At 46.0% G+C, this 60,948-nt stretch overlaps 2 protein-coding genes and 1 pseudogene across 6 annotated transcripts; 2 read left to right on the top strand and 1 right to left on the bottom strand.

The window, feature by feature from the left end:
* Positions 1–7,342: 7,342 nt before the first annotated feature.
* Positions 7,343–24,741, bottom strand: Snrpd3 (small nuclear ribonucleoprotein D3). Its single transcript, NM_026095.4, has 4 exons — positions 24,658–24,741; positions 23,323–23,469; positions 10,414–10,606; positions 7,343–7,522 (listed from the first exon to the last, which is right to left on the bottom strand). The coding sequence occupies exons 2-4, from the start codon at positions 23,446–23,448 to the stop codon at positions 7,461–7,463; spliced, it is 381 nt and encodes a 126-aa protein (NP_080371.1). The 5' UTR covers positions 23,449–23,469; positions 24,658–24,741; the 3' UTR covers positions 7,343–7,460.
* On the top strand, positions 15,377–16,911 carry Gm35061 (annotated as a pseudogene).
* A 69-nt stretch (positions 24,742–24,810) lies between the features above and the next one.
* Gucd1 (guanylyl cyclase domain containing 1) lies at positions 24,811–35,969 on the top strand. Of its 5 annotated transcripts, none has more exons than NM_001347201.1 (6): positions 24,811–24,923; positions 30,627–30,711; positions 31,497–31,662; positions 32,660–32,751; positions 32,950–33,191; positions 33,814–35,969. In NM_001347201.1, the coding sequence occupies exons 2-6, from the start codon at positions 30,701–30,703 to the stop codon at positions 33,903–33,905; spliced, it is 603 nt and encodes a 200-aa protein (NP_001334130.1). In that variant the 5' UTR covers positions 24,811–24,923; positions 30,627–30,700; the 3' UTR covers positions 33,906–35,969. The 5 variants fall into 5 exon arrangements, with proteins under 5 accessions (NP_001334130.1, XP_006514097.2, XP_030101109.1 ...); XM_006514034.4 differs by having other exon boundaries at positions 24,902–25,042; XM_030245249.1 differs by lacking the exon at positions 24,811–24,923 and adding an exon at positions 24,954–25,042 and having other exon boundaries at positions 30,627–30,862; positions 33,814–35,961.
* Positions 35,970–60,948: the final 24,979 nt, after the last annotated feature.

The raw sequence follows: 60,948 nt of genomic DNA, 5'->3' as shown, positions 1-60,948 counted from the left end.
ATGCACAGCATAGGTGTCCAGGGTTCAACAGGTTTCAGGTTTGCATGGCATGGCAAACACTTTTGCCCACCTTTCTTGAGACAGAATGTTCTTGCTTAGTCCAGATTGGGTCTAGAATTCCAGCTGCAATCTTCCAGCGTCAGCCTTCCTAGTGAATGCACGTATCACAGTAGGTAGGTGGAGAGCATAGGACATCATTGTAGTGTCGATTCTTTCCTTCCACCAGGTGGGTTCCTGGGGATTGAACTTGGTCTTCAGGCTTGGCAGAAACCATCTTTACCCCCTGAGCCCTCTTGCTGGCCCAGCAATGTTTTTCCTTCAGTTATTGAGAATACCCCATGATCTTCTTTCCTGTATTATGGCAAGAAAAAATGTAAATGGCAAAGCTGCCATCCTTATCTTGGTCCTTGGATCTTATCTTTTATTTGCAGGATGCTTTTAAAGATTTTTCTTTTCACCACTTGTTGTGAGTCATAATATGCTTTCTGCTTGTGTCTCATTGGAGTTCATTTAATTTGTTAGATCTATGGGTTTAGTTTTCATCAAGTTTGCAAAAATTCTGGCCTTATTTTTTCAAGTAATTTCTTTGGTCTTCCTTTGGGTACCACAGTTATTCCTTTGGTACCCCAGTTATTCCTTTGTTACCTTAGTTACTTCTTTGGTATCTCAGTTATCCCTTTGGTACCCCAATTACTTCTTTGGGTACCCTAGTTACTCTTTGGTACCCCAGTTACTCCTTTGGCGTTCTAATTACTCCTTTGAGTCACTTGAACTTACCCCACATTTCACTCTTTTTTCAACTTTTTTTCTCTTTAGTGTCTTTTAGTTATGCCTTTTCTTGGTTATTTTGATATTGCTGTAATTAAATACCATGTCCAAGACAATATATAAAAGAGAGCACTTAAGTTGGCTGACAGTTTCAGAGGGTTAGAGTTCATGATCTAGAGCAAAGGAAATACTGGGAGCTCACATCTTGATCCACAACCACAAAGCAGGGAGAGAACATTGGGAATAGAACTCGTCTTTTGAAACCTCAAAGCCTGTCTGTCCCCAGTGATACACCCCCAACAACACTGTAGTCACTGTACCTCCTAAACCAGCCGGGACAAGTTCCACCAGCTGGGGACCAAGTGTAGAAATACGTGAGCCTAAGGTGGCCATTCTCATTCAAACTACCACATGCCTCAAATTCATAGTCTTTCTTTACCTGTGCTGGAGAATCAATCTAGGGCTCCAAGCATGCTAAGCAAACCTCTACCATTGACCTATATCCCCAGACCTTTGTTTCTACCCATTTTTAAGGTGTGTGTGTGTATATGGGGTCTTATGTAGCCTATGTTGGTCTTGAACTCACTGTATATTGGAGGTTGATCTAAAGCTACTGCTCCTTTTGCTTCTATCGCCCAAATTCTGGGATTACAGGTATGAACCACTGCAACAATCTCAGAGCTTCTGATCTTCGTGCTTCTGCCTCCTGAGTAGTTGGAATTACAGGCCTGAGCTAGCAGGTCCAGTTTTCACGAAACTTTTCTTGTGAAATGAGTAGTCTGCTGTTAATCCCACCCAGAGATTCTCTCTGGATTTTTCCTCCCCCTCCTCCTCCTCCCCCTCCCTCCTCCTCTTCCTCCTCACTCCAATTATCTTCTATTCAAAAGTTTCTATTTAATATTTATATACATTTACTTTATGTGTATGAATGTTGTGTTCCGTGTACATAGTGTCCCAGTGTCCCTGGAGACCAGAAGAAGGTGTTGGATCCCCAGAACAGGAGTTACAAATGATTATAAGCCTCCATGAGATGGAAACTGAACCTGGGTCCTCTGGGAGAGCAATAAACACTGCTGAGCAATCATCTCTCCAACTCCACTATTTAACCATTTGAAGATACAGGATGCAGTTGTAATAATTATATTAACGTCATTCTCTGCTAATGCAACATTTGTATCAGCTTTGGGTTTCTCTTTACTCTGATTAGTGACTGTGTTTTCCTGTCTTTGGCATGCTACCCATTTTTGAGTGGATGCCAGACATTATTTATTTCACCTGGATGCTAAATATTTTTACATGCTTATGACATCTTTTTGAGTCTTATTCTGCTATTAAACGCTTTAAAATTTGTTTGGTTTTGAGGCGGAGTCTCATCTGCTCTAGCCCAAGAAGGTCTGGCAATTATTCTACATCCCAGTCTGGTCTAGAACTCATCTTGATGCTGTAGGCATGAATCACCACACCCAGCTCATTCTGGGATATGAACTTAATTGGCCTAGAAAAGCAATTTGATTTTTTTTCAAGTCTTGTTTTTATGACTTGTTAGGCAGGTCCACAGCAGTGCTTGTGTAGGCTAATTGTTCCTCATTTATGAGACCAGGCCTTCCTGAGTACTGGTAATTAGTCTGTTTGCTGTTTGTTGTTGTTGTTGTTTTTTCATATGTAACACCCTCTTTATTTTTCAGTTATTGAAGTCAAATATTAAATAATTTAAATTTTAAAGTGTAATTTAATTTTAAAGTGTTATTTATACACACACACACACCACATAGTGTAACCTGTTACTTGAAAAATAAAAGGTGACATGTTATATTCACTTCCTTACAGATTGTCCATAACACCAGTAGGCTTTGTGTGTGTATGTGTGTGGTAACGTGCATGTGTGTAGGTGTGCTCTGATTATGGCTCTTGGCCTCATTTCCTTGAGGCAAGGTCTCTCACTGAACTGGGTGCTAGGCTGGCAGTCAGCAAACCCGTCTGCTCCTTCCAATGTGGTGTTGAGAGACTTGTGTGGCCATGCCGAGCTTTTTACATAGATGCTGGGGATTTGAAGTCAGGTCTCCATTCGTGTGAAGTAGGTGTGTTTTTACTTCACAGCTATCCTCCCAACTCTGACAAGCTCTCTAAATACTCTGTTGTTGTTTTATGAAAGTATGTTTGGAAAGACAATAGCAGTGCCACTTAAAAGTCACATCATGTCACCAGACATTATTGTCCTTATGATCCAACTCAAACTGAAGTCTCAACTTTATCCTAAAGTATAAGGCATTAGGACCCCAAATTTTGGGCTGGAGTAATGGCTCAACAGTTATTAGCGTTGTTGCTCTTGCAGGGGGCCCAGAGAACCAACCCCTGAAAGCTGTTCTCAGCTACCTCCTAATGATTGCAAACAACAGGCCTGACAGTGTTTTTTTTTCATATGCAAACCAATCAATCCTACATCCATCCCCTTTCTTTATCTAAACTGTACTCAAAGCCAGGGCCAAAGTTGAAGCCCACTCCTGTTACCCAGAGCCCATTGAGAAAACTTGTCCCACACAGAAAACCACTGTCAGGGCCTCAAGCCAGTCTCCCCTGGGCCCAGTAGTTTCCTGACTCAACCTTGGTGCTTCTCCAGGTGAACTGCGCTTTCCAGAAAAATCCCGCACCATACTTGTGTTAAAGATTCAACTGATTAACTATGGAGATTTGGAATTTGTCAGACCCAGAGTCAAATCATCTCCATATAGCTTTGGTCTGCTTAATAGCCACCTATCACCCACCTCCATGTCTAGCCTAATAACCCTGAGATTATCAGGTAAAACTTCCCAGAATGTATTGCTAGACCACAAGCCTTCAACAACTCCACAGCTAAGACAGCATGCAAAATTTATATATAGCAGATTTCCCTGCCTGGCCTGCTTTCTCTCTTTTAAAAAAAGATTTATTTATTATTATAAATAAGTACACTGCTGCTGACTTCAGACACACCAGAAGAGGGTGTCAGACCTCATTTCGGATGGTTGTGAGCCACTGTGTGGTTGCTGGGATTTGAACTCAGGGCCTTCCGAAGAGCAAGCGGTGCTCTTACTGGCTGAGCCATCTCGCCAGCCCTGTAGCCTGCTTTCTCAATCATGTGTGGATCCATATTCTGCTCAGTACTCAAGACCACCCTTCAGAGAGCCTGGCTTCTTCAGGCTTTTATTTCTTAGCTTTGATTCTTCATAACAGGAGGTTCCAGGGAGGCTCAGTCCTTGCTTTATGGTGCAAAGGGTGGAATCTCTTTGTAAAACGTAAGCTGGACAGTGGGTAACTCCCCTATTTATTAGGAATTAATTTCCTTCAGTATCAGAGGCCTGAAATTTTGAAAACTAATTTCATGTATTGTCTGCTTTCTTTTCAGGGACATTTGTAAATCTAATTACGTTCTTTTGCTTTGGCCACTAGCAGAAAACAAAATCCTATGCTTAATTTAAATATGGAATATTCAGCAAAAAACTGTTCATGCTGGGATAGTTGGTACCACAGGTGGAGTCTAAACTTTGCTGTATATAAGAAAACAGTAGTTGAGATCAGAACCAATGTTACATGTTGTCTTTGGGGTGGGGGGGACGGACTAGTTACTGGTGCTATGGTGTCAGCTTTCATTCTTTAAAAAAAAAAAAAAAAAAAAAAACGTATTTTTAGCCAGGCAGTGATGGTGCACACTTCTAATCCCAGAACTTAGGCAGCAGAGGCAGGTAGATCTCTGTGAGTTCGAGGCCAGCCTGATCTACTACAGAGTGAATTCTAGGACAGGCAGGATTACACAGAGAAACCGTCTTTTTTTTTTTTTTTTTTTTTTTTCTTTTTCGAGGCAGGGTTTCTCTGTATAGCCCTGGATGTTCTGGAACTCACTCTGTAGACCAGGCTGGCCTCGAACTCAGAAAACCCACCTGCCTCTGCCTCCCGAGTGCTGAGATTAAAGGCTTGTGCCACCACTGCCCGGCAAAACCCTGTCTTGAAAAATCAAAACCAAACCAAACAAACCAATAACCAAAAACTTATATAAAAAAATCAGTTACCTCAAGCTCACAGAGAGATCTGCCTGCCTCTGGCTTGCAAGTGCAATTAAAGGTATGGACCATCATATCTAGCCTTGTCATGCCCTTAGGTTCGGGAATGGAACAACTCAAAAGGCTTAGAAGAAAGTCCTGAAACTGATCAGACTCAACATGCTTCTTACCCCCCCCCCCCCCCCCGAAACACACTACACGTAGGCAAGCTGAGTTGCCTGGAAGAGGCTCAGACCAGTCCATGCGAGCTGTCTAGAAAGGACAGTCTCCCATCTGTTGTGCTCTCTGCAGGTCATGCTGTGCACTCCAGGTTTTCAGGTCTATGTCAGAACCCATGCTGGGTTAAGTTTTGGTGATACACTTGTCATTTTCTGCTCCTGTAGGTAACCCTCCACCCATATTCTTATAAATACTCCTAATTCAATTTATTGGTTCACCAAGTTGGATTCTGGTAATATCTGTACTTGGACCTGTCTTTGTTTTGCTACCTGGGACAAGTAGTTGTTTGGTCCTGTCTCCCTACTGAACACATCATTCAATTGGATGGAGTGCAGGTTCTAACTTAAAATTCAGATAGGCAGTCTTGGAATAATCAAACAAACTTTTCATGCACCATTTATTAATACAATAAAATAAACCAAACAGAAAGAACCTACACTGAAAACAGGAGTTGAGCTGAGGAAGGGGATGGCAAGAACTTGGGGTGACAACAGCAGGGTAAACCAGTTCAGACTACAGATAAAGAACAGATAAATAGCAACAGGCTCCAAGTCTTTGATCCAGGGATATACAGGGACTAAAGCCAAGATAAAAGTCAAGATACCAGCAGGTGGCCGCACACGGGACTTACTCCCAGGGAACAGTCTTCAGCACTACTCCGTGGCTTACTAGTCATAATTTAACCAGTCATGATATAACAAGTATGGATGGCAGTGGCAGAATTACAATCAGGAAGACAGGTGCTGGGGAACACAAATGATAGTGCACAAAACTGGGACAGCAAAGGCTAAGCAGACACATTTGAAAGAAGTGATGAGCTAAAAGCTGGAGGGGGCGGGCAGAATTACTGTAAACCCTGACAACCTAAGTTTGATTCCAAAGAAGATGGGAGAGCAACTCCCAAAAGTTGTCTTCTGACTTTCACATGTGTGCTGGCAGGCATCCTCAAAAAGTGAATTAAAAAAAAAATCTAAGCATGTGTAAATATGTAAGGTGTATGTATGTATTCTGGGAGGGGAGGGGAGGAAAAGTGTCTAACCCAGGCTGGCCTGAACTCATTAAGTAGCAAGCCCTGAGCTTGGAAATCCACTTGCCTGAGTGCTGGGATTATGGTCTATACCACCATGCCCAGCCTGAAAGAAATGGTTTCCAACACATACTAGCAATCCTGTTAGAAATGAAGGCACACTCCGTCTCTTCTGCATGACATTCGACAGAGGCAGAGATGAACTCAAGCTTTGTTTTTTGGCTGGGTATAGTGGCCCACGCCCTTAACCATGGCACTCAGGAAGTCCATGCATGTGCACCCGAGTCTGAGCTACTTAGTTTACAGAGCAAGTAGGTCTATGTAAAGAGAATCTGTGTCAACCACCCCACCCCTGGCAACCCACAGCCATGGTGGAGGGTAAATGCTGGAGGGTAAGGATGTTAACATTTCACCACATAAACAGCTGGTGATGAAGCGCACATGGCCTACTGGGTGGGGCTTGACGGGTCATGCTGCAGGCTTATGCTTGCACCCAACCCTGAGACGACACATGTCAACTTGAATCAGCCCACTAAAGTTGGCATCACACTGAATGAGAAAGAAAGCTGCAGGAAAGGAGCACACCAAACTATAACCACCACCAAAGACTCCATTAGGCCAAGGCAACCACCAGAGTACTCCAAGTGCAAGAAAAAACAAAGAGGACTGAAGAGATGGCTCGGAGGTTCAGAGTACTGTTTGCTCTTCCGTCTTGAGTTCAATTCTCAGCAACCACATGGTGGCTCACAACCATCTATGATGGTGTTCTCTTTTGGTGTGCAGGCATATATGCAAGCAGAACGCTGCATACATAATAAAATAAACCTTTAAAAAATTAGTGTGCTTATCAATGCTGAGATGCTCCTAACACTGTGTGGAGCGAGTTGAATATGAGTAGCTACAGACAGGGTTCCCTCTGGAGCTGTCGAATGCTGAGACACTATGATTACTGTATTACTGATCAGAGCATGAGTCATCTTCACAGGTCAGGTTGCCTGTGTCAGGTTAGCTGGGAAAGTGCCACACTGAGTGTTCATGTAACACAGGGTTCCTCTCTTAGTTAGGCTTTTCTCCCTTCAACTAGAAAGAGGCCTGAAAAGTGCTTGCACTCTTTATCACACACTGCTGCTTGAAGAGTGCTGGCATCTCCCCAGTACATGTCCAAAGGTGTCAGATTCTAACCTGCTGCCAAAGCAAACTACAAACACGAACACACAGTTCTTATTTCCTCAAAAACAAAACAAAACAAAACAAAAAAGCCTCACACAAACCACAAAACAACCAAATTTTATTTAGCTTAACAGTTTATCAAAAGAAAATCTAAGACATATGCACATGTAATACCCCCTCCCCCCAAAACCCCTGCAATAATCAAAGAGAAGAAAGGACAACGTTCTCTTCAATGGAGAATATTATCTTCGCTTCTGGAAGATGTTCCCACGTCCCATCCCACGTCCTCTCCCTCGTGCGGCCACTGAAACAAAGAAGAAGAAGAGAGGTCAGGGGGGCTGGGATGCTCACAACAGCACCAGCTGAAGCCTGGGCATCAGTCTGGAAGAGGCCTGGAAGGCTGCCTGGACCAAATCATGCGGTGAGAAGGAAGAGGAGTGGAAGTTGGTGCTGATAACTGGTGTCATGGTGGGAGGTAGTGCCGACAGCACAGCAGTGTGAATAATAGCACAGGAATGACAAATTCTCAGAGCTATTACGGATGTATTCAATTCTGTTTGTGTGGATAAGAGGAAGGGCCATGGCATGTGACTATATACAGGACATAAGATAACCTCAAATGTTGTTCCTCACGTACCATCACTACTTTGTTTCTTTAGACAAGGTCTGTCACTGGACTGGACTTTGCCAAGTAGAATAGACTGGCTGGCTAGGAAGCCCAGGATTCTATCTTGGTCCTGTCAGTACTAGAATTACAAGCAGGTTCTACCACACATAGACTGAGCTCAGGTACACACACTGTGTGATAAGCTTGTTACCCACTGAGCTATACCAACCTGGTTCTCAATTCAGACACCTAAGTGCTAGCGTAGCATCTGTTAATTCTGGGTACTATTCTGGGTATTAGTCTTTTGAGTTTTTCTGCATGAAAAAAATGCTTAATAACAAAAACAAAATAACACTACCCATAAAGATGCACAAGACTTCCACTCTATGACCCAATGTACCTAGGAGGCTAGAAGCTCTATAGTCACTCGGGAAGTTCTGTGGACTGACAAAACGCATCTCATTCTTGTCTGTTCTTTCAGAGACTGATGGGAACTACACAACGCTCGCTGATGAGAGACGGGAGCAAGGCGCTGGGAAAGGCACAGGTGGCTCAGGGCTGTGTGCAGTCAGTGGGCCTGGGCCAACTCACTGCCCGAAGTGCACAGTAATGTGACTGGTTAAGATGGACAGTTAGCCTAACCATGACAGCAAGAGCAGCCCTCTCCGAGGCAAAGGTAACATTTTCTCTTTTTTAGCATTTTATTTGTTTGTGGTGTGTGTGTGTGTGTGTGTGTGTGTGTGTGTGTAGTGTATACGTAGAGGTCAGACAACTTCTGTTAGGCTTGTGTGACAACCGCCTTTAACACCAAGCCAACACTGGTCAAAGATTTTATTTTATTTTTATTTTTTTAGAAGTCTTAAGACAAAAGAAACCAACCAACCCCACCCCCCTCCAACCCCTAAACTATTTTGTCTTTAAGCACAGAACCTACCTCCCATATAAAACATTAACATATGCTGCTGTGGAGGACCTGGGCCTTTCACACCCTAAGATCTTTTTTCCAACACCAATGCAGTTGCTTAGGACCATGCTTTTGTGCCTAACAATGTGGCAGAATTTTTCAGAGACTCAAATGCAAGCCATAATCAGGCTAGCCTCCAAGAGCAGCTAATAAGTATCTGGGGGACAGTGTGGTCATAACTGCTGGCATGTGTCAAAGGAGGGATTTACTGTCAAGTTTAAGAAAATGTGAGGGGCTGGAGAGATGGCTCAGTGGTTAAGACCACTGTTCTTCCAGAGGTCCTGAGTTCAAGTCTCAGCAACCACATGGTGGCTCACGACCATCTGTAATTGGATCTGATGCCCTCCTCTGGTGTGTCTGAAGACAGCGACAGTGTACTCATATACATAAAGTAAATAAAATCTTAAAAAATATATATGTAAAATACAAAAGAAAGTGAGAAACAAGGGGTGGTAAGACAGTTCAGCAAGTAAAGGCGCGTGTTGCCAATCCTGCCAGCCTATGCTCAACCCCTGCAAGTTGTCCTCATCTCCACATCTGCCCCCACCCCAAATTAGCTAATTCACAATTTTAGAGAATAAACAAAAATTAACAAGATGGTGCTAATCAGAGGGCTGGGGTGCAGCTCAGCTCATAAAATGCCTGCCTGTTGAGACCCCATGTTCATCCATAAACCAGGTGGGTCTGCACAAGCTCTTGGGAGGTAGAGACAAGAGCGCTAGAAGGTCAAGGTTGTTCCAGCCTGGGTACCCGAAGCTCATATCTGTCTGGAACATGTGCAGGCATTAGAAGACAGCATGTGGTCTCTGTGCTGCTGCTGCACAACATTACTTCCCAGACACGACACGGCTGTCTACACCATGAGATCACAGCAGCTGTGGGAAGGCACAGCAGACCCTCGCCTCCCTGATACACTCTCCTACCCTCACGGCTGCTGCCTTGGGAGGTGGTAAGTACAGAGAAAGTGAATGGCTAACTGACGGGCTCCAGTGAAGCCACAAAATCCACCATGCTCCTGAGCAACCCTAATAGCTCACTGGTTTATCAAGACAGACCTGAGTGCAGTTTGTCTTCACTTGTTACCCTTTCTGTCTTGGGTGAGTAGGAAAAAAGTGTGTGTGTATGTGCACGTGCATGTCTTTTGTGTGTGTCACACATAGTTCTGGGAATGCTACCGAACATTTTCAGGCATTATCCATATCCTCACTAGACCAGAGCAAGTTGCCCAGTCTTCTTGGATAGAATTTCTGAAAAGGAGGGACCTTCACTATAGATTGTATGAGTTAGACAGTGTTCTCTCTGGTTGTCCCTCCAAAGTCTTGCTATATATACGTAGCTCAGGCTGGCCTCCAATTCACTGTATTCTTTCTGTCTCAGCCTCTTAAGTGCTGGAATTATAGGTGTGAGCCATCATACCTTGCTTGAGATTTTGGATTTTACACTAAACTCTGTGATAGGATCAAGTAAGACAAGAAAGGTAACAGGGAAAGGCCCCATTATCAATGATTTCTCAATCCTGGGGACAGATCAGGACAGGGTACAGCAGCAAGTCAGATTCACTTGTCCCCATGCAACAAAAGAAACAAGGTTAGTAGTAATTCTAAAGCCAGCCAAGGGTACCTACCTTGGGCCTTCAGGATAGCAGCTTTTCCTCTGCCGGCCCCTGAGCCTTGGTTTTTATTTTTCATGCTCTTTAACATGGGTGCATTTTTCAGCATGTCAGGCAAAATCAGAAATCGGATCTTGCTGCCACGTATATATACCTGTTCCAGCTGTGCCACTCGACCATCTCTGTATGTGACTGTGATGTTGGACATCTGGAAGGGAATCACCAGTTTATTTGTAAGATCAAAGCATTGGAGCACACAAAGCCAGAGAGCCTTAACTGGATTAAGTTTAGAATTACAGAGGCCTGACACCAGCATCAAGAAAAGAAGCAGACAATGCGGGTGAACTACCCTAGCAATGGCTGGAGCTTTCTGTACGCATCAGGGACTGTACACCTCACAGAAACGGCAGGCGGAAGTATGAGTTCTCCCATTTTTACAGATTACGATCAAACACAACCCACATCAGATCACTGACATGCTGCAACTCCAAGTTCAGATGCAGAGCCCCAGCTTACATCCTCCTGGGCCAGGCTGTGAGTGGCAGGTGATAAAGCCTTTCTTAGTTCATGTCTAAAGTGCAGCCTCATGGACCCGCTGGCACTCCAGCTGGAAAGGCATCTTCAGGGTCATACATATGCAGCAGGCATAGTTCTGACTCAGCATACATTGGGAAGGCGGGTGACTAGACTAGGACCGAGAAGTAACATGGTAGAGCCTGCTCCCAGCCTGCACAAGGAGAGGAAAACCCAAGCAGGAGCTTTCAGCATGCTTGGACTGAAGCAGCACATCTGGACAGTACTGAGGACACTTCAGAGAGCAGGCAGACCACTCAAGGGTGTGGGCGGAGAAATGCCTAACAGGGCTAAGGTAGTATTTTGGGAAGACAAATGTGCCAACATGAGTAAGCGTAGAATGAAGGGAAGGAGGAATTTGAGCCCAGTCAGGAGATCTACAGTGAACAGGAAAGTGACATAAACTTGCCAGCACCAAATCCACTACATGCCACTTTTACCACAACTGCTTAATTGCCTTCCTGTGGGCACAAAGGACTAGGCTTTATCTAGAGTGGGTAAACCATGCTGCAAAGATGTGCAGCTCCTAGATTTCTTTCTTATAAAATTTAAATCATGTATACTGTTACTGTACATTTGATATATTTCCCTACCCACTTCCCCTCCCCTTTTTTATTGCCTCTTCTCCCCACTGTTAGCCCCTTACCGCCAACAAAAACTCAACTTCTACTTTCATTTTCTACATACATACATCATTTGATGTGAGTATAAAATCTAGGAATTACAAATGAGAGAAAACAGCTATCTTTCTAAGACTGGATTAATCTGCTCACAGAGCATCTTCAGGAGCACTGTCTCCCAGGACCGGCTTCTATGCTGCCGGCCGCCTTACCCTTTGCTCCTTCTGAAGGGCCAGGTGGTTTCTGGTTGAACACCAATGTGAAAACCAAAACCAAAATCCATCAAAGCTCTGAGGCTGCCCCACTGTATCTGAGCATCAGGAATCATTTCTAGGATTGCAAACCACTGTTCCTGTTCTATATTCAAGGGCAAGAGGGCCCCGGTTTCCCACCAGCCAACTGCAGGCTTCCTATTGTCAGTTCCTTAAAATCTCAGTTTCTAAGTCCTTGCCACAGTCCCCTAGACAAGTATCAGAACCTCTGCTAGCACAAATAAGTAGTTATGGGTTAGCTTACCCAGCTGAAAAACCCAGATTCCACTCAACCCCCTCAATTCCAGGCGAATTTGTGACTCCACAGAAGCCACTGAAGTGGCTGAGGACCTTCAGTGAGAGCTGGGTCTGCCACCCTCCTCCAGGTTTAACCCTGAACACATCTTCAGAATTTTCTCAGTCTCAGTTCCCCTACTAGAGAAAACACAATATAACAACCACCAGTGTTTCCTGAGCAGGAATACAGACAGCAGGTACTGCCCCAAATGGCTGATTTTAGACCATGAAACCCTACAGGAGACACAACCTGTGAGACGCAGATCTGTTCTTGAAGGTCCATGCCTTTACTCACCCCATCCTCCTGCACAAAGTCACACTGCCTTCATGTGTTTTGTGAGTTCAAACCCAGGTCTCTCTGACTGTCTGACTCTGTACTACTCCCTACCTTGAAGTGGCACAGACTACTTTCCTGGAGCTGTTAAAAACCACAATTAAACACGGCAAAGCATGTCTAAATGGTGTCTCAACTACCTAAGATATAACAAACCCAGTAATGTCTATTTTTGAGATGTATAATCATTACGCCTCATCTTCCTCCCCACTCAGCTCTCTCCACTGTGCCTCGAAGTCTCCACAAGGCTGTCATACAGACCCAACAAGGCTTAAACTAGGTGCTTCTGCCAATGTGCCATGATGGGTTCTCAATGAATCTGACAAATACCCCAGCACCAGACTGCTATGTTCTAATGCACCCCTGTCCTGCTCCTGGACAAATGGTGACACAGTCCCAGGGAAGGCCCGCTGCAGTATGTTTATCTTAATTACATTTAAAATACTTAAAATGGGGCTGGTGAGATGGCTCAGCGGTTAAGAGCGCCGACTGCTCTTCCAAAGGTCCTGAGTTCAAATCCCAGCAACCACATGGAGGCTCACAACCATCCACAACGAAATCTGATGCCCTGTTCTGGAGTGTCTGAAGACAGCTACAGTGTACTTACATATAATAAATAAATAAATAAATAAATAAATATTTAAAAAAAAATAAATACTTAAAATGTATTTAAGTGTAGTGTGTATGTGACAGCAGAAGCTGAAGCAGTGGGGTTAAGATTCCCTGAGTGCTAGGAACCTGATATTTGTCCTCTGGAAAAGCAGCAAGTGCTCTTAACTGCTGAGCCATCTCTCCAGCTTCGAGCACTTAGGTTTTACTGAAAGTCAAGCAGGAACAGTTTATGGTTTCCTAATAGCCAGCCACAATAAGCAACACAGACTAGATATTCAACTAAAATGACATCTGTGGGCCAAGACGGAGAAGAGCACAATGTAGGATTGTGAAGTAATGCTGGAGTGTAGAATATAGTGTTTTGTCCTCAATTCTGACCTCATAATTCTTTTTGGTTTTGTTTTGAGGCAAGTTTCTCTGTGTAGACCTGACTGTCCTGGAATTCAGAGATCTGACTGCCTCCCTCTTCTGAGTGCCGGGACTTTTTAAGATAGTGCACAAAAGCTAGAATTAAGAGAAACGAATTCTGATCTGCCTTTCTGTTTTGTTCTGTTCTGTTCTGTTCTGTTCTGTTCTGGAGTTGTCTGTAAGTAAATCCCCATGACCTTCATTTCAGACAGAGTAATGCCTGGGCTGGGATATAGTCAGTGGCAGATACTTATCTACCATGTGCAAGGCCCTGGATTTTTCCATTCCTAGTATGAGATCTACAGTTGTTTTCTTTTCAAATTACTTTTTTTTCACATGATTATATTTCAGTCCCATCTATTCAATTATGTTTCCATAAAACATACTTTAGAGAAGTTTCAGATAGCTGAACACATGGAAGTTCCTGGAGGGTGGTGTATCATGAGGAGGCATGGAAACTGAGTGTCCAGGCCTTGTTTGACACATCTATATCCTTAGTCCTAGTCTACACATACCTGTAAATGTACTTCCCCGAATGCTGTGAGCTGGTTAAACAAAGGTTGATCAAAACTAAGGAAGGGCTGGGTGTGGTGGCGCACGCCTTTAATCCCAGCACCTGGGAGGCAGAGGCAGGCGGATTTCTGAGTTGGAGGCCATCCTGGTCTACAGAGTGAGTTCCAGGACAGCCAGGGCTATACAGAGAAACCCTATCCTGAAAAACCAAAAATAAATAGATAAATAAATAGATAAATAAATAAATAAGGAAGGGACTGTAGGGACACAGACTTTTGCCTGCTCAGACAGAGCCCAGGCTAAAATAAACTGGGACTGTCATTGGTATCTAAAGAGGGGACAGTCTTAAGGGTTGAGCCTTTAACCAGATACCTGACCCTTTCTCTCTCAAGCACCAGAGCTAAGCCACACGAGGGCACACTCAACTGGACAGCACTGCACAACTGACTTCTTTCTTGGCATGTGGGCAAACTCTCATATCCAGTGTCAGAAGAGATTCCTGTTGTGAGGGGCAGCAGAAGTGATTTTTCCTTCTGTATGGCCAAGATTGTCAACATGCTAAAACTGTACACACAGTTGAGGATAATTTTACACACACACGCACACACACAACTGTACACACAGTTGAGGATAATTTTACACATACACACACACACACACACACACACACACACACACACACACTCACACACACTGGATATACGTTAGTTGCCAATTATGTTACATCACTATCAAATGATTTGACCTATCTTAGTTCTTAGGAAACACATAAAAATGTTAATAGTACAAAGCAGTGCAAAGAACATAACTCATTTGAAAGCAATTCATATAGCCTGAACACCAGTGTCCGTCCCCCCCCCCCCCCCCCCCAGCTAAAGAGCTTAGGTTATCTACAGAAATTTAATCACATAGCCAAGCAAGGGCGCCCTTTGTTTACAGTCCCAGTGACTGGGGAGCTGAGGCACAAAGACCCTGAGTTTCAGGCTGGACAGGGCTGCACAGTGAAACTCTTGTCTTAAAAAAACATTGCATTGAGAAATCTCAAACTTTGCTGGTGTTAGTTACCACAGTGTTTTGCTTTTTCTAAGCAACCTAATCCTAGATAAGTTTCTTATAGGCTATATTTTTTGTAAGGTAACACTCAAATTCATGCAGATCATTTATGTACAGAGGGGTTAGTAACAACCAAGCAGATAGATCAAACAGCGCCATCGTGGTTTCAAAAGTGTCATTTTAGTTTCTATAGAACCACTGATCCTGCTACTCTCTCCCACACAAATCATTGAGAACTTTCTTGATGTATGGTGAAATACACTTGTCTGTTACTCTCCTTAAATTATATTTACTGGCACACATGCTTATCATTTTCTTTTTAAAGTTATTGCTTTTAAAACTAGAAAGGGTCTCTTTATGATGCCTAGAGTGGCCTCAGCCTCCCGAGCTACACAGGCTGGTGGAGAGCTTGCCAAGCATGAGAGAAGCCCTAGGTTTGATCCCTTAGACCACATAAAACCAGCCACGATACAGATAACTGCAGGTCCTGGAAAAGCTGGTGCTGTAGAACATGCTTATATTTGTTTTTAAATAAACAGAAGTAAACTTTGAGTTTTAGAACCTTAGTTGCTCTGTCAACTTTGGAAACCTATCTACTTTAATGTGTTGAGTTGGCACTGGATAGAAATTAACAGCCATGGGGCTGGAGAGATGGCTCAGCAGCTAAGAGCACTGATTGCTCTTCCAGAGGTCCTGAGTTCAATTCTCAGCAACCACATTGTGGTTCACAACCATCCGTAATGGGAATCCAATGCCCTCTTCTGGTGCATCTGAAGATAGCTACAGTGTACTCATATACATAAAATAAATAAATAAATTTTAAAAAGACTATTAGGAGAAATTAACAGCCACATGGGTCTAGAAATGTTAAATATAATTTTTCTCCATTTGTACAAGGTCAACACACTGTGTTAACTATATAACATTTTATCTATGTATATTTGATTATAGAAACCAATAAAATACTCTATAAACAATGAAAAGCCAAACAAAACAGGCATGTTTAGCACATGCCTACAATCCTGTATTTAGGATGTGGAGACACTATGTCAGAAATTCAAAGTCTGCTACATTGTGAATTTAATTACATAACTTATTTTAGCTCTACTAACAGAGATACTGGACCTCAGAGTTTTCCTTATTCCGTATGAAAAACAACACTGCCCCACTGACATCATGCTCCAGTTCCTGCTTGGATTCACTTTACTTTGGGCAACATGGTTGGAATATATCTGGCTCAGAACTATGACATGCCAAACCTGGCTAAAAAGGAGATTAAAAAGGACCTAGAAGCCAAGAAGAAGGCCCCTAGTTCCTGATGCCGGTCTGGTACTGCATTCTGGACCCACCAGTTCCATCCTGGGGGCCTGCCTCTCTCACAACCACATCCAAAGCTGAGTTCCTCGTTGGTCTCAGACCCTGTGCGTTGCCTCAGCTCCAGCACAGGCCAGAAGTTGTGTTAGGCTTAGGTTTCCAGCATCTCCCCATCTCCCGTATCGTCTGTCCAGCTGCATCTGAGTCCTAAGCTTGGAACCATGGTGCTAGGTTAGCAACTACAACCGTAACAAGACTCACTCGCCTGTGCTCTGGGAGTCCTACCGTCTGCTGTCAAGAAATGAATGGATGTGGGTAGCTGCTGGGGATTTACTGTCTAGCAGTGATAACAGGAGCTTGCTAAACAAACTAAATTTTGTTAAAGTAATTCAAATCAGTATCTTCCAGCCAGTTTCTGGTGAACTAATCCATTTCTTATATATTGTTATCAAGGAGCTCCATGATTGATAATCTAACCAATAAGTCATTTGCTGGTCTGTGGGAAGCCACATGTGCCGTTGCAGAGTGGCGCTGACTACTGCTGGCCACCACGCATAAGTTTGGACAAACAACCAATGTGTACATATGCAGTAAAGTTTTTTGCAAAGACACTGCCTGGCCCGGGCATGATAATGAGGCTTAGAGAGTATAACCAATCAGTTGTGAGACATGCAAATGAGGTATGATAATGAGGTTCTGTGAGGTACTGAGAGAGAGTAACCAATCAGATGAGGAGAACATGCAAATGAGGTATAGTGCATAACCAATCCGGGTGTGAGACACGTCTCTCCTAGGCCTATATAAGCAGCACCAGTTCTGGGCATGGGGGTCTCTTCGCCTCTGCAATCAAGCTCTCCCAATAAATGTGTGCAGAAGGATCCTGTTGCAGCGTCGTTACTGCTGACCAGTCCGGTGCGCGCAAGACTGGTCATTAAAAAAGGAAAAAAAAAAACAAAAAAAACCCATAACACTGAAAGGGTCACACAACAACATAACTTTGTCTATCATTATGAACTGGAGGCACCACAAAGACTAAGTATTTTCCAGGAAAAACACACTTTGCAGCCCAGCTAAGACCTCTTCAACAGCACTATCAACTGTTTTCAAAGTTGGATTATTAGTGTGATCTGTAAGTAATAATTTACACATAATTACCAATAAGGGCATACTGACATATAAAAAACTTATAGATAATATAGTAACCTCCCACCATAAAGGGTTATACAATAGCCTTGGTATTAGCATCTTGGAATATGGTCTAGAGTGAATCACACAGTAAAAATTAAGAAGCTGGTCATGATGGCACACACATGTGATCACAACACCCCTGTGAGGTGAGATAGGAGTCAATGCATTTAAGAACAGTCTTGGGTTTGAGAGATGAATAAAACAAAACTGCCCCCTACCTAGGAAACTACCAAAAGCCAGCCTGCAGAGATGGCTCAGCAGTTCTTCAGGTTTTCAGTGGGCCAGACTTCAAGAGGCTCAAAATGTCCTCTTAAAGCTTTTAAGAATTTTTATTTTTCTCTTTTTAAAAATTATTTATATGTTTATGTGGGGGCATATGCACACATGCCATAGGTTAAGTATGTGGTGGTCAGAATCAGTTTTCTCCCTTTGCAGGGTCAGCTCAGGGGATTGTATTTCAGGCTTGTTGGCAAGTGCCTTTACCCACTGAGCCACCTCACCAACCTAGCTTTAAGACATCTTTAAAAACTATGTGTGTGAGGTATTATGAACAGACTCCAGGGTCTTAGGTATGCTAAGCAAGCAGTATCACTAAGCTATACTCCCAACTCGTTCTGGCTTTTAATATTTATTAAATACCTGACTTAAGATTTCCTAAGAAATCTTTTGTAGAATTCTCATGTGTACTGCATGAAAACACCACCTATCAATAAAAAGCTGATTGGCCAATGAGCTGATGCAGGAAATAGGAGGTGAGAATTGAGGAGGGAGAGAAGGGATTCTGGGATAGTCAATGTGAGGTCAGGTGCAGAAGAGATTCGCCCCAAATGCTGATGTTGATGGAGAAGGTCGCATGAACTTGAGGAGAGATAACTACCCATGAGGCTGGACTTAGAATAGAATAATTTAGATAACTGAGTTACAAGCCAGCATTTGGCTTAGGCAATTACTCACAAATAATTCAGTCTCAGAGTTGTTATTTCAGGAACATGGGCAAGAGTGGAAAAGCCTGTGGTTATATCTTTTCTTCTGATTTTGAAGAAAACCTTAGTTTTTTTTCCTCTGATAACTACTAAGACAAATGCTTCAGGCTATGGTTACTAGACAGAGCTAAAAACAAAGACTGCTCCATTTGAGGAGCCTCTAAGTCATCCATTCTGAAGATGGGAAAGAGACTGGGGGGTCCTCTACATCTGCTACAAAAATTAGCTAACATGTGGAAAACCACAAGGACTTCTGATCACTTCCATCTACCTGGAATATGGCACCATTACCCAGCTAATGCAACACGTTCACCTTAAGTGGTGGGAGTATATGCAGTAGGAGATCAAAGATCTCAATCTGCCTGTCCAAACCTAGATGCCCAAATGTGCCTGATCCACTAAGTTCCAGTTCTGGGAACTCATCACAGATTTCATGCATATCCATGCTATACTTTCAAATGACACAAATATGCTATGACAAAGCTATGCTCAAACAACGAAGTTCTAGGTGTGTGGCTCAATGGCACAATGCTTCCTTACCAAGTGCCAAGGCTCTTGGGACCCTAAAAGAAAGCAGATTTTACACTGTCATGTTGGTGAGATCATTACAACAATAAAACCATATGTATGCATGTCTATCACAAGTGTGCAGGTGCCCTCAGAGGTCAGAAGAGGACATCGGATTCCCTGGAACAGGTAGTTATGAGCTGTCTGCTATGTGGGTGCTGACAATTGAACCTAGGCCTTCTTAAAGAGAAGCCAGTGCTCCCAACCTCTGGACCATCTCTCTAGCATTTAAGATCATCACTTAATAGGATCTCCTATATCTGAATGCCAGAGAAATCCGTATCACATGTATCTCAAAATGATTTCCCTCTGCCTGGTTTCACACCTGAATGTACCTTTATTAGATACACAGGAATTCAGGTTTTCAGTCAAGTACTAGCTGCCTGGCTTTTTAACTTTCTAATCAAGCTTAGTGGCACATGGCCCATTTCCTACTAAAGCTACCACATAAAGGGATAGAGGCATAGCTAAGTAGAGAGAGTACTTACTGGATTCTACTCCTAGCACTGCAAAAACATCCCGCTACATAATTTTTCTAATTAAAATACGTACAAGGCGACACAGGTAAAGAAGTCTATCTGTGTCAATATTCATGGGAAAGAAGTGGTTATAATGGAATCCTCTCATGTTCCCAAATCTTTGTGATATGCTAATATTCTGTTTCTCAGTCTTTTTTTTTTTTTTTTTTTTTTTGAGACAGGGTGGCACAAAGTCCAGGCTTGCCTTAAATTTGTGGTGATATTCTTCTGCCTCAGTTTTCTCAAGTGCTGGGACTGTGTGTATTACCATGCATGGCACTGCCCCAAGTTTATAAGAAAATGTTATGCAGGGAAGGTATTTGGAAGATGTCCTCACTTCTAAAGAACTGGGGGCAAGAAAGGAGACATCAGGGGAACATGTAGGAGCTATCTGTCCCAGAGATACAAATGTTCAGACTCTATAAGTAAATCAAAATGAGCATTCACCCATTAGTTTATCACTGATTTTGAAGGGAGCAGAGTTAAGGGAGACACAAAACACACACAAGACATACTACTTTCCAACTTGCAACCTGGCAATACCAAGATCATGTGGGCTGCACTTCTGAGAAGACCATAACCATCTAGTCAGACAAATTCAGTTTAGGATGTGTATGTCAAATAAACTCTTACACATTATATTTGGACTGTCTGAGATCTTTAAAATCAGCAATATATATGTACATATATATATATATATATATCAGCATAATAAACAAATTAAGTCATTGTCTGAAATCTTTCATTCTACTAAAAACCTAAACAACCTAAAATAGACAAAAGACATTCTAAGTGAGTGGCTGGACCCATGAAAGTGGCTCTTTACAAGGCAGACCACTGCAGGTCAGGACCTTGACAGCACTAAATCACTCACACCTCTTAGGACCTTCCTTTGGAAGGAAACCAATTAGCACAGGACTTCAGAAAGCCTCACAGCTGGGTGGGATAGCCCCTACCTAAAATTACAGAATTGACTCTGAGGCAGGAGGATTGAGCATTAAAGACCAGCTTGGGATCTATAGAAAGAACTCCTCTCAAAAGCAACCCCAAATTGGCAAATGGTGTAACTCAGTGGGAGAGTGCTTAACCTATCTTGCCTGAGGCGCTGGTTCCATTCCCAGCAGAGGGGAAGGAAGGCATAAATGCACACACCATCCAACTCTTGTTTTAGTTTGTTTTCCATTGCTCTAATAAACATCCCAGCCAAAAGTAACGTGGGGGAAAAAGGGAAAGAGTTTATTTGGCATACACATTGGGATCACAGTCCATCATTAAGGGAAGCCAAAGCAGGATTCAAGCTGGCAAGAACTGCAGCAGAGACTCCAGAGGAATGCTGCTTACTAACTTGCCCTCCAGGCTCATGTTCCACATGCGCGCGCACACACACACACACACACACACACACACACACACACACTTTTTTGTTTTTTTTTTTTGTTTTTCTGTGTAGTAGCCCTGGCTATTCTGGAATTAGCTTTGTAGGGCAGGCTGACCTTGAACTCACAGAGATCTGTGTTCACCACCATTCCCTGTTTTGTTTTGAGACATCTCTCTCTATGTAGTCCTGGTTGTCCTGCCTCTGCTTCCTAAGTGCCAGATTAAAGGCGTTGTACCACCATGCCTGGCCTTCACCTACCTTTCTTATGCCCCCAGAAAAAACCTGTCTAGCCTGTAATGGGCTAGGCCCTCCCACATCAACCACTAATCAAAAATATGTTCTTGCCTAGAGGATAATCTGATGCAGGTATTTTCACAATTGAGGTTCCCTTTTCTAAGCTTGTGTCAAACTGACAAAAACCTAACCAGCATAAGCGTGTAGTTTAAATGAAGTGTCCTCCATAGTTGCAGGCATCTGAACACTTGGCCCCCAGTTGGTGATGCTTTTTTGGGGAAAGGGGCAGCGGCTAGGGGATGCAGCCTTGCTGAAGGACATCATGGGGGGAAAGGGGGCAGACTTAGAGCACTCTCTGACACTTCCTGTTTGCTCTCTATGCTTCCTGCTTTCTATTGAAAATGTAAGCTCTAAGCTTCCTGCTGCTGTTATCATGCCTCCTTGCCAAGACAGACCCATCCTTCTGGAACTATACTAATGGTACAGTATCGCAGCCACAGGAAAATAGCACAAATCCTAAAAAGCAACAGTCAGGCCACCTTACCCATAGGCATGACCCTAAACAAGGCACTGCACCTCTCTAGACATTATATATTTATCCCAACAGCAAAGCACTGAGCTGGCTGCCGCCAACACAAACTTCATCTCATCTCTAACACCTCTAGACATGCAGCAGTCTTGGGGTACTATGTTCACCCTTTCAGGAGACAACAGGTTGGCACCCTCCAGCTGCCACTCTGGGGGACCTGCCAGGGCATTCACGCTGCGACAGCCCTTCCAGCAGGCTGCCAGGGACTGACCACAGCAGAAACATCAGAGCCAGTCCATTACTGGCTCCAGTTACTCCTCTTACTTGGGTGAAACTTCCTCAGCACCATGTTGTAGCCTGAGGCTCCTTTTGCTCACTCTGCCTTCCTTTCCTGGACTGAAGACCCTCCTGCTACGATGATTAATATTACCGACTTGATGGATTTAGAATTACTGAAGGGACAGGCGTGTCTGCGAGGGATTGTCTAGGTTAGGTGGAGGTGAAAAGTAGAAACTGGGCTAAGTCCTGGCACTCATCTCTGCTTCCTGACTGCAGATTCAATGTGACTAGTTAGTACCCTCCTCAAGTTCTTGCCACCATGACTTCTTCTGCATCAGACTGTCTCATCACACTGTGAGTCGAAATAAACTCCCCCTTCCTTAAGTTGCTTTGGTCAGGAATTTGATCACAGCAACAAGCAAAGTAACCAATCACTTCCGCAATCCTGCTCGGTCACTGGCGTCCTTCACGCCACCTCCCCAAAGTCTCTGGTGTATCTAATTCTGGGTTGGCATTTACAGCACAGAGGATCCAAAACAACTCCATCCTCATTTTATTCAGGGGAGAACAAGTGACCAGGATACCCAAGGTCCTATCATTATGGCCCAACTCAATTTGGAATCAGGGAATTCTCTGATTCCAAAGCTCAAGTTCTTAATTAATGGGGAAAACCCCCAAACCATATGCCAAAACTTTGGCAGTTTTATCAGATGAAACTTTCTCCAAGACAAAAGTAAGCACACACAATACGTGAGTAGAAGATCCTGCAAATTATACACTGTGCTGGGAAGCAGACACTGGCTCTGAACCTGACCGACTCTGAGACAGAAAAGTGAAACTTAACTGGTTGTTTTATAGACAAGTACTTAGCAACTGTATTTGGCTAAAGGCTACCTGACAGTAAATATAGACCTAACCCCAGAGAAATCTAGGAAAAGAGATTGTGCTTTCAATTCAGCATTCTGACTCCCTACCAAAAGCAGTGTGGTCTTGCTATAAAGCCCAGACTGGCCTTGAACTCGAGAATCTACCTCAGCCTCTCAAGTGCTCGGATACACACGTACAACCACAGGCTGTCAAATGACTTTTCTGCCTCAAGGCTAAGTCTATACTGACATAAAATCTTAGAGCCTGTAAGAGTGCTTGACAGGTAATAAGTACTTAGTTAATAACTGTTTGATGAGAATAACTTCATTAAGACCTCCAAGTACACCGCTCTACCCACAGGATAGAAGCCACAGCCCTTTCCCAGCCCTGGTGCCAAGCAGGATACCTGACAGTTCATGTTGTCCTCTGCTTCAATGAGCTTCCCTCGGTATACTTCCCCGGTGTTGGTCTCACACGTCACTATGTGGCCTTCAGCCTCGTGCAAGACTTTAATCGGCACACCAATAGACATCTTGGCAGGACTCTTCCCGGGCTACAGGGAAAGAGAGACGATGGTCATCTTTCAGAGCTTAAGGACTGGCACGCCATGGGCTTTGTAAATGATGTCAAGAGCTGCGTTTCCTGTGGAAGGAGTGTGGCTCTTGGCCTCAAGGAACCACCACAGCAAATTAGCGCAACACGTAGGGTAGGGAAGGATGGTAAGCTGGACAATGAAAAGTAATGGGAACAAAGAGTACTACCCCCATTCTCATCCCAGCCATATGACCCTTTATAGTCACTAAAAGGGCTATGATATAGACCCGGAGTGTAAACAAATCACTGTTTACATGGAGTTAAATAAAATGCAAATAAAAGCAAACTCAGTCTTTCAGTCACACCAGAAATATCCCAAGTAGTCAGCCACCACATTTGGATAAAGGCTACAGAACCTAATAGTACATATAGACCTGAGCCCCAAGGAAGCTAGGAAAAAGAGCTTGCGCTTTTCAATCCAGCGTTTTGAATCCCCACCAAAAAGCAGACCAAAACTGTCAAGGCTACGGTGCTATAAATAGGAAATGTTCATCAAGCAGAGAAATAGGGTAAACGCTCGACTTTAAGTCTCACTACAAGACAAAGACTATGCACAGGGCTTTTAAAATGCTGAGATTGGAAACGACTCAAAACCGGAGCACACCATTTATTTGCATGAGAAGACTGTAAGGATGCTAAACACAGTCTCTCTCTCTCGGTGAGGAACCACGGCTTTCAACTTTAGGAGTGTGGGTTTCCATGCTGAAAATGGTAGGGAAACACTGCAGGATGATAGCCAAAGGTTCAAAAAAAAAAGAGTAGCATCTACAAAGTGGATCGAACATATAGCACGGCAACTTGATTAAACTTCTGCAGCAGCGTGGAAAAGAGGGCCACTGCAGGAATGGGAGTGGAGGCAGGGATGAAAGGGACGTTGTAAATGATGATCCAAAAGGAAAGGAGGTAATTAGCAAGAAATGACTGCCCGTAAGCTTCGGAAATCGGTGACCTGAGAAGGCACCGAACGTGCAGACTAGGCGTAAATTAATAACTGTTCAAGGGTTCGGGAGATGAGCTTTGGATAGGCCCTGGCTTCCCGCCCTCCGCTAAGCAAGCCCCGCTGAGCTCCTCCGCAGCGGCCCTTCCAGCTCCTAAACCCCCTGGGGAAGCCCTGGCCTCCTCTCTCCCGTTAGCCGCCTCTCCTCACCAATTAACTGCAGGCTTTATTTTTTTTCCGGTTCTGGCACAAACGTTAGAAGGCGAAGGCGAGAGAACGACCGGCCCGACTCTCACGAATACCACGCGCTCCCAGAATGCCTTGCGCAGGCCCCTCCCTTTCCTTTAAGCCTACTTGCCCTTCACTCTCACTTAGCCGGCTGGGGAAACCAGGGCTCTAGCACAATAGTTCCGGCACCGGAGAGGGCCCGGGGGACCGCCGGAAACACCAATCCTGGAGCCCAACAAGGGAACATGGTAACCCTGAGTACTGTAGTGGCGGATTGGGCGGGATCTGGGCTTGAGCCCAGTGCTCTGGGGAGACAGGAAGTGAGGCTTGGACTAGAGATTTAAGCTTTGGATCCGGCCACCGGCAGGTAAGGGACGCACTGAGCCCTGGGAACTCTCATTATTCCTTGTCTGGGTAAGAAGACCTAAAAGGAGTCGGGAAAGTGTTCCCTGGAGTCTCGATAAGGCACTGCGGAGAACCAGAGCTTCCATCTGAGGCTGCAGAAGAACAGACCTAGCGGAGGGAGAGCGTGGGGAGCCCACGTCGCTAGGGGAAGGGCTTTGGGGGCGGGGCTCGGGGAGGGGCGGGGCTCGGGGAGGGGGAGGGGCCCCCGGAGCGTTTCAGGGAAGGACCTACGGGTAGCGGGTTCTGGAAGGAGAAGTGGGGGTGGAAGGGAAGAGGCGTGGCTTATGGAAGGGGCGGGTTTCCAGCGCCCAGACCTGGAAGGGATTAGGCGTGGCTTGAGGCGGCCTAGCCACCGCCTACCCGGCTCTGAACCGCGGTGGCGGCGGCGGCGGCGGAGGCGGAGGAGGAGGAACTCTGCGCTCACTGGCCGCGCTCGCTGCCCAGCAGAAGTCGCCGCTGCAATCAGCTCCAGGCCGGGGCCATGGGCGCCCTGCGCCATCCGGGTCATGAGGACGGAGGCAGAGGCAGCGGGGCAGCCGCTCGAGCCCGGTCAGTGCCTCTCTTCAGGGCCTTGCCTTCAACCGGGGGAACGGAGGGGGACTCCGCCCTAGAGCCGGGCAGGGTCTGGCCGCGCGCGACCTTGGGTCGTCTGCGGCCTCAGCCCAGCCTGGAGCTTCTAGTGGGTCCTAGCTAGGTGGATATTCCTTCTCATCTCCTGTCCTCCACTTAGGGTCGTTCCTGAGTCTCCTGGGGCTTGAAGCCCAGGGAGTGCTGAGAGCCGTCAAGTGGAAAAGTCCAAGGGGCAAAAAGGCACAACCTTGTCCAGAATCGAATAGCCCTGCTTGAAGCACGTTGGGTGATCCTATTCCCCGGGGAACTGTGGAAAGCCTGAGGCCGAGAAAGAGGGGGAAAGAATGGCTTGAGAGCTCTCAGCAAAGGGGCGGGAAAGAGGGGGAAAAGAATGGCCTGGGAGCACCCAGCAAAGGGAACATCTTTTTCTCAGCGCTTTTTGTCTTGGTACTGTTTTGGTTACTCGCTTACTGGTTCCCTCTGCCCTGAGGAAACCCGAGCCCCTTTGCTTACTCACGAAGTGGGGACAGCGGGAAGTTATGGTGGAGCTTAACACACAAGAGTTGATATTAATAAACTGTAAACAGTTGAGGTGCCATCTCAGGGGAGGGGTCAAAGGTTATGGGACCCAAACCCTTTAGTGTCAGTTGGCATCACGTTCAGGGAGTGGTTCCTTCTGGTTGTAACCTGGAGGAGCTGAGCTTGGACCTGTACTGGGATTACATATTTACTTCTCCAGTTAGCCACCGCTGTGAACTTTGACTAGATCATTGCCCCTATCTTAGCCTCAGCAGATAATGGCTCACTTGTGTAGGGTGACTAAGAGGTAGATGCAGTGTTAAGGTGTTTATAGATAGCATAGAATTAATCTTCATAAATCCCAGTGAAGTAGGTGACCGCTGCTTTCAGTACCTTTTGAGGTGAGCAGACAGGCTGAGAGGGTTAAAGAACCAGGAAGAGCTGTCTGTCTGCTTTCTCTTGTGGCAACCAGACAGCTGAAGCTAGGTCAGGGCTTTCTCCAAAGCAGACCCTAGGTTTCAGGTAGAGGACTGTCTTGGCTTAAGGCATCAATATCCAAAGCAGTTTTGGGCTCTGAATGCCAAAGCTGTTATCAGGACAAACACCAAGGCTGCTTCTACCCTTATCACCTCGCCCCAGAAAGCATCTTCCCTGTGCTAAGCAAGATCAGGATAGTTAAGCAGGGATGTTTGCCTTGTGAGGCCTCAGGATGTAGGGCTTCTAAGGTTCAGTGAAAGAGGAGAGACACCGGAGTCTCTTAGGACCCTGAGGAGCAACTGTCCTATACCACAGTTTAGAGGGCATAGTTCAACTAATTAGAAGCAGAGCTCAGGCCACAGAGTAAGGAGGCAGCCTCCAACAGAGGGTTGTGATCTGGAGGCCTAGAACTGATGGGCACTTGTAGTGACAAGCAGATATTTCAAAGGGTAGACAGAGCTTTCAAAAACCAAAATCAACCCAAAACCTTTTCAGCAGTGTAAGTGGGGAGGCTAAGGAAGCCCTGGCCCTACATGCCCATGGCAGAAACACGAGTGAACACAGAGGATTTGGATATTAGAGATGAGAAAGCAACATTCCAGACCAAAGGTTAGATAAAAACAAAACCTGGCTAGCAATCAGCCTGAGTAGATCAGAGCCATTTACAGCCTCAGTAAGGGTTCTGAAAAGGGAAGACACCCATCTTGATAGAGCCACACCCTGCAGAGAGTTTTCCTCTGGCGTATTTTGAGAGAACTGTTTTAGCATATAAGTCCCTGGAGACCAAGGTTTATGTCACCTCAATAAGTGTGATTTTTTTTTCCATTCCTTTCTTTTTTTTTTTTTTTAATTTGTAGCACTAGGGATTGAACCTAGGTCTTAGACAGTGCTAGACAAGGGCTACACCCCAGCCTCAGGTGTAACAGTGAGTACTAAGCATCAGACACTAGGCCAGGAAACAGCTAACAAGACGAGCCAGTCCCCCGCTGTCTTCATCCATTCGTACAGCTGAGAAACTTATAAGCACTAGGAATTTATTTTCTCACAGTTCTGGGGGCTGAGAATTCTAAGACCAAGATGCTTGCAAGTTAAGTACAAGATCTATCCATTCCTTATAGATTCTCTCTAGATATGTCCACATGGCGGGGAGAGAGGAGAGGGGCAAATGATGAGTTCTCTAACAGCAGAGCACGAGAAAGATAAAGGAAAAAAAAGAGGCCCTATGGTTGTTAGCTTCCTAAGATTTACATTATCAAATTGTTTGTGTCTTGAGTGTTTTGTCTGCATGCAGGTGCTGAAAGAGAATGTCAGGATCCCCTGAAGTGGAGTGAACAGACAGCTAGCTCTAAGACGGGGTGGGTGCTTGGACCTGAACTATGCCTGGGTCCTTTGCAAAAGCTGAGCAAGCAGCAGCTATTAACTTTTAATTGTCAGCCTGATAGAATCTATGATCGTGTGGGAAAGCAGTCTCAGTCTCAGTAAGGGGCTGTTTAGCGCTGCCCATGAGGGATTTTCTTAATGGGTTAATTGAGCTGGGAAGACTCACCCCAATGTGGGTTGGGCCCCAGGCTGACTGATAAGGGGGAAGGACAGACGCGTGCATACTCTTTGCTGTCTATTCCTGATTTTGGAGATGATATGACTGGCTGTCTCCAACCAATGTGACATCTCAGAAATGACCCGTGTAAACCGGAATTGTGAGCTAAAATAAGCCCCTTCCCCCTAAGTTTGTCAGGAGCGGTCATCACTCCAGCTAGAAAGGAAGCTAAGGCAAAGCCTAGGTTAGTGTTTCCTGACCTTTTATAAGACCCAGACTCAGACAACTCACAACTGAGCAATTACTTCCTTCCCAGTTTCTTTCTTTTATCTATTTAGAGGTTTCTATCTTGTGTGCATGAGGGTTGTTTTGTTTTGTTTTGTTTTGTTTGCTTGTTGGTCTGACTGTATACCAATGTGTGCTCTCTGCTGTCAGAAGGCAAAAGAGGACATTGGAGATAGGGTTTGTGGTTGAGGTTGGGTTTGGAGTTTGTTGGGATAGTGGTAGGGGTGGGTAGTGGATTGGTGCTAATGTAAGGGTAAGGTTAAGTGTAGGGTGGGGGTAGTGTGCGTGTGTATGCATGTATGTGGAAGCCCAAGGCTGACTTCAGGTGTCTTCCTATATGTTGAGGCAGAGTCTCTTACTCAACCTTGAGTTTGCTGTTTCTCTTAGTCTACTTAGCCAGCTCGCTCTAGAGACTTCCTGCCTCCATCCGCTTGCTGGGATTACAGGGCGGTGCGTGCGGGTTCTGGGTGTCTGAACTTGGGTTATCCTGCTTGAGCTCTTTATCCACTGAGCCATCTGCCCATCCCAAGGACTCTAAGGACTAGAAACTAGAGACGAAATTCCTCTCCCTGCTGTGTGAAGTATCTGGATTTGGGAAGGGGACAGGCAAGATCAAATCTACAAGATGTTAAAAGGCCAAGGGCCTTGGAAAGACTTGGGCTTAGAGGTTCCTGGAGTAAAGACTAGATAAAAATCTACATTCTGTAACCTTAAGTGTGAACTCGGGTTTGAAAGATTACACAAGAGGGATGGGGAATGACCAGCCTAGGGTTAGGGAAAGCCCTAGAAACAGTGGCCTTTCAGCCAGTCCCTGAGGATATAGGAGAGCAGAAGGTTAAGACTCAAGACATCAGGCCTCTGGCTAGTGAATGGCCCTCTCCTGTGACACACACAGAGGGAGTGGTAGGAAAGGGACTGGCCTGGTAGGCTTTGTACAGAGCTGGTTACCTGGCCCAGGGGAAAACCTAGAAATCCACAAAGGGGAATTCTAGCTGACTGGATAGTCATGTGTCAATAAGTAACGTGGTGACCAGTATAAAGAAGTCCCTCCTGGTTTTTTAAACTCTGGATTTCCCTCTCCCTCCTGTGTGTGTGTGTGTGTGTGTGTGTGTGTGTGTGTGTGTGTGTGTGTGTGTGTGAGAGAGAGAGAGAGAGAGAGAGAGAGACCTTCTTCTCTAGCCAGACTAGCCTTATGCTCCTCCTGTCTCAGTCTCTCAAGCCTTGTGATTATAAATTTGTGCCACCATGCCCCAATAGACTGAACTTTGAGCATATTCATTCACGGGCTAAGCTCCCGCAGGCCACGTGTCAGCTTGTTCTACCTTCAGAGCCTCAGGAAATGCAATTTGCCTTTGCCCTCCATGTTATTTTCTCTGAGGCACACCCCATCGCTTTCCTAACCTAAGCTCTTGCTATGCCCTGCCATGTTACTGATCACTGCTGCAGCACGTGTGCCAGGCTCTTGGAAAAAACTGAAACTGGGAATAGCGAAACTCGACCCAGTGAGAGGAGAATAGTTGCTTAGCCCCTCCTGTAATCCATTGGTACCAGAATGCCTAGGTGTGGTCCTTTCTGCTCCGTTTCACAGCTCAGAATGGACAGGCTGAGAGGGTTGCCTAGGGACAGTGCTAGCTGGAGTTTGGAGGAACAGTCTACTTCCCTAGCCTGTGTGACACTTCCCTTCTCTCAGTCATGGGCTGCCCATTTGCTCACCCTGGGAACTTGAGCCAGGCAGACCTCCGGGGACACAGCTGAGAGGGGCAGCACGTTAGAAGAGTAAGGTCCCAGGGTGGGCATTAGCTTCTAGGGAGCCAAAAGCATGTGTGCAGAGACCTCCCCCCCACCCCAAGTGTGAGTGGTCACGGCAGTGGCTGATGCCGCCCAGAGTGGGCACTGGTGACCCGAAGGAAACTGGACATGCCGGGGCAGCAGCTAACACTACTTTGTTGTAAAGTGGGGACCAACGCCCAGGAAGATCCTGGGTAGGGCTTGCTGGCTGGTATGTAGGAGAACATGCTGGTGGTGTAAGAAGAGTGAGCTGTGAGAAGGCCCCTGAGATCCTAGAGAGTTTCCGTGCAGGCTATCGTGGTGCTTCTGTGGGGAGTGGCATTGGTGGGCACTGTGCAGAGTCTGCGAACTCATTCTCCTTTCTTGGCAGGGGACTTTGTGCAGCTGCCTGTGCCTATCATCCAGCAGCTATATCACTGGGACTGTGGCCTGGCCTGCTCCAGGATGGTGCTTCGGTGAGCGTCCACACCTGCTGTGCGTGGCTCAGGGATGAAACAGGAAGTAACCAGGATGGGAGCCAGCATCTATATGGATTGGCTTTGTTTGAACCCTTGAAGAGGCCCAGCTTCCATTCAGGCCCTGTCATATTTGAAATACGAACAAAGGGTGGGTCAGGCTGCCCAAGTGAGTTCACTCAGGTGATGCCTGGGAGCTTGGGGTGGACAAAGAAGTCCCAGGTGTTCAAGTTGAGTAGCTGGTGCATCTTCCACTCCTCGGATATCAGCCCACTGGGATACTGCATAAATATAAGGACCTTGATAGTTTGAGCCAGAAAGGACTGGTACCCTGTTACCTTCGGCAAGAGTTTTTAACTGGTTGTCTGGAGGCCCAGATCAGTTTTCCTTTGTGTATCATACATACTAGGGTTCTGGGAAAGCTAGATCTTAACAGAGTGTCTCGTGCCTGCAGTTTTGAAAACCACTCCATGATCCAAAGTGCTTCATCTCCGATATGCAGTCAGTGGGGCCAGAGAGAGCAGCAACTTCCCCAGGTTCACATAGTCCATAAGAGATGTAAAAACCAAGATCCAGGCCCTTCGCTCTGGGGGCCAGACAGCATTCCAGGCTGCCTGAGCCCTGAAAGCCTCAGGTTGTACTCCACTCCATGGGTCACTCCATGGGGGTTCATGATAAAGGATTAGAAGTGCAAGCAGTGACTGTGGCACTCATATGGGAGGAGGGAGTGGCTTGGTCTAGCTTTGCTTCGAGAACAAGCTAATCCCTTTGCCCCTTGCCCTCAGGTACCTGGGCCAGCTCGACGACGGGGAGTTTGAAAACGCCCTGCAGGAGCTGCAGCTGACCAGGAGCATCTGGACCATCGACCTGGCCTACCTGATGCGCCACTTTGGTGTGAGACACCGCTTCTGTACCCAGACTCTGGGTGTTGACAAGGGTTACAAAAACCAGGTGAGCAGCTGGCCACTGGGTGGGCGGTGGCAGACAGACAACAGACAGGTGGCCTTGAGGTCTGGCCTGTGTGGGGCATATACACGCTGAGTCCTGACTTCTGTCTGCCTTTCTGCATCTTTCTGCACTGTAGGGCAGGGCAGGTCGAAGGCAGCAGAGGACGCTGATCACGTGACTACTGTTGCCTTGTTTTCTTCCTTCTCATCAGGGTAATTGGCATTCTGGGAGAAGAACACGTTATTAGCTGTCTGTCTGCTTTTCTGCCTTCCTCTGTTTTCCTCTCTAGAAAACTAAAGCCATCGCAGTGGTGGTGCCAACACACCACTTTGTTCCGATCTCTCTCGTAAAGCCAGATCCAGGCTTACCTGCCCTTGAGGCGATCTTGGCCCCAGCGCCAAGGCTTGGCAGAGTAGTCTCTTCTGGCCTTGTTGGCAGAGCTGCTATCACATGGTGGCCAGTGGCAGTCAGCCTAATTCTTGTTTGAACCTTCCATGCCAGGTAAAGAAGGCTACTAAATCTTAAGACAGAAAAGGGGACCTGGGAACAGAATGTCTTTGGCCTGCCTCCTGGGTCTCTCTCTGGTCACACGAGGCCCCAGCACCAAGCAGAGTGTGTTCTGTGAATCACACTTGGCTACACTGGGCTGTGGCTGAGCCTTCCTGGCGGGGGTTAGGAGGACAGCCTTGCCCACCTTGCTCCTTTGCTTTAGGCTCCTGCTCCTCTCTACCAGAAAATGACCTGGTCAGTCCTTCTCTGGGAGCTACTCCAAATCTAACACTTCCTCATCTCTTGAGCATCTTCTTCATGCCCCTGTGTGGTCCTGTCCACTCCCCAGCCAGGGACAGACCTGGCTTTCTTTCTGGACATGCTGGGTAAAGCTGCCCGCCCATCGGTAGGGCTCCTGTATGTTCTTACTCCTATAAGACGGTATTTGTTTCATTTAAATGAAGTGTGCGCATCCAGGGTGGGTGACTGCAGGCTGTCCTTCTCTCTTCAGTCCTTCTACAGGAAGCACTTTGACACAGAGGAGACCCGAGTGAACCAGCTGTTTGCACAGGCCAAGGCCTGCAAGGTGCAAGTGGAGAAATGGTGAGCCTTCCCACCCCACTCTCCTGGTCATAGTGACAAGGCAGGACACGGCCACTTGCAGGGAGCTCAGGGCCGAAGGCAGACAAGCCAAGTCCTTACGTCTTGTCGCACTGGGGAGTGGGTGCAAACTGGGGACATTGGTCTGGGAGATGGGAACAAGGCCACACTGGCACCCCCTGACCTCCCTCCTGCCCACAGCACAGTGAGTGTGCAGGACATCCAAGTACACCTGGCGCAGGGCCATGTGGCCATTGTGTTGGTGAATTCCGGGGTGCTACACTGCGACCTGTGCTCCAGCCCTGTCAAGTACTGCTGCTTTACTCCCAGTGGCCACCGCTGCTTCTGCCGCACCCCCGACTACCAAGGCCACTTCATCGTCCTGCGTGGCTATAACAGGGCTACCGGCTGCATCTTCTATAACAACCCAGCCTATGCTGACCGTGAGTGCCAGGGGCAGGTGGGCCAGGGTGGCCGGTGTTCACTGTCCTCTATGCCCAGACCTTACAACTGTCCCCTAGGCCCAGATCTCATGGCTTTCTCCCTTTCAAGCTGGTATGGCCGATGTCTGTCTCCAAAGCCACTGCTCCTCCTGGGGTCATCAGGGCTTGCCCCTCAGGCCATGCAGACAAACCAGCTGCTGTCCTGGCCGCCAGCTACCTCTCCTCCCACACTACCACATTCTGTCTACTGCTCAGCTCCCCACCTTGATAACTTACGTTCCACGGGCCCATCTCCTGCAGAGCCTGGCTAGAAGTGTTTTAGACTGTCCACCGTCCTCACTGACTACCCTGGTCTGGAGGAGGACTTCTCTGAGCAGACCAGGACACATGTCCTGGAACACACTCTTTTCTTCCCTTCGGGCCTTGCTTTCTCTATCTGCTAACCTGGGAAGGAGTCAAAAGAAAGATTTACCTCGAGAAGGCCAGAATGGCCTAGCTCTCCCTAGGGGAGCTGAGAGGTGACAAGGCAGGTAGAACCCTGACCCCATCCATTCCCCCCGAGTACCAGCAGTGGGTATTTACCCCACCCACTGATCCGTCTCTGTTCTTCCCGCCCGGGCAGGGATGTGCAGCACCAGCATCAGTAACTTTGAGGAGGCCAGAACTAGCTACGGCACAGATGAGGACATCCTCTTTGTCTACCTGGACAGCTGACAGCAGGAGCCTGGCATGCCAGGTCCTCAGACCCTATGTTCTATCTCAGCCAGGCCCACTCAGGATGCCCATGCCCAGGGCAGCAGGCTTCTGGGGTTCAGAATTGTAGCCTCAGCCTGTTTGACAAAGGTCTTGGGAACTCTGTGACTGCTTTGCCCACCAGTGTCATCATGTCATTTGCCCTAAACACCTTGTAGTTGCTGAAGACAACTCAAGAGCATCTAAGGGGAGTATCTCTCACGACCCTAAATTCTGCCTCCAGCTGTGCCCAGTGAAAGACCTCAAGTCTGCCTCCAGCCATGCCCAAGGCAGGAACCCTGGAAGAGAAGCGCACATTTGGGAAGAGCACATGCAGATCCAGGCCTGTGGCTCGGCCCCGCTCAGCCCCATAGTGGGTGGCAGCAGTGCTCTCTCCTGCCTCCTGCGGACTCAGGTCTCTGGGGCTGCTCACTAGGCCTTGTAATCACACAGCACAAGCATACCTCACAGCCACCCTGAGGCTCTCTGACCCTGGGATGCTGAGGCCTTCTTAGCCTCTAGGTACAGTCTGTAGGATGGAAAGCTTTTAGGAGTGGGCAGGGCCGAATGGATGGGAGCGGAAGAGAATGTCTTAGGAACAAGGAGTTGACAAGAGACTCCCCAGAGAGTCCTTGCGTCCACAAGGCCTCCTGATACCAGCTTGGCTTCCCACAGCAAGCTCTAACTCTGAGAGCCTTTTGAGGATGGGTGCTAGAGGGCCCGTGCCCCTAAAACAGCAGGCAGCTTCCCCCCCACCCTGGTGTGCACACCAGGAGTGTTTGCACAGAATACTGGGTGTCTTCTGTCTTGAAGAAAGGCAGTGTCCCCGAGTCACACAGCACAGCAGGTAGCATCAACTAGAGCTAGTTAATGTGTGTTGTTTTGCTCTTGGGATCGAGACTTCAGTTTCCAATGTGTGGGGAGTCAGACCAGAATAGATACAGGTACTTTGAAACCACTAACCCTTCTTTACACGGGGCACATAGGCCAGTCCGAGTTCTTTCTTAACAAGATGGCTGTTCTGGCCTGGCCAGCAGTCTGCATGCTGAAGCTGCACCAAAGACAAGCGAATGGGTCATTTCTAAAGAGACCAGGGAGCCCACTCCTCATGGGCTCTCCGTGGTGAAGAACAAAGGGTACCCCAATGGCCTCTCACCATCACTGTCCTCCAGGGGCCTCGGACTTTTAGTACTCAAGGCATGATGTGGCAGTAGCTGCTTCCCCTACCACTAGCTGCCCCCTCATGGTCGTCTGGGGGACAGAGGTGGTCTGTGTTTACAAGGGCAGTCAAGTCCAGTCACCCATATTACTCATCAATGTTAGACGAAGCCTTGAGCTGAAGGAGGTGCTGTCGGCTAGGCCTCTACTCTGGGTTTCAGAGAGTAGTATTGGTTTCAGTCTGGTCTCATTTCCATTGCCTTAACGCTGGGTGGTCAGGGCCCCAAGGAACTCTGGATCTAAGCTCAGGAGTACACATAGCAGCTATGGGTATGGGTGTCCTCCTCTGGTGTAACTGTGAGACTAAGTGATAGGAAGAAGTAAAGCCTTCATAGCGAGTGGATGGGATGAGGTGTGGCACACATCCCCGGGAGTGCTCGTGGGAAGTGGCCTCCACAGAAGGTAGTCATCTTCATCCTCTAGGACATTTAAAACATGCTCAGTCCCTGGACCCAGATGATGGCTTCTCAGGGCAAGTCATAAGTTATCAGGTCCACTTGTCTGGAAGAATAACAAGAAAGCTGCTGCTTTCGAGATCACCCGCCAGAGGCGGGGCACGAGGCACACTGTGTTATACTGCATGAGCCATGAATTGGGCTAGAGGAAGCCTTGTCATCAGATACTGACCATAGCATGTGACACTCAGACTTCTCAGCTCCTGTGCATCCCAGTGTAGGCTCTGAGGCCACATGGAAACTCTAGATGGTTCTGATCACTCTAGCCACCGGAGGATGAAAGGGATCTTTTGCATAGCAGAGGATTTTATACACAAATATATTTTGTTTGTAATGAGCCATTCTCAATAAATATTCTCACCGTACAGTGGTAGCACCCTTTGTCTTGTCGTCATGAAAGCCCTATTAGCCTGCAGAGTTCCTGTCTCCCCAAATTGTTGGCTTGACTGCTTGGACCCAGGTCCTTGGAATGCTGTATCTAGTTTTAGCTGGGACTGGAATTTCATTTTCTGCCTTTGAGGCCTCAACCAGGCCTTGATGCTGGACAAGGCTAGGATAGACAGCACCTACACATTTCAGAACTCAGACCGGCTCTTGAAGAAGATGGGACACTTGGCTGAGTTGAGGGAGATAGTGTGTCTATAAGAAAAAAGCCAGGGGGTACAGTGGGGGACATGAACCTTTCTGTTTTCCTTTGCCCCAGCCTGCAGCCAGATAACAGGTCTCCTGGGCTTTTGACATAACACTCTGACACCTTCAGAGGAGGTGACTGATAGATACCCTCAGACAAAATTCAGTTTTTCCAGGCTGAGTGAGAGATTCATCAATCCATTTCCTTACAGAAGTTATAGGCAAGCTATCCATCCACCTACCCACCCCACCCCAGCCATTCTACCCCATCAGCAAAAGAAAAAAAAAAAAAAGAGAGACCTGGAACCTTCTTAGACTACCACACCTCATTGTCCTGTTGGATCCTTTATACAGCCTTCTTTATAGTTAGCACCTTTTGAGCAATGTTCAGACAACATTGTCCTGTACTGAAAGTGTCTAGCAAACTGCGAGTCACTCTCCCTGAGGGTCTGGCAATCCCAACACTTTTTTTTTTTTTTTTTTTTTTTTTTTTTTTTTTTTTTTGGTTTTTTTGAGACAGGGTTTCTCTGTATAGCCCTGGCTTTCCTGGAACTCACTTTGTAGACCAGGCTGGCCTCGAACTCAGAAATCTGCCTGCCTCTGCCTCCCTAGTGCTGGGATTAAAGGCGTGTACCACCACGCCCGGCTTCCAACACTTGTTAAAAAAGCTGTTAAGGCTCTGTAGTTGCTAATTTTGCTGATTGGGACATCGGACAGAGGGAAGCTAGAGGTGCCTCAGAACATGTGGGACTCACTGTGTCTGTGACACAGTGACCAGCTAGTCATCTGTCAAAGCTGGCTGTATACCTCTTAAAAAGATTTTTATTTTATGTATAGGATTCTGCTGGCACGTATGTCTACATCGGATTCGTGCCATACTCAAAAAGAGGCAGAAGAGGGCATCACACTTTGTTTTTTCTTCTTCTTCTTCTTTTTTTTTTTTCCTTCTTTCTTTAAGACAGGGTTTCTCTGTGTAGCCCTGGCTGTCCTGGAACTCACTCTGTAGACCAGGCTGGCCTCGAACTCAGAGATCTGCCTGCCTCTGCCTCCCGAGTGCTGGGATTAAAGGTGTGCGCCACCCTTGCCTGGCTCCTCAGACTTTCTAGAACAGGAGTTCCAGATGGTTGTGAGCCACCATAAGGGTTCTGGGAGCTGGCCTTGAATCCTCTGGAAGAGCAACTTATGCCCTTAACTCCTGAGCCAACTCTCCAGCCCTGGTTAATAATTAAAATGAAGTCCATAGCTGGTTATGGTGGCACATGCTGGTAGTCTCAGTACTGAGGCTGAGGCAAGAGGGTTGTGAGTTCAAAGGCCAGCCTTAAAAAGGATTCTTGAAAGCCTCGGTAGTAAAATGGAAGTGGGCCATTCACACATAGCTATTTGGGGCCGGGTGGTATCTAAGCTTTACATGGAAAAAAAAAAAAAGGGCAGCTAGCCTTTTTGGGGAGAACACAGCCATACTTAAAGGCATAGGCTCCAAGGAGGCCTTAACATAGTTTCTGCTGCTTTACAGATAGCTTGACTAAGCTGAAACTGTGCTGGTGTCCACCAGCTGTGGTTGTTTACTTAGAGGCTGCCACACCAAACAGAAAGTGGGTGAGTCACTGCCCTCTGGCAGAATCTGCCGATAATCTGGACATAGTATTCGACCTCATTGACTTCCTCTTCCCCTGAGTCTCAGGCTGTTGCCAGTGGCCCAGTTAGGTCTGCCACTTAGAAAAAACCTCAACTGGTATTTAAATTTATTTTTATTTTATCTTTAAAATTTTTAAAAAGTTTTTTTTATATGTATGGGTGTTTTGTCTACCGTGTATGTCTGTGCCCCATTTGTGTGCTTGCTGACTGGTGAATAGAAATGTCATGTTTCCTGAAACTGGAGTTAGAGATGGTTGTGAACAGCCATGTGGTTGCAGGGAATCGAACTCTGGTCCTCTGGAAGTGCAGCCAGTGTTCTTAACCACAGAGCCGTCTCTCCAGCACTCCCAACTGGCATTTACAGACACTTCTGTTTGGGTCTGTGAATTGGGCAATCTGTGGCTGTGATGGATAAATACAGAATGCCCATTCTAAGAACCCATTTTCCTTTGAACCAATTGGAATGAGGCTGTTGACCCAGTCAGCATGACCCAGATCCTATTTATCACTGTGTTGAACATGGCAATACATCCGTTTTGTGAGCTGAACGTACCAGGGATGACAGCCGCCAATCAGAGATGGCCACAGTAGGCCAGGCTTGTGATTAGCCAGTTCTCAAACAAGCAGAGAGTTCACCTTGTACAAAGCACAGCCCAAAACTTCTCCAATGTAGTCAGTTACTCTTGGCTCCCACTCAAAGGGTTCTGTTTTGTGGGATAGAGGATATAAAAGCACCAAGTAGAATGTCCACCTGAGATATATGATCCTTCCCATATGCAGAATCCATGGGAGGACTGGCCCTCTTCTTTTGGTGATGATGGAGATTACAAAGCAAAGAGGGTGTAGTCACGGTCTCTGACCACTATTGACACTTTTCCATATTATTGGATTCCAATTTGATCAGCCAGCTCTGGTGGAGCCACAAGGGCTACTGAACAGATTCGCCATCTAACTTTGGCTTTCTGAGCCATTTGTAGTCTGCCAGCAGTGACCTCTGTTGTCACAGAAGTCACCCAACAGTGGCTAACAACCACGGTACCCACACTTCCTACCACCTGTAAGCATCTGGCACTGTTGAATACTAGAGTGGCTTCCTCAAAAAATCAACCGAAAAATGTGTTTGACTTTCTCAACGTAGAACGGTTTACTGGAAATCCCGGGATCCTGTGATGTTGGCAGTCTAGATTGGGAGAGAGATATCAGACCTGGTCTTCTATCCATGCTTGGGGATCCTGGTTTCACAGGCATGTATTTAGCCATTCACACAGAATCTAACAACCTCGGTTCTTTAAAAGATTATCTTGCAAATAAGTCCCATAAACCTAGCTCTTCAGGGTGCCGGAATGTTCATGCTTTTTAATAGAGTGGATTTCCTTTCCTGAAATCTAGCCTGAAGATAGTCTCTGAAGGAAAGAACAGAAACACGGCAGGTTTAGCCTTTAAAATGTATGCACTTGCATTTTTGGTTACAATACTACAAAAGTGTGAATAGTGAGTACTTTTGAAATAGGAGAATGATCCAATAAGGGACTACACTAGCCACCTGTGAGATGCACAAGTTGTAGAAATAGCTTTGCAACCAACTTTTTATGATAAAGGGAAATGCTCATTATATCATGAAACAGTGGATGACAGCATTTTAGGCATGTGGATCAAATTCCATTAAAGTAGGCATCAAAGGTATAAAGGGCGGGAGAGACGGCTCAGTGGTTAAGAGCACCGACTGCTCTTCCAGAGGTCCTGAGTTCAATTCCCAGCAACCACATGGTGGCTCACAACCACATGTAATGGGATCAGATGCCCTCTTCTGGTATGTCTGAAGAGAGCTACAGTGTACTCACATAAAATAAATAAATGAATCTTTTCTTAAAATATATTTTTTAAAAGTTTGAACAGATTTATGTCAAAACATTAGTTGTGGGTTATTCCTATAACTATAACCCATAACTTCTGTCTGCATCTTCTATGAAATGCTGATTTCAGAAAGGATTTGCTGATTTCTCTTTGGTTGCCACAGTCCCCAGCTGCAACTTCACATACGCACTACCTGTTCCCTCGGGCTGTGCACCAAGCACTGAAAGAGTCAGAGCAGAGGCCCTGCTCTCAGCTCACAGACACTGTACCACAAGACCCTTGGCTCGTCCTGGACCAGTGGGTGACCAGGAAGGCTTTCCCCAGGAGGCAGCTATCCAAGTGGGCAGGTGCTAGCCCTTGGTCCTGGACCATGGATGCTCTGTGGCGTGAGCATATGGATGAAGGAAGGATGGCAAGCCTGGACCAGCTTCCCTCCACCTTGGAGACAGGACTACAGCTCTGGCTCCAGTTTTTGGAGGGAAGAAGATAAGACAAACCATGTGTTTCCCTGTGTCTCCCTCAAAAACCTGTCTCCTATGACTTAAAGTGATTTCAGGACTGGGGTGCCCTCTCCAATGATAAAAGAACTGTAAAGTGGCTTTGCTTGACAACTCCCTCCTCAAAAGAATTGTGCTAAGCTGGGTATGGTGGCCTTTGATCACACCTGTTGGGAGGCAGCGTCAGATGAATCTCTAAGTTTGAGGCTAGCCTGGTCTACATAACAAATTCCTGGCCTGCCAGGGTTACACACTAAGACTCTGTTTTCAAATTTAAAAAAAAAAAAAAAAAGGGGGGGGGGGTTGGCTGGAGAGATGGCTCAGCGGTTAAGAGCATCAACTGCTCTTCTGGAGGTCATGAGTTCAAATCCCAGCAACCATATGGTGACTCACAGCCATCTGTAATGAGAAACAAATAATAAAGAACCTATGGGCTGAGCAAACAGGGCCAGAGCAAGTGGGGCTGGGGCAAGAGGAAGAATGGGAAGGGGGATAATAAAATTTAAAAAAAATTAAAAATTAAAAATAAGCTGTGGTAAAAAATATTGTCAACCTGAGCTAAGTTTGGTCTAACTATCTACAAAATTGATTTGTTTGGCCCAAAGCAGGCTCCAGAACTAACTGTACTCTAGCTTGACATGTAAACAAACTTAACCTGAACAAACTTAAGTAAATACCCTGGTAAACAGGCAGCCAGCCAAGGATCTGCCAATTGCTGTGGTCAAGCGCCAACCAATCATGAGTTGCCAACTAATTAGATCATGCTCAGAAGAAGCAAATGGCTAATCACACCATGACCATAGATGGCAAAAGCTGGCTGCAGCCAGTTAGGTTACCTTTTAGGAAAGGGTCTTTGCCCCACTCCCCAACACACACACACACACACACACACATACACACACACACACACACACCATGTGTATATATAATATGATTATGATAATAGGGGTTTCAGAACCAGCTGACACTTCCCATGTATCCAGGCTGGCCTCGAACTTATAGCACTGCCTGCTTCAGCCTCCTGAGTGCTGAAATTAAAGGTGGGAGCCACCATTCCTGGCCTTTTTTTTTTTTTTTTAAGATTTTATGTGTATGAGTGTCTTGCCTCATGTATGTCTACAGACCACATGCAAGCAGGGCCTGTAAAAGTCAAAGAAGGAATTGGATCCCCTGGAACTGGAGTTACATGGTTGTTATCCACTATGCGGGTGCTGGCAACCCAACACTGGTCCTCTTCAAGAGTAGCCAGTGCTCTCAACTGCCGCTCCATCTCTCCAGTTCATACCCATCTTACTAAGTTTTTTAAAGGCATGCATCACCACTTCCCGGTTGTTTTTTTTTTTTTTTTTTTTAGATTTATTTATTTACTTATTTATTTATAAGTACACTGTAGCTGTCTTCAGACACACCAGAAGACAGTGTCAGATCTCATTACAGATGGTTGTGAGCCACCATGTTGCTGTTAATTGGACTCAGGACCTCCGGAAGAGCAGTCAGTGCTCTTAACTGCTGAGTGGTCTCTCCAGCCCCCCCCCCCCCATCTTAATTTTTCGAGAACATCTCTTGCTGTACTTCGAGTCTATCAGTCAGCTAGATGGTCTGGCCAGTGAGCTCCAGGAGACCTCCTGTCTGCTTCCCCAGCATGGACACTTCAGGTGTGTCACACCGGTGCTGGAGGGTCTCACTGGAGTCCTCGTGTCCGCATAGTAAGCTTTGCTAATGACCGGCTTTGTTGATCTTTTTGAAGAACGAATACTGGTGTCATTGATCTCCTCTTCTGAGGGTGTATGTGCACGTGGAGGCCAGAGGCCAGCCGTCATCTCACAGGGCACCTTCCACCCTTGTTTTTGAGACAAATTCTTTTCCTGGCGTGGGAATCACTGAGTAGGTTAGGCTAGGCTGGCTGACCAGAAAGACCCAGGGACCTTACTATCTCGCCATAGACGGAAATGGGTCTAGCAGACACTCAAGTTCCAGAGCCACTGTTTCTAAAGCACAGAAGGATTAAGGATAGACAGTGTAAACATGATGAGGCAGATCCACTGGACTTTGTCAGCCAAGGTGCTATCTAGCGACACCTATCACTGACATGGGTTGTTTATGTAATCTCATTGCTGGGCAACGAGGCTGTCTTCTCTGATAGGAACGGGAAGGGTGGAACTATGAAGTACTATAATAGTATAAAATTTAGTAAATCCTGAGGCGGCACATTCCTGCCCCAAAGTTCTGGATTCCTGAATTACACACACACACACACACACACACAGCCTTTATATATTTTGATATGCCTAGAATAATTCACTGGCTGGGCCACTTCCTAACCTCGACGTGACTAATCCACCTCCCTCTGATCATTCTGAGTTCTCACTCTTCCGCAGCTCTGCCTCTCTGCCCTGCACCTGCTCAGGTGTGGAGACTCTCTCCTCCTCCGTCTCCAGGCAGGTCCTTTCTTCCCTTTTCTCCCTCTCTGTCCCTAGCCCAGGAAGCTGAAAACTCCCTCTCTGTCTGCCCTGCCCAGCCATTGGCTGTTGGCATATTTATTTACAAATCGAAACCAAATGGGGGCAGGGTCCCTGAGTGTCTTTCCTTCAAACACAGCAGTTTGGGGGACCCAAGTTAACATAAGAATACAAGCCTCAGCCTTTAATCCCAGCACTTGGGAGATTTCTGAGTTCAAGGCCAGTCTGGTCTACAGAGTGAGTTCCAGGACAGCCAAGGCTACACAGAGAAACCCTGTCTCGGAAAAAAACAAAAGGAAAAATAAAATAAAATAAAAAAGAAAACTAGCCACTACAAAGTACCACCTCCTATTCCTGATACTCAGGTCAACTATAGTTTGAGGCTCTGTACTCTACCCCAGAGCTACCCCTCTGTCTATGTGTTTGGTTTGAAAGGACACAGCCTCATAGGCACTGCACTGCCCACTGCCATGGGGCTTTAAGGGACCTCTTGTCTCTCTTGCCACCATCCTGAAACCTAAAGCGGATGGTCTTGTGGCTCCATTGTACAAATCTGGCAGAGACCAGATTGTCCTTATGTGTAAGTCAGGAATCAATCACCAATGTGGGAACCATGAGAAAACAGAAGTGAGAGACACCAAGAGATTTAGTACAAAGAACTTCCTGATGGGACGATAGGAAGCCTGATTACACAAGCCTGAGACCCACAGGGAAGGCCACCAGGAAGGGCAGGCAGGCTGGTGCACTTGGGCCCTGGCTGCGATCGGCCCCACACGTAGATGTTAAAGGTGGCACCCATCGTGCCACGAGCAACCACTTCTGTGTTTACCACAGGAAACAGAGTCATTGGTGTCTTTAAACCAAATCAAATGGAAAACATTCCAGAAACCCAGACCCAGAGAGGAAACTCATCCCCTAAGCTCCTGTTCCTTTGGGATCACTTTTGGCAACAAAGCCTGTATCAATTAGGCCTCCTCACCAGTGGCAGGACTCACAGGCGACATGTTAGGAGATGTTATGAGGATGTGAGGGGAGTGGGGGAGGGAGGCTGCCTAGGTCAGTCTAGTAGTTCCAGGGAGAGCCAGGCTGTCTCAGTAGTATCAGGGAGGCAGGTTGGACTTCTCACCAGGGCTGGAACTGCTGTCTATACAGTTCCTTCCTCGCCACAGAAGCCACGGGGATCCCATCCAGGTTTTATGGCATGATCTCACTCAAGTCAGCTGGCTATAAACTCTAATAGTGTTTGTAAGATGCCTTTGCACAAAGCTGCCGGCGTGGGTTATGTTTGATATCAACTTAGGAGATTTAGAAATGACGTGGGAATAAACCAGCCTGCGAACCTGTGAGAAAATGTCTAGATTGGGCAATTGGGATGGGAAGACCAAGCCTGAGTATCAGCATGGCCATTCCATGGGCTGGGGTTACAGACTGAATAACAAAAATCAAGCAAGCTAATCCCTAGAATCCATCACCATCTCCTTCCTCTTGTGGGCAAAAGGTAACCAGCTACCATCTTGATTTCTCTGCTATGGTAGACTTTGTCCTAGAACCATGAGCAACTTTCACCTCCTTAAGTCAGGAAGCTTTGTGACAGTGATGGTAAAAGTAGCTGTCACACAGAGCATGATGCCTGTGCCTCTAGTCCCAGCTAAGCAAGGATGACCAAGGGAAGTTTAAGACCAGCCCGGACAAACTAGTGACAGCTAGAGCTGTCTCAACCTTCTCTGTCCTAGATCTTTTCTTACTCATACCTAGGTCTGTGCCTAACTGAAGAATTTGAGACTGTAACCAAGATGGGGTTACATCAAAAGAACATCCCACCTGCCCATAGCCATGCTGTGTCCCCTTGCTGGTTTTTGTTATCAGCTCAACATACTTGGGAAGAGGGAACCTCAACTGAAGAACTGACTCCCTCTGGTGGGCTTGTCTGTGGGACATTTTCTTAATTGCTATAGGAAGGCTCTGCCCTGTGAGTGGTGCCAAGGATGGGCAGGTCAGCCTGGGCTACACACAAACACACACAAAGGAACCGAGCAAGGCATAGGGAGCAAGCCAGTAAGCAGCATTCCTCCGTGGCCTCTGCTTTAGTTTCTGCCCTCACGTTCCCACCTCCAGCACTTGCCCTGGTTTCTCTCCATGATGGGCTATAATTTAAACACCAAATAAATCTTTCCCTCCCCTTAGTTTTTTCTTTTTAACAGTCAGTGTTTTATCACGTGGCATCGGCAAAACCAAAGCAGAACACTGGTCTCCATGACTCTCCATATGCCCCCACCCACCCAGCACACGGTCTCTCCAAAACTGAACCTCAAAAGGCTGGCACCAGCTGGGCATGGTGGCGCACGCCTTTAATCCCAGCACTTGGGAGGCAGAGGCAGGCAGATTTCTGAATTCGAGGCCAGCCTGGTCTAAAAAGTGAGTTCCAGGACATCCAGGGCTACACAGAGAAACCCTGTCTCGAAAAAACAAAAAGCCAAAAAACAACAAAACAAAACACAACAAAAAAAGGGGCTGGCACCTCAGCACTGGAAAATTGGTATATCTTTTAAGCTATTTTATCGGGTTCTTATACTTTTACTTCCAACCCCACAAAACTAGGTAGGGGAGAAAGAAGATGTCATGATTTAAATATGCTTGGCCTAGGGAGTGGTACTACTTGGAGGTGTGGCATTGTTGGAGTAGGTGTGTCACTGTGGGCATGGGCTTTAAGACACTCATCCTAGCTGTCTGGAAGTCAGTATTCTGCTAGCAGTCTTCAGATGAAGATGTAGAACTCTCAGCTCCCCTGCACCATGCCTGCCTGGATGCTGCCATGCTCCTGCCTTGATGATAATGCACTGAACCTCTGAACCTGTAAGCCAGCCCCAATTAAATGCTGTCCTTATAAGAGTTGCCTTGGTCCTGGTGTCTGTTCACAGCAGTAAAATCCTAACTAAGACAGAAGGTTAGAGAGGAAAGGGGACATAAGACCTCTCCAGGCTACTTTCTACAGATTGGGGAAGCTGGGTTCCTTGGGGCAAGTCCAATCTTAGTTTTCAGAAGATCCCAGCAATCTAACAACCCAGCAATAGCAAAGGCAAATGCAACAGCAGCTGCCTTGGAGCGCCCCCACCACCCTCCAGGTTCTCTAAAGCTCCTAGAATTAAACTATCTGCAGTTAGAAAAGATCACTAGTGTACAAGGCAAATCATAATTACCCAGTGTGAACCAGCCACTTATTCCACACCTGGTATTAAAACACAAACATTCACATAACTCGATTTTTAAAGAAACTCAAACTTTCACTACACTGGAGTGTCCCATGTGTCTAATTTCAAACCCATAAGCATAAGCAACATTTAGGGATTTTTTTTTTTTGATTTTTCGAGACAGGGTTTCTCTGTGTAGCCCTGGCTGTCCTGGCACTCACTTTGTAGACCAGGCTGCCCTCGAACTCAGAAATCCGCTTGCCTCTGCCTCCCGAGTGCTGGGATTAAAGGCGTGCGCCACCACGCCCGGCTGGGATTTCTTAAATAGAGGTAGAATTTGTATAACAACGGAAACACTTCAAATATACAGCTATATTTAATAAATGTCCAAGGTTGTTGAACCACCCCAGAGTATTTCCAACACCTTAGAAGAAAGCAAATTACTAATTTTTAGCAGCTAACTTTCCTAGTAAGCCTGACTCCTTCTTGGGTATTTGAAAACTCCTTAAAAATCACACACTGGGGGCTAGAGAGATGGCTCAGTGGTTAAGAGCACTGACTGCTCTTCCAGAGGTCCTGAGTTCAATTCCCAGCAACCACATGGTGGCTCACAATCATCTGTAATGGGATCTGATGCCCTCTTCTGGTGTGTCTGAAGACAGCTACCATGTACTCATATAAATAAAATAGACAAATCCTTTTTGTTTTTTTAAATCACACACTGGGGCATGATATGTACTCACACCTAACTGGTTTAGGCAGACAGGGCCTAGAGCCAGGTTCTCCTTCATGACTGTGGGGCTATAGTTGGGTTTGGCAGCTTCAGCAAGCTCCAAGACAAACATCTCAAATCTGCCTGTCATCTAAAATACACACACACACACACACACACACACACACAAGAACCTGCACACATGTGCTGGACATGGTGGAACACACCTTTAATCCCAGCACTCAGGAATCAGAGGCAGCCAGATCTCTTTGAGTTCAAGGCTAGCCTGGTCTACAAAACAAGTTCCAAGCCAGCCAGGAATCACCCAGTAAGACCCTGTCTCAAAACACAAACACAAAACTCAAAGCGAACCAACTGCAAACACAGCTAATTTTTTAAAAGCTTTTTATTGGGGTTCTTTTATTTCTATCACCTTCCCACCCTTATTCCTCCCAACCCCCAACACTGGGTAGGAGAGAGAGAAGGTTAGAGGGGAAAGAGTTACTTCCTGCTGATTAGGGGCATCGTGTTCCTCGGGGAAGTCCAGTCTTTCCTGCTGTCTGGGAGCCAGTTTTGAACCATGCTGTTTGAGGTGTCTGGCTGTTTTTCTGGGTATTGCTGGGACTACAGCGAGTCTTCCTTTCCCTGGAGCAAGTTCAGGTTGTGTTGCTGACATTGGCAGTGCAGATTTCTAAAAATATCTGTGATGCAGAACAATTTGGCTTTCCCTTGGACTTGTCAGGGGAGGAGGGTATTAGCCAGGGCCAGTTAGGGCCAGTTAGGGCCAGTCAGGTAGCTGTCCCGATAAACACGTCAATCCCCGCTGTACCTTGCCTAAACCAGTCATGACTATCCCTTTTTGGGAAGTTGCTGTGGTGGATGGCTTGGTCAGAGAACATGCCCCTTTTTATGAAGCAAACTCTCTCAAATAGAGAAGAGATTGGGGTCCTATACTGCCAATTTCTCCACCTTTATTACGGAATTCTAGTATATAAACCAGCCTTAAAATCTCACCTTCCATGAAGTCCAATGGTCTTTACAGAGAGTCTCCCTGAGGAACGCAGGCAAGTCTGGGATCAGGCCGACCCCAGATCAATGCAGATGAAATTCTCCAAACTGATGCTGCCCACCCCACCGGGATTGAGGCCCTCTGCAGCCAGGACCCTGGATGGGATTACAATACTCCAGGGGACATTTGAGCTAGGGGTCAATTTATAACTTGTCTCCTACCCAGAATTCATAAGGCCCTTAAAGTGGTAAATAATAAAAAAATCTGTGAGGTCATCCAGTACAAACAAGAAAACCTGTCTCAACTCCCAGCATGCCTTACAAAGGCCCTCTTATATATAACATTCTGGATCCCAAGACTCCAGAATAGAAGACAACTCCTTATGACCTACCTCTTCTCTCAGAGCTCTCTTGATATTAGGGCCAAACTTAAACTTCTAGAGAAAGGACCCCTGACTTCACAGGCAGACGTCTTAACTGTTGCCTTTAAGGTATACCATGGGAGAGGTGAAAAAGTTCAAAAACAAAAGTACCTGATGCTGAGGCCTTTCAGCCGGCCTCATCAACTGCCCAGGTTCCTGGGACTCCCCCAGAGCCAAAGAGTCTCCAAGGTCCCAATTGTGGTCAGGAAGTCACAGGGCTGGGCCTGTCCGAGGTCTCATAAGCCATTCCGACATTGTCAAAGTGCCATCAATAGTCGGGCTACTGACTGTCCTCATGTCCCTGGAGGTATAAGGGCATCAGACCCAGAATCCTCTCCAGCTGATCTCCCAGATCCAGGCCATGGATAATTGAAGGGGCCCAACCTCCTTTGGTCCAGCCACCACTAACTCTGGCAGGGAGCCTTAGGTAGTCATCACAGTATGAGAGTGTCCAATCTCCTTCCTTCTGGATGCAGGGGGCCACCTACTCAATCCTGATGGAGTTCTGGGGATTCACCTCTCTTTTCTATGGGAATGTCTATTTCTCTTGCTCCCCATTATCTGCTTGACCCTAGCCTTGACAGCCATTTTTTCTCGTCCTTTTCCTCCAAACCACACAACCTGACACACCCTTTCCCTTACCAGCCTCCCGGGTAGATCCCCAGGTATGGGGCACCCTCTAGTCAAGCATCATTCTCCTTTCATCGTTATGATTACAAAATCCCACCAAATATATCACCTGGGCTCAATACTCCCCCTCTCACCCCACAGCCTCAGAGGACTTCATCCCCTTATCTCTGATCGTTCTCCTTTATACTCCCGTACTTGCAGTTAAGAAGCCCAATGGAACCTATCACTTGGTTCAGGATCTCCGACATATTAACTTGGCAGTGGTGCCTCTTCACCCTGTGGTCCCAAAGCCCTATACTCTTCTACCATCCCCTCAGATCAAAGTCTCCCAAGAACTTCTGCCACTGGCTCTCCTGAGACTGAGGGCCTTCCCAGAGAAACCTCTATCCCTTGTTTTGAGCTCAAGTATGGACAGCTGGTTCTGCCTCCTGGTCGCCTGTCTTAGCTGTCACCTCTCCCTGATCACCTCCTTTCTCCTCTGTTAAGCTCGCTATTTTCACATGCTCTGTTGGAACTACACCCACTACTGCTTGCCTCAGTGTCACCCTTGACTCCCTTTCCTCCTCAAACAACATTGAGGACTTGGTCCTCCTCCCTACTTTTGATCACAACCCCCCTCCTCTTTCTTCTTAAATGGAGAAAGGTCATCCTTACTACCCCCAGGTCATCCTTACTACCCCAACTGTCTCTAAACTTGATGGCTTCCCTCACTGGACTCTTCTGTGAGAATTCTACTTCAAGGTAGTCTGGTGGATGCCATAAAGGAGGAACTGTGGTGGGTGTGATGGTTTGTATATGCTCGGCCCTGGGAGTAGTACTTTTAGAAGGTGTGGCCCTGTTGGAGTGGGTGTGTCACTGTAGGCATGGCCTTTAAGACCTTCATCAAGCCAGTCTTCCGCTAGCAGCCTTCAGATGAAGATGTAGAACTCTCAGCTCCTCCTGCACCATGCCTGCCTGGAAGCTGCCATGTTCCCTGCCTTGATGATAATGGACTGAACCTCTGAACCTGTAAGCCAGCCCCAATTAAATGTTTTCCTTATAAGAGTTGCCTTGGTCATGGTGTCTGCTCACATCAATAAAACCCTAACTAAGAAAGTGGGCAAGTGAGATTTCTGGAGACGGTTGACCAGTTTGCACAGCTACAATGGATGTACCTCGGAGAGGCACAGTCCTGAGGGATTCATCTCTGGATTACTTCTTGATGCTGCTGCTGCTCCTTCTCATGTCTGTCACTGCTATCGTCCTCATACATCTGGCGTGGTGTGGTTGGGCATGGAGAGATCCTTACTGCCTATAGTCTGGTATGATGACTTCTTGGGCTTATTGGTCAGTTTTCCTGCAGGTCAATATGAAGGTGAACTTTGGTGAAATAATTTTATTTTGATGAAGCAATGATTTTTTACAGAAGTTGTGATTTGATTTAAATAGTTTGGGGGAAGTTAGGGTAGTTTATAGAAAGTTTAAGGGGATTTACATTGTTTTGCCAAAAAGATATAATAAAGTTAGAATTAGAGTAGAACATGCCCCTTCCCTTGTAGACTAGCAAAGGCTTCATAGGTTAGAAAATGTGCACCGTGAGCTTCCATGCATTATAAGCGTGCAATTGTACTTGGAAGAGAAAAATAGGCTTGGGACAACAATCAAAGAAAACACTCATTCTAGGTTAGGTCTGAGTTCCTGGATCTTGTGATTTGGGAATGTGGACATAGGTTTCAGAGTGGACCACGAAAAGACAGGGTTAGGAATAAAGAGTAGATTATTCTACTGTCAGTATGAGAATAGACAATAGATGATTAGCCAGTTTAGTTGAACAAGACTTCAAAAATAAGACATGTTGCAGGATATCTGGATTGTGTTATTTACTGGAAGAAGAAAAAACTGTTTCTAGTTGTGGTGTGACTCAGCCATAGCATAGACCTTTAATCCAAGAGGTTTCTGTTTATCATAAGAAAGATTATATAAAGTTAACCATAGGTCAAGAGGTGGAGCAAGCATCTAATTGACAGGAAGTGAACATAGGAAAAAAATCATAAAGAGCAAGAGGAAGTCAAGAGGATGGATAGAGAAATGCACAGGAAGTAGAAGAGGGGGGGCATTCAGTTTGAGGTTTTTGAGACAGTGTGAAGAGCTTCCTATTGGGACGTCGGCTGAGGAGGAAGGCCAGCTGGGTAATTTTTTTTTTTTTTTTTTTTTTTTGCCTCTCTGAGGCTTTCAAACCCAGCATCTGGCTCCCAAGTCTGTCTTGGTAAAAGCAAACATTTGAGATTTTTATGAAGAACAACATTTGGCACTACAACGTGTGGCATGACCACATGGACGAAGAAATCATGCCGGCTACAGACAAACTGAGAAGCCATCAGATTTGGTTAAGGCACCTGGGAGTCCTCAGAGAGAGAGAGTTAAGGATGGGAAATACCATAATACAATGCACTAGGGACCCTGCTACTGCTGCTCCAGATGGCTTGAAAAATATAAGCAGAAAATGAAAAGATAGTATCTTAATTGAGATTGACATAATACTGATTATAATTACTATCAGTCTGGTAGTTCAGATTTTACCCTTAATGGCCATAGTGGGGTTTGTGTGTGTGTGTGTGTCAAATATGATAAGTGGCTCTTACTCTCTCTCTTCTCCTCTTGCCCCTCTCTACCTACTCCCCTCCCCCCACATGCTCATGCTGGCCTCTACTCTCTCTCTCACTTCCCCCCCTGCCTTTCTCTCAACTCCTCTCCCTATGCCCTGAATAAACCCTATTTTATACTAAAATAATAGAATAAGTGAATTGATAAGAGACAAGCCTTAGAAAGAAAGATGAAAATTAAGGAAAATACTCAGACACAGAGGAATTTAGACAAGGACCTACCATGCCACCAAATAATGAAACTGAAGAGAGGAAGCCCAAGGTTGTTTGAAAACCAACCTTTAGTTCATCCAGTTACTATGTAAGGCTTACCAGCAAATGATAGATGCCCCCAAGGTTATGAAGAAATTAAAGAAAATCCTATAGATGTATTAGATTTGAGAAGATTCAAGGAAGCGATCATTTCATATGTGTTCACCATATGTGAAGCAGATATTAATTCATGGGCAACTCAGAACAGAATTATTCTCTAAGACTGGAAAGATTTGGCAACAGCTATAATGGAAGATGGCCCTCAGTTACAATGGTGAACATGGAAGAAAGAGGAAGCTAGGGCCACAGAACAATGAAATAGGGCCAGAGATTTAAATATTTCCCAAGATCAGTTGCTAAGTGAAAGTCAATATGCTGAGCTACAAAAGCAGCTGGAATTTGATGATAACACCTTGGAGCTATGTCATTTAGCAACTTTAAATGCTTGGGACAAAACTGAAGAATCAGGAAAGAGGTTCGAGTTGTTTACTAAAATCATACAAGACCAAAAGAAGCCTATACTAATTTTTTTTCAAAGATAACTTCAACTGTAAATAGAATAGTATCAGATACAGAGGTCAGAAGAAATCTTAGGATGAAGCTCCTGGGGCTGTACCTTCTAGGATTCACTCATGGCAGCCATGCAAGACAGTGGGCTGTCTCCAGGAAGCTCAGTTGCCCACTGCAGTTGCTCCTGCATGGTGTTCACCAAAAATGGATCCTCCAGTTCAATTCTTGGGTCCATTTTCTTGGAAAACTTTTTCCCAGTCCTTTACTCTGAAGCAATGTCCATCTTCATTGCTGAGATATGTTTCTTGTATGTGGCAGAAAGAAGGATCCTGCTTTCTCATCCATTCTGCTAGCCTGTGTCTTTTTATTGGGGAATTGAGTCCATTGATGTTGGGAGACTAACATCTCCCATCTATGATGATTGAAAGTTTTGCTGGGTATAGTAACCTGGGCTGGCATTTGTGGTCTCTTAGAGTCGGCAAGACAGTCCAAACCCCTTCTGGCTTTTAATATCTCTCTCCTCCCCGTGTGTGTGTGTGTGTGTGTGTGTGTGTGTGTGTGTGTGTGTGTGTATGTAAGGTTGTTGAAGCTTTTCTCCATCCACTGAATACATATCTGTCTGTCTGTGTATATGTCTGTCTGTCTGTCTATATGTACGTACATATCTATATGTATGTGTGTGTATATATGTTGGAGCCTACTTTGCTTCATCCAGTGTGTGTGTGTGTGTGTGAGATCACTGGCCACATCAGTGGAAGCCTGAAGTGGAAGTTTCTGGTTGTGTCATGTGATGAAGACTCCCTTGATGTTTTGCTGAGGCAAGACCTATGAGAGGATATGTGATATTTGGAGAGAGTATAAGTAGGACTCAATAGACAGAGACAGGGCACTTGTATAGCTAGCCTTGCAACACTTCATTGGTCTCTGATCTTCCCTTCATTGAGAAAGGCATGGCAGAGAACTCCTGGCATTCTGCCTGGTCCTGGTTGCTCCCACTGACTCGTGCTGATTAGGTAGAGGCCTGGTGGTTTTAAGCATCTGAGAACCCTTATAAAAGTAGGTTTTAAAAAAATCTAAGCCTACAGGAGCCCAAATAGCCTCTATCAGTGGCAGTTTCCCTAGTTACTATCAATAGCAGTTTAAGCCAGTTGCCACCAACACTGGTCTCCTTTCTTTCCTGCTACCATCAGTCGAATCAGCTCATGCCTGGTGCCAACACCAGCTTCCCCCTCCTCCCTTTCTCTTTTTAATTGCACCCACATTCGTTAACAGAAACATTACTAAAGCTTAAATTACACATCAAAGCCCACATATTGGTAGTGGGAGACTTCAACACTCTACTCTCACCAGTGGACAGGTCATCAAGAGAGAAACTAAACAGAGAAATAGTGAGACTGACAGCAGTATGAATCAAATGTACCTAACAAATGTCTACGGAACATTACACCCAAACACAAAAGCATATACCTTCTTCTCAGCGCATAGTTGGTCACAAAACAAGCCTCAACCGGTATGACAAAGTTGAAATAACCCCTTATATCTTGTCAGACGGCCATGGATTAACGCTGGAATTCAGCAGCAACAGAAACAACATAAAGCCTACAATCTCATGGAAACTGAACAACTCTCTACTAAAAGACTATTAGGTGAGGGATACGAGTGGACAGAAAGGTCGCAGCATTTGGCGAACGCATGGTTTACTGATGGTTCATCATCCACTGACGGAACCAAAACTAATGGAAAATGGCAACCTATTGACAGGGGGATAGAATGGCTGAGACTGAGGAAGGACCCACAAAATCAGTGTGGCACTATTGGCTATTAACACAAACAACCACTACAAAAGCAAAAAGAAAGTATCTTCTCCAAATTCATACTGTATGTGCAAAGGTATAGCTATATGGTCATCATGGAAACTGCCACTAACTGGCAGAAAAATGGCAAAGATATATGGTCCTGGGAGGAATAAATGGAAATGGTAAAACCTAGCAAACTTAGGGAAGACATCACATTTATATAGTTCATACAGGCAAGACAGACAAAATGTCTGAAAAATAATGAAATAGTGGAATGAATTGGTATCTTTAATTAAGACTAGAATATTGAAATTTGCCAGGGAACAAACTCAGAATAAATCAGCAAGAATGATAGATCACCCATTCAAAAAACTTGAACGTTGTTTATCCTCCTAACACTAAAAAAAATAAGGGGAAATGGAGAACCAGATTAAACCAGTACAACCCTGTGAGAATATTATTAGGAACCCAATGCCAGGTGGTGGTTCACACCTTTATTCCCAGCACTTGGGAGGCAGAGGCAGGCAGATTTCTGAGTTCGAGGCCAGCCTGTTCTACAGAGTGAGTTCCAGGACAGCCAAGGGTACACAGAGAAACCCTGTCTCAAAACAAAACAAAATTATAATGGTTTAAATTTAAAAGCTATTTGCAAAAGGGAAGCTAAAATTAAAAGTAAATGTCCTTTATGATCTAAAAATAAATACACTTAAGCCTTGAATTTATATCACTGTTCTCAGATATGCCCTTTGGCCACTGTAGTGCTACCAAATTGGTGAGGATTGCATTTGCTAACGGCAGAGAAAGATGGATGGCCATTGTCTCTTCCTCAGGGAGGAAAGTTGCTTGTATATCAACCAGTCAGGCTTCACAGTAAAACAGAAGATCTTGCCACTCCAGATGGATCTCCAAAAACATAGAAAACAGCTTAACACCTCTGGCCAGTGGACCATTAACAGTCCAATATGGAAATGGACACTACCCTTCTTGTCTGTGTTTTCTCTTTTTCCTAATCAATCACACATTGACGTAAAGACTTCTTGTCTAGATTTCTTCAAAAACAGATCCAAAAGATGTCTAACCAGACCTTTAATCAGATGTTATTACAGGATTACCGCCCCTCAGCTCTGAAGCCTGCAACTTCTGATTATACCCTAACAGCGAAGATCAAACTCATCCCACGGACCGCTATACCACACTCAGCAGGGAGTAGTCTAGTGATAGCATTGTCCCCTTTCTACCCTGTCTGTCAATATTATCAATAACAAACAAAAAAGGGAGGAATGTTGGCTATTAATGCAGAATACTCAAGCGGGAGGGAAAGGTGTCCCTGCTGTGGACTCTTTATAAATCTCATAGACTTTGTAAACGCTCAAGGCAGGAAAGTGGTCAGGCCTGAGGATCTCTAGCAGCCAGTTCCCTCCCTCAGACCCCTCTAACTGTCAAAATAGCATTTCCAGTATCTGCAACTATCACACAGTCTTCTCAAAAGGACCCTTTCCAGATTATGCTAATTTTAGGCGAAAAATCTGAACAAAAAGCCACCAATCCCTGAGCAGGAAAACCCACCAATCACTGAGCACCCCCAAGCTCAGGACTTGAAATCCCACCAATCGTCACCCTGGAAATTCCTGCCCTGAAAGCTCCACCCCCCGAAGGAATCCTATATAAAGGTAGTGTCTGATCAGTTCCCTGCTGTCTTCTCCTGGGAGCAGAGACAGTCAACCCTGGATTGTCCCTCTATATTCCATAAATCTCTTTTAAGAGATTTGCTGTCTGGTGTGACTTGCCAAGAAGCAATGAAGAGAAGAAGGGAAGAAGTGGAGCAGGGTTGAGACTCCTGAACGCCTCAGCTCAGCTGGAGATCCCCTCCCCTGGGAGCTGCAATGCCTCTGCTGGGGAGATATCCTGTCAGAGCTGTGTGGATTCTGGGCTTCCGTGTCTTAGGATACCCTTCCATTGGATTACCTTGTCTTTGGGTGGTTCTTGGGCTTCTGAGTCCCAGGACAACTTTCCTTCATACAAGTTCTGATGAGGCAGAGAGACAAGACTTATTCCTATCTGATCCCCATATTTAGGGAACAAGGTGGCCACCCATGAAGGATCCACATCCCAGCCACAGACTCCCACAGTACATCCTTCAAGGACACAGAGGAGAGTCATTGCTCCCTTCCTAGGTGCCCAGAGAGCAGGCACAGACTGTGGAGCAGACCCTCCCCAGAGGAAGTAGGTGGAATGGAGGATGATGAGTCCCACCAACAGGAAAGTTCTCGGTCATACCTTTCTCCAGAAGAAGATGGAAGGAAATGTGTTCCTGTGCATTAATGTGCAATGCAAAGACCAACCTCTAGGTGGCAGCACCAGAACAGTCTTTCCAGATCACCCAGCCAGACCAAGAGCAGCAAGAAACCCAAGCAATTACACTTGAAGTGGTTCTCAGACTTCCCAATGCTGCGACCCTTTAATACAGTTCCTCGTGTTGTGGTGACCCACAACCATAAAATTATTTTGTTGCTACTTCATAACTGTAATTCTAAGAATGTTAAGAATCTTAATGTAAATGTCTGTGTTTTCCGATGGTCTTAGGCAACTCCTTTAAAAGGGTTGTCTGGCCCCAAGAGGGTCACGGCCCATAGATTTTGAACCACTGAGTTAAAGGGAGCACGGTGTCTGCACTCAGTGGGCAGTCAGCAAGGGCTTGCTTAATGTTCAGCAGGCCAGCGATGGGCGGGCTTTAGGAAGCCAGCAAGGAGTGTGACAGGCAAGGCAAGACTTGGGTTTAAAATCCTGGAGCAGGGAGACACTAGGTACCCACAGTTTCGGAGGCTGGGCCTGCCTGTGGAAATAACAGCTTGCCTCAAATAACTAAATCATTGGGTTCCTGACATTGCCCCAAATCAGAAAGGCTTAGTAGGAAACTAATGACTGATAGATGCTATGATAACAGTTTAACAGATAATTAGTGTGAATCATAGAGATCAGTACTTGGAAGTTTTAGGAGTTCAAAACCAGCTTGAACTACATAGTGAGTTCTAGGCCAACCTGTGCTACATAGGCAAAATTCTGTCTCAAAAAGCAGAACAAACAAATACCACACAAAGCCAATGGAAACAGAGACAGTAAGAACAGAGTTACATAAAACACGAGTAGTTCATGGAACCCATCTGTAGGGGAGAGGAATTAGAAACGAGACCTGTAGGGACCTGAGAGGTAGTTCAGTTGTTAAGAATGCCTACGGCATTGGTGGCACATGTCTTTAATCCCAGCACTCAAGAAAGCAGAGGCTGTTGGATCTCTGAGTTCCAGGCCAGCCTGGTCTACAGAGGGAGTTCCAGGACAACAGAGAATCCCTGTCTTGAAAACCAAAACTAAACGAATGGAAGAAGCCAGCCACTTGAAAGCAAGGACAGCAGAAAGAAGAGCTTTCCAAAGGGCTTTAGCAAAACATTCAGCTTGAACATACGATCTCTTTCTCTCCTTGGGCCAGACCGGAGGACGTGTGGAATGCATGGTTGTGTGCATGTATGCATATGTGCATGCGCGTAAGGGATGGTGTGTCACTGTGGATGTGGGCTTTAAGACCCTCATCCTAGCTGCCTGGAAGCCACAATTCTGCTAGCAGCCCTCAGATTAAGATGGAGATGTAGAACTCTCATCTCCTCCCACACCATGCCTGCCTAGATGTTGCCTGTCATGTTCCCACCTTGATGATAATGGACTGAACCTCTGAACCTGCAAGCCAGCCCCAATTAAATGGCCTTTACAAGACTTGCCTTGGCCATGGTGTGTTCTCACAGCAATGGAAACCCTAACTAAGACAGTGGGCCTCTCAGCACTGGGTATCTCTAGTCTGAGAAGAAAAGGTATTAAGATTCGAGATGGCTGAAGCAATGACCACTTTAAACATGGAGCAGCTGGGAGCAAAATGCCCTGGAATCTTCCATCAGTGGGCACCTGGCTTGAACTAGGAAGTAGTGCGTGTTTACTCGAGCCTAATCCTCAGGAGGTTTCACAGGGCAAGGAGAGGGAGAAAGGAAATGGGGCCTGGCTTCCTCTTTTCCTCTCAGCTGCTAAAAACCCAGCTGACAAATGTTTAAGAACGGGACTTTTACAGAGACGTGCTGTGGATGGCACTTTCCAGAATTAAACAGGTACCCGGGATCCAACTACCAAGAACATGGTCCTTGCAATTCGACAGGAAGGTGTTGTGCATAGGAAGTCAAACCCATGGCCAGAAGTGTAGTGTATTATCACTAAATCACCACCGGCTTTCTTAGAATATTCCAGCAAGAAACCATTTGTCATTTTCACACACACACAGAGTCAGAGCTCTGACCACACACAGCAGGAGACACATTTCTTTTTTTTGGCTTCAAGGGAAGATAAAAATACATTTCACATAAGACATTTGCAAAAGATCAGAGAAAAATTCATGAAGAGAGAGAGACCAGTGCGGGCCACAAGAGGCGGAATCAGATTTCCTCCCATGGCCTCCCCACCCCTCTGAGACAGAACCTGGGCATCAGGAGCACAGAGCACTTCTGCTGCAGACATCCTCCATGAATTTGTAGGAATTGAATGTTAGAATCCATCCTTGCTTGCTGTTCCTCCCACGGATACCAACAGACAGCCCACTGGGATGCTGTGATTCCCAGGCTAGCCCTCTTGCTAGTGCCACCACTCTGAGGGGTACCGCACTCTGCTCTCCACCCCATCCTCCGTGTCCTCTCAGAAAGCCAGGCTGTGAACCTTCCTCATCCTCTGCTTCTCTTCAGGGACTCAGTCATGCTATCTCTCTTTGGAGCCCCAGCGATGCTGATGGCTGTCTGTCTGCTCACGCTGTTAATGACGCTAATTTCTTAGCCTCTAGTAATCCATGTTACTGTCCTGTTGAACCACCCACCCCATCCAAAACCTAACACCCAGTGCTGTATGCGGGGAGCTAAGGGCTAATCCCAGGGAAAAGATAGAGTTACTGTCCTACCCTGCCTCTAGCTGGGACTTAGAAACATTTCACTCCCAGAGAACCTATAGCCCTATAGACGTTTCTCAATTTGCTGACCACCCCTAGGCCAGGATCATCACATGCTGAACAATTGTACTTCTTGAGAAATCAAGTTCAATTTAGTCTCTTGGGCATTTATAGAGAGTTTGTCTCTCTGCTTCAAATGCCCACCATTCTGCCTCATCACCTGAGAACTGGCATCGACCAAACCAAAGAAAACTAAAGGCCGTCCTCGTCCTGGGGTGTGAGACACTTTCCTAGCATTCTCTGACACTGAAAATAAATCTTTTCTGCTCACTGCTTGCTATCTAAGTGGGCACCATGCTGCATATCCCCTGATGGCTCTGGTCTTCCTCTCAGAGCTCATTGTTACCGTCTTAGAGTTACTATTGCATCAAGGAACACCATGACCCAAGTAAGTTGGGGAGGAAAGGGGTTTTTCGGCTTACACTTTCATAGTGATGTTCACCATAGGAGAAGTCAGGGCCAGAACTCAAATATGGCAGGAACCTGGAGGCAGGAGTTAGTGGTGGCTGCAGGAAAGCACTTGGCGCATGATGTCTCACACCATTTTGCTGGTACAGCCTACTGAGAGGCCAGCAGGCAGGACTTGGCGCTGACTAGGAGTCTGTGAGGGCATGGAAGGTGTTTGTAAAACATATGCAGAACATCTGAAGAGAACAAATCCCAGCGCCCCTTCCATGGCACCTGATATCAGTCAGTTGTTTGATTTTATTGGCCCCTGGCAGATCTCAGCTGTCTTGTTTAGCCCACAGATACAGACACGCCAGCTGTGTAACAGACTGGATCAAAGAGAAGACTACGTGCTCCTCCATCATCAGGCCCAACAGGCTGGGAAGAAATTGAGTTGGAAGCATTAGGGACTTGGAACAGGTGCACACAGTGAGCTGCATCGAACCTGTTGTATGATAGTGATCCTGTTTCCACTTAGTTACACCGGAGCCAAGACTGAATGTCTGACATGAACCGTGAATGATCTCCTTACTCCGAAACTACCGTGGCCCCTCCGCTCCTTTCCTTCTTCTTTTTACTTAAACATTTTTATGATAATTCAGATAGAAAGCATTTTTGCCAGGCTAGAGAGGTGGTTCAATGGTTAAGAGCACTGACTGTTCTTCTGAAGGTCCTGAGTTCAAATCCCAGCAACCATGTGGTGGCTCATAATTATCTGTAATGGGATCTGATGCCCTCTTCCGGTGTGTCTAAAGACAACTACAGTGTACTTACATGTAATAAATAAATAAATCTTAAAAAAAAAAAAGAAAGCGCTTTTGCCAAGGTTGGTTCCTGTCCTTGAAACTGTTCCTGTCTGCTTTATAGCAGTGAGCACACCAACCCTTCATGGGCGTTGGGGAGAACGAGTGCTGCTTACCCTGTAACTGTTTGCTCCCTGTGCCTGGCTCAGCCTGCTCTTATAGAACCCAGGGCCACCAGCCCAGGGATGGCATTACACGCAATGGGCTGGCTTCACACATTAATGGCTAGTTTAGAAAATTCCCAACAGGCTTGCCTACAGCCAGATTTTATGGAGGCATTTTCTCAAGTGAGGCTCCCTGCCATCGGATGACTTTAACTTGTGTCAAGCTGACATAAAGTTAGCCAGCCCAACTGACCCCTTGTCAGCTTGACACACAAGTCACTGCTAAAAGCCAACCTTCCCTTTCTTGGTCACCCCCACAACCTCATATAAAACAATATAAATAACTTTAAAAATCAATCTTGAAGAATTCAAACAATTCAGTCTCTTTGAAATAACCAATCCAAAGTCTTTTCAAAATGTAAAGTCTCTTGACTGGGACCTTCCGTAAAAGCAAAAATAAACCGAATGCTTTCTCACTTCAAGAGGGAAGGATTGGGGCACAGATAATCACAACCAAAGCAAAGCAGACTCTCAATGTGTAAACGACACAATGTCTGATATCAGGAATTCACTCACAATCTTCTGGGCTTTCCCAAAGAGCTTGAGTCACTTCTCCAGCTCTGCCGTCTGCAGCACACGCAGATTGTCTTCTAGGCTACAGCTGGCTCCACTCCACTGCTGCTGCTGTTCCTGATGGTCATTCCATGGTCCTGGCATCTCCAAAATGCTGGTGG

Source organism: Mus musculus, chromosome 10, assembly GCF_000001635.26.
Source record: "Mus musculus strain C57BL/6J chromosome 10, GRCm38.p6 C57BL/6J".
In the NCBI taxonomy this organism is placed as follows: Eukaryota; Metazoa; Chordata; class Mammalia; order Rodentia; family Muridae; genus Mus; species Mus musculus.
The sequence above is the reverse complement of the archived record's forward strand: the minus strand, read 5'-3'. Positions and strand labels throughout refer to the sequence as shown.

Excerpts from the sequence above, each read along its gene's own strand:
- Snrpd3 (NM_026095.4), bottom strand. The coding sequence starts at position 23,448 with ATGTCTATTGGTGTGCCGATTAAAGTCTTGCACGAGGCTGAAGGCCAC. Across the intron at positions 10,607-23,322 it reads AGGACAACATGAACTGTCAG|ATGTCCAACATCACAGTCAC; the intron begins GTATCCTGCTTG and ends ATTCCCTTCCAG. Across the intron at positions 7,523-10,413 it reads TGCTATCCTGAAGGCCCAAG|TGGCCGCACGAGGGAGAGGA; the intron begins GTAGGTACCCTT and ends TCTTTGTTTCAG.
- Gucd1 (NM_175133.2), top strand. The coding sequence starts at position 25,587 with ATGAGGACGGAGGCAGAGGCAGCGGGGCAGCCGCTCGAGCCCG. Across the intron at positions 32,752-32,949 it reads AAGGTGCAAGTGGAGAAATG|CACAGTGAGTGTGCAGGACA; the intron begins GTGAGCCTTCCC and ends TCCTGCCCACAG. Across the intron at positions 33,192-33,813 it reads CAACCCAGCCTATGCTGACC|GGATGTGCAGCACCAGCATC; the intron begins GTGAGTGCCAGG and ends CCGCCCGGGCAG.